This window comes from Mus caroli, unplaced genomic scaffold (assembly GCF_978045245.1).
Source record: "Mus caroli unplaced genomic scaffold, Mus_caroli_1 scaffold_12, whole genome shotgun sequence".
Classification (NCBI taxonomy): Eukaryota; Metazoa; Chordata; class Mammalia; order Rodentia; family Muridae; genus Mus; species Mus caroli.
Window position 1 is genome coordinate 23,579,679 of NW_028227267.1, and position 59,020 is coordinate 23,638,698.

The 59,020-nt window shown below is 46.0% G+C and overlaps 1 protein-coding gene across 3 annotated transcripts; it reads left to right on the forward strand.

Annotated features, from left to right (window-relative positions):
- The first annotated feature begins 16,506 nt into the window (after positions 1 to 16,506).
- On the forward strand, positions 16,507 to 55,351 carry Rft1 (RFT1 glycolipid translocator homolog). Of its 3 annotated transcripts, XM_021182012.3 has the most exons (13): positions 16,507 to 16,628; positions 20,994 to 21,079; positions 22,849 to 22,965; positions 23,933 to 24,122; positions 25,821 to 25,922; positions 30,102 to 30,239; positions 37,677 to 37,755; positions 40,266 to 40,316; positions 41,295 to 41,425; positions 42,835 to 42,979; positions 46,318 to 46,423; positions 53,914 to 54,163; positions 54,625 to 55,351. In XM_021182012.3, exons 1-13 carry the CDS (start codon positions 16,566 to 16,568, stop codon positions 54,790 to 54,792), a joined length of 1,626 nt encoding a protein of 541 aa, XP_021037671.1. In that variant the 5' UTR covers positions 16,507 to 16,565; the 3' UTR covers positions 54,793 to 55,351. The 3 variants fall into 3 exon arrangements, with proteins under 3 accessions (XP_021037671.1, XP_029325080.1, XP_085684617.1); XM_029469220.2 differs by lacking the exon at positions 30,102 to 30,239; XM_085828491.1 differs by lacking the exons at positions 22,849 to 22,965; positions 23,933 to 24,122 and having other exon boundaries at positions 16,583 to 16,628.
- Positions 55,352 to 59,020: the final 3,669 nt, after the last annotated feature.

Sequence of the window (59,020 nt, forward strand, 5' to 3'; positions counted from 1 at the left end):
AAGAAAGGAAGAAAGAAAGAGAGAGAGAGAGAGAGAGAGAGAGAGAGAGAGAGAGAGAGAGAGAGAGAGAAAGAAAGGAAGAAAGAAACAAAGAAACAAAGAAACAAAGAAACAAAGAAAGGGGTCTGAGGTCAGTAAGGAAAAGAAGCAAGTTCTTTAACAAATTCTTTTGTTTGTTTTGTTTTATTGTGTCTGGCTTCGAAATCCCTATGTAGTCCAGGTAGACATCAGAGTCATAGCAACCCTCCTGCCTCAGCCTCTGGAGTGCCAGGCATATATATAGGTATGCACCATAACAAATCTTGAGGAAGAATTAGTCTTGGATCAGATTGATTGAGCTCAAGCCCTGTTGCTCGGATCTAAGTTTCTGACCTGTGAAATAAATGCAGTAATACTTGCCTCCTCGTGGAAGAGAGCTTGTCTGGCACATGCAAAATTTAAAAAAAAATTATAAACTAAATGAGACAATCTCTTTTACCCTCTACACTGCTGATGAACACCTACTGTACACTGCCTTTTGCACTCAGCACCCAGGGAGGTGACTACTCTTTTGGAGCTGACAAAAGAAAAGCAGACTAGGGGGCTGGAGAGATGGTTCCGTGGTTAAGAGCACTGACTGTTCTTCCAGAGGTCCTGAGTTCAATTCCCAGCAACCACATGGTGGCTCACAGCCATCTGTAATAAGACCTGATGCCCTCTTCTGGTGTGTCTGAAAACAGCTACAGTGGACTCAAATAAATAAATAATATAAATAAATCTTTAAGGGAAAAAAGAAAAGCAGATAAGTGATCAGGAATGACCTCTTTCCAGTCAGGAAATGACTGTATAGAGTGCGCAGAGCCCAGGTGAGGCATCCCAGGGCTCATGAGACAATGTGTTCCCAGCCAGGAAATCCAAGAAGGCTTTCTGAGGGAATGGCTCCTAAAAGATAAAGGAGAGAAAGTGTGGTCCAGGCTCGAGCAAAGGGGAGGCTGTGACTGTGGTGGATATCAGTGGTTCTCAACCTTCCTAACGCTGCAACCCTCTAATAAAGTTCCTTATGTTGTGGTGACCTCCAAACCATACAATTATTTCATTGATACTTTATAACTGTAATTTTGCTACTGTTACAAATTGTAATGTAAATATTTGATATGCAGGATATCTGATATGTGACCCACAGGTTGAAAACTGCTGGTGTATATGAAGGAGCTCAGCCCCATGCACAGCAATTGTTTAAAACAAACCAAACCAAACCAAACCAACCAACCAAACAAACAAACAAACAAAAAACTACAGATCAGGCCTGGCACAGTGGCCCAAATTTATAATCTCTGCACTCAGGAGTCTGAGACAGAGGGATTGCTACAAGTTTAAGGCCAGCCTTGGCTTCAGAGTGATGCCCTGTCTCAAAGAACATAAACAAACAAACAAACAATCTAAAGCAGGAACCCAGACAGACTGTCCTGGATGTGGGACAGACAAACTGGGTCGGGCGTAGCCAGCCAGCTGCATTATTTACTGCCCTGGCTATAAAATATTTACATGGCTTCCTGATCATTTATGGTGTTTGCTTTCCTCCCTTTGGGCTCCTGGCAGGTAAGCGGTGAGCCCTGCAGTTCACCCATGGGAGGGGACCCAGGGCACTGGCAGAGGGAGCACCTCTGTACCAGCATATCAAAAGTCCCCACCCAAGGGACTCCAGGGAAAGCCAGGAATCTAAGAGTGCAAAGTAAACACAGAGAAAGGTCCGGCTGTGGGAAGAAGCCTGTTCTAGGGCAAAGCTAGAATGGGACCCCAGCACCTCCTGGCCACGTGGTCCTAGACAGCCTGATGGACACCTCTCTTCATGGTAAAAATAGGGCTAACAATTGTGTGGTAATTTTTTTGTTTTGTTTTGGGGTGTGTGTGTGTGTGTGTGTGTGTGTGTGTGTGTCAGAGACTGATGTTAAGTGTCTTCCTTAGTTGCTTTCCATCTTAGTTTTTAAGACAGAATGGCTCACTGAATCTTATTGGCTCTACTATCTAGCCAATGAGATCCCAGGATCCATGTAAGTCCCCTATCCTCCAACACTGGGGTTACAATTGCATCTGGCTTTTCCTAGGGATGCTGTGGACCCAGAATCAGATTCTTAGCAAACAATTTACCTGAGTTATTCATGAAGTCATTCGACAGGTCACTCATGAGAGGGAGAGGGGGTGGTATTCCACTGGACCAGTAGGCCATGCCCTCAGATAATCCTAAGCTCTTCTAACATACCAGTAGCCCTCAGCCATGGTACACTAGGGAAAGACAGGAATCTAAGGGTACAAAGGGCAGCACAGGTCAGGAGGTGCCTCTTAGTTCTCTGAGAGGAGAGGGCTTTTCAATCCAGGCAATGGTGGAGTTTGGCACACCTGAAATAGAAGATTGCAGGAAGTGGGGACCCAGGCTCTTGGCTCACAGGCTTATGAGACCAGGGGTAAACTGAGCCCAAGATTTGAGCATAGGATGCTCATATGATCCAGCATAGGATGGCAGGATGCAGAAGAGTGCAGAGATGATGAGGTCTGCAGATTCTTGAAAGTAGCTTCCTGTTCTGGATGTAGACAAGGAGTCGGCTCACACGCCAGGGATTTTTCCCCCCAGGGCATTCTTGGACCATCTCATCAGTGTCTCCACTGAGAATGCTAAGGCCAGAGACCAGAGGGATCATAAGGCCATGTAGATAGAATTGGGACCAGAAATCATGTGAATTTTCCCCTAGCTCTAACTGTCCTTGATCTACGGATTTGTAGTTAGAAGACCCCACCGCAATCATCTGGCCCTGTTCCCCAGCATGGTACCAAGAAGGGGAATGTACCCACCCCAAGCCTGTTTGCCTCAACTCTTTCTTCTCCTCCCCCTGCTTTGAGCTTTGTTTATGGTGGAGGCACCCAGCCTCTACACCCGTGTGCCAGCAGAACAGAAGCCATTCATCTCAGACAGAGTTGTTGAAGGAAGGGAGCCTAGGGTCCAAACAGCAGAAGAATGGAGATGCTCTAGAAAATGGAAAGGCCCAGAAGGACACTGCCACCCAGGCTGACAGGAACAGAGGAGGAGCAGGCACTGCGTGGAGTTACACTGGAGGCCTGCAATAGCAACCTAGGGGATTTTTTTTCTTTTTCTTTTTCTTTTTTTTTTTTTTTTTGCCTTGTTTCTCAACAGCAGTTTTGGCAGGAACTTCCCACATTGAGGGCTCACTTCCGTTCCTTGGCTGCAGTTCTGCAGGTGCAACTGGCTGGAAAGCCCACTGCTTCCCCTGCAGGGTTGCTGGAGAAACTAGGGCCTGTGTCACTGCCCCTCTGCCCTGTTATGCCCAAGGAGAGAGCAGGGTCTGATCAACTCCAGCACCAGGAACTCAAGGGTATGGCTGAAGACAAGAAATCCGTCCCCGAATCCCAGGAAATTGAAATCTCTACCCTATGTCTCAAGTCCAACACCAGCCATTCAGTGTTTATTTGTTTGTTTGTTTTCTTTGGGGGTCCTGCTGTATAACCCGGCTGGTTTTGAACTCACCGCTCTTCTTCTTCAACTTTCCAGAACAGGATCATCAGTGTGCACCACCAAACCCACTCCACGCAGTCCTGAGGTCAACCTTCAGCCATCCAACGGACCCACAGGTCTTTACTAAGACTCTACAGTGCCAGACACTGCATTCTTACCTTAGTGTTACTTGACTCCAATCCTGTAATATGGTGAATACTATTATATAAATAACTCCATTTTGTACATAGGAAACTTTGAGGCACTACCTATACAGTCCAGTTACAATAGGATGGAGCTGAGCAACTTTATATTTCTTCTCTCATAGCTCTAAGGCACAGGCATGGAGAGAGTCCTTGGTATTACCTATATCAACATCTATGATTTCAAGTGTTTAAGAATGACCTCAACGATCAGGCATTTTCGGTTTTAGCCTCACTGAAGCAGAATTTGAGTCCTGCCCAAGTCAAGGCTGGCGATGGAAATGTGATACATTTTGAAGCTTAAATGAAGAGAACTGGGCTGAGTGAGCTCTTGGCCATTTGGGAGTCATAGGGGACAGTCAAGCTCTGGGGTCAGGCCACTTGATCCCTTTCTATAGTCGCATAACTTTAAGTAACTGTTTTACCTCTTAAGCTGTAAGAGGAGATCCCAAGCCAGACCTTGAAGGACTCTGGTGTGGACCGTGACTGGCATATAAAAGTCTAGATAGTCCTGGAGCATCATAGGTACACAAGGGCAATGGTAATGACCATGGCCCATAAAAATTGAGTCATGACTCAAGACTTCCTGGCAGGTCCTGAAGCCCAAGTTGGTGGGAGGACAAGAAGGGTGACTCCAAGGGGCTACAGCAGCCATGAATACGTGTGTCAGGGAGACATGAAGACCAGGCCGTAGTGACTGGAGGACTGGCTCAGGGGTGTATGTGACTGACTACACTGCCCCTTCTTAAGAGTGTGACCAGGCACACATGGCTATCTTCTATGCAAGGTGTGTTGAGGAGATTAAATGTAATCACCTTTCAGAGTATCCAGTATGTACCCGAGACAAGCTAACCAAATGCCAGGGAGTATAGGGAGTATGCCTATTTAACTCCTGTGGTCACCATGGTATTTGTGAGGGCTGGTCCAGAGACCAACCCCTGGTGTGATTCCTGGCTCCCAGCAAGCTCATGCACCTTATTCCTCAACTCTTGTGCTTTCCTGAAGAAGAATCCCTCAGTGCCCACAGGGAAGAGAACTCCTCCATCACTGAATAGGATTAGGGGTGTGGCCAGGGCCCCCTGACCTCTGGCCTTTTCAACTGGTTCCACTTTCTTCACTAGGTTAATCAGGATATGGGTCAGGACACCCAGTGGTGTGGTTTTGGCTCCTGCCTTTTCTTAGCCCCATTGCCAATCTGCAGAGACTGTCTCTGAGCCCCCAGCTGAAGTAGGCCTCCGGATCCCATCACAGGGTCCCTTGACTTCAGGGCACTTATCTGAACCTGTAATTAGCGTATTGGCTTGTTATAGTTATTGGTTAATTGTCTGACTTCCAGCCCCTGGAGAAAGCCCCTTGCTTCCGTGTCCTTGGGTGTATCTTAGAGCAGTCGGCTTGGTGCTTATCACTAATGGGTACCAACAAATGCTTGCTGAATGAACACGTGATAAACAGGGGGGGCAAAGGTTCACATTGGAGGGAGAAACAAGAAGAGCAGGTAGGAATGCAGACAGCAGGATTCCAAGCCCAGCTCTGCCTTCAATAGCTGTGGGACCTGGGGTCTTAGCCTCTCCGATGATATCATTAGGTCTTTGGGGATATGGGTTTCAAGACCTTCCAGACCCCAATATTCTGTGCCTCTGAGGAGGCAGACTGTGCCAGACTGTAACTCTAGGAAGCCTTGTGGGCCACTGTGAAGCAGGAAGTTGCCATGACAAATACAAACATATTTATTTAAAACTATTTTCTCAGAATGTTTGTGTCTGGGCCATGAATGACTAAGCCCAGAGAATTCTTTCTTCCCTTGGGGCAGCCTCCTATAGCATATGACTTGGAATGCACACACACACACACACACACACACACACAGAGGCATATACATGCTCATACAAATTCACAGTTATTCCTATAGTCCTGGTGTACACTTGCTTGCATATGTTCATCTATCCATACCGTACAACTCAAGTGAACACTCACAGAAAGATACTCATACATTTTCCCCATATGCAAAGCTCACTCATGCATCCTCACACATGTTCACACTCAAGAGCACAGAAATGCAATCACACATGTTTTCACATGTTTCCACTCCTTTGGACCATTATGTTCGTAGATACCAACAGCCCACATTGTCATACCAACTCAGGAGCAAACACACAAACTCACCCTGAAAACATGCTCTTATACCTGCATGCATATACTCATGTATATCCTTACGCACAAAACCCCACATATGTGCTCTCATGTATAATCACACACATTTTCATGCCTATGTGATCATACACCAGCTAGACCACTATACATATAGTTATGCCTACACATATGTGTACAGTGCTTTTATACTCTTGCATATGCCTACACTTTCACCTTCCACACACATGTTCACTCGTGTGCTCGTATACACCCACAATACTACTCATGCAGTCATGCAGGCACATATACACCTTCACGCACAAGCACATACACCCCTACACACAGTTATTATCACATATGCTCAGGCATCCAGAAACACACAAACTCACTCAGTCACATGCACATAACGTACAATTGTACACTCAGACACTCTCACACATGCATGTCCTCTGCTACTGCCTTGGCCCAAGCCCCTCCCACGGGCAGCTTGCCCCTGCTCGATTTTCCCTCAGGGTTCTCTTTGTTTTTCTTAGCTACGATGAGCATATTTGGAGAGGGATCTATTTTCACCCTATCTGGAAACATATTTCCCCTTGGCTATGAGCTTGGCAGATCAGTGAGGAGAGACCTAGTTGCCATGTTGTGGGCTAGGAGGGAACCAAAGTCAGGACGGCTCCCTGGGGTGGTCTGGCAGCCTCAGCTGGCGCTGCTGCCTCTGATGACTTCTCAGGTCATCCTCACAGAAGCAACTATAGCTGAAGGAGATAGCCCTCCCTCTTTGCTGCTTCCATGCGACCTGGGTTGTTCCCGTTTTTGTTTTTTGTTTATTTGTTTTTAATAAGACATGGTAGATCTTGGGCTGGTGAGATGGCTCAGTGGGTAAGAGCACCCGACCGCTCTTCCGAAGGTCCGGAGTTCAAATCCCAGCAACCACATGGTGGCTCACAACCATCCGTAATGAGATCTGACTCCCTCTTCTGGAGTGTCTGAAGATAGCTACAGTGTACTTACATATAATAAATAAAAATAAAATCTTTAAAAAAAAAAAGACATGGTAGATCTTCCGGTCCCTCTAAAATTTTAAAGGGTTAAAATACAAGTTCTATTTTTCTATTTCATGATCACTTCCTTTGCCCTAACATACATGAGGACCTTCTCCTTTCAGCCTCATAACCAATGGGCTGGTTATATATCCTACCAGTATTCTCCAGTTTCCCAGATTGAGGCTCAGAGAGATCAAGGGACATGCACCAGCCAGGGAAGTATGGGGTCCTTCTGTCTTTTTATTCTCAGTCTCCAGCACGATGGATGATGTCTCCAGTCCTCACCCCGCATAGCTGCCTGGAGATGGCTAAGGGCTGTGTTGGTGATGGTGGATTTAAACTGTCTAAAGGGTGAATGAATGGACGATTCCTGCTCTGTTGCTTTCCTGGGTAGCTGCTGTACCTGATCAGCTTCTGGACGCCAGATATTGATCACAGCAGTGTTGGGTGTGGAGCGGCCAACCTCAGGGAGGGTGGATTGCATAGACAGAGCCTCTGAAACTTGAGCTCCTTGTGCAGCCTGCATATCATTCCCTATTGAAGAAATGTCCTTTCCCATGTGAGAGCCCAGGAAAGCAGAGCAGGGCAAGCATTCATGCAGCAAACAGGGTCCTGGCTTTGTGTGTTCCTTCCTTCCCCCTGCCTGGCATGTTAGGATGTAGTCATCCACTGGGTAAATGTTGACAAAAATCAGAAGAATTTAAATGTGGACTAAAGATTTAAATATACATGTATCCAAACAAGATATTCAAATGACCTTAAGGACCTAAGAAGTTATCCAACATCACTAGAGAAATGCAAATCAAAACCGTAATAAAATACCATTTCACACCCACGAGGATGTCTGTGACCCAAAGATGGAAAGTAGGGGACTGGGGAGAACTCAGCAGGGAAATCACTTGCCACTCAAGAATTTGGATCCCTAAACACACACACACACACACACACACACATGCAAAGCACCAGAACAAGTGGGCTGGTCGCAGTGTCTGAAATGGGGGACATCGCCTCAATACATAAGGTGAAGAGCAATGGAAGGAGGGAAAAAAACCCACCATAGGCCTCCACATGCACTCAAACACTTGTATGTGCATCCACACACATGACTACACACACACACATACAGAGAGAGAGAGAGAGAGACAGAGACAGAGACAGAGACAGAGACAGAGACAGAGACAGAGACAGGGACAGGGACAGGGACAGGGACAGAGACAGAGACAGAGTATTGGCAAGGCTACAGAAAAACTGGAGACCTTGTGCATTGTGACTAGCAATTCAGAACTGGATAGCCACTGTGGCAAACAGCCCAGCAGACCTCAATGCTAACACGAATTGCCAGAAGACCCAGCTATCCCACTTCTAGAGAGGTGAACACAGACATCCACATAAAAAAACCTATACACAGAAATTCATAACACAACTTTATTCATCACAGTAAAAGAGTGGAAACAGCCCACCTGTCCATCAACTATGATGCGGGACAGCCACACAACAATCACATGCCGGCAAAATGAGCTTGAGAAAGAATGAGAGGCAGGAAGAGAAGGAAGGGGGAAGGAGGGAGGGGGAGAGGGAGGGAGGGAGGGAGGGAGGGAGGGAGGGAGGGAGGGAGGGAGGGAGGAGACAAAGGTTAGTTAAAGGAATTTTTATGGAGAAGTTCCCTAAGAGATCTGGGATCGGGAAGGAGCCTGAGAATCAACAGGAATGTCATTAGCTGTGCCTCACAGCATTGGGGATATGGAGCCTGGGGAAGCTGCCTCTTGTGGCCAGGCAGGGACCCCAGTGGAGAGATAGGGACACCAATCCACCCACAAAATTTTCTACCAAAAATGTATCCTGGCTGTCCTGGAACTCACTCTGTAGACCAGGCTGGCCTCGAACTCAGAAATCCACCTGCCTCTGCCTCCTGAGTGCTGGGATTAAAGGCGTGCGCCACCACCGCCCGGCACACTTGGGAACTCTTATGGAAGAAAAGGAGGAAGGATTGTGGTCCCTAAGGGGATAGGAACTCCACAGGAAGACCAACAGAGTCAATTAACCTGGAACCTTGGGGCTCTCAGAGACTAAACCACCAAACAAACAACTACACAGGCAGAACCTAGGCCTCCCTGCATAGATGTAGCAGATGTGCAGCTTGGCCTTCATGCGGGTCCCGAACAACTGGAGTGGGACTATCCCAGAAGCTGTTGTCTGTACATGGGATATGTTCTTCTAGCTAGGCTGCCTTGTCTGGCCTCAGTGGGAGAGGATGTGCCTAGCCTCATGGAGATTTGATGTGCCAGGGTGGGCGGATACCCAGGGACCCCCACACACTCAGAGGAGAAGGGGAGGTTAGATGGGGGAGGGGTTGTAGGAAGGGGTGACTGGGAGGGGGCCAGTGAATGGGATGTAAAGTGAATAATAATGAAGGAAAGATAGAAAAAATGAAAGAGAATTATTATGGGCTCTGCTTGATGGCACACCCCTTTAATCCTGGAACTTGGAAGGCAGAGGCAGGGGATCTCTGAGTCTGAGGCCAGCCTGATTTACCTAGTGAGTTCCACACCATCCAGGGCTACATACTAAGATCCTGTCTCAAAAATTTTTTTTACAGGAATGGAACACAGAGGTCCAAAAATATTAAATATTTTTCAACATCCAAGGAAGGAAATAGTGTCCACCCTATTGATGTAAATGTGACAAAATGATGGTAATTGCTCGTGTTTGTAGTGCATGTTCATTCTATGTGCCTGGTAAAATAGACATTTCCATACAAGTTATCTTATGTAATTCTTACAGTAACCCTCATGGAAGGTTTCATGATCACTTCCATTTTATAGACCATGAAACAGTGACAGAGAGGCGGAAAGACGCCCCAGGAGCATTGGCGCTTGGGTCAGTTTGGATCAGTCTCTTTTCACAAGAATGGTTCTATGAGACCTGGTAGCCTTCACACCCACAATAAGAGCCAAAAGACAGGAATGAAAGTTGCTGCTATGGCTGTCTGTTTTGGAGTTGTCTCCAAGGATACACCTAAGTTGGTGGAGAGCTTGACCAGGATACAGAAGGGACAGGTCCAGTGCTCAGCGTGGCATGAATCAGGAGCGCTGGGCACCTGGGAGGAGCTTTTAGAAGGCTGGTCTGGGAGCATGTGGGGCTACTTTCCAGCCAGACTGTGGTTTTAAGGGACAGGAAATGTAGCATGTGTTTAGACGAGGGGTGGCCTAAACCCTCAACTGGCTCTGACCCAAATTCTTTGGGGTTATGGATACACAAGGGCAGCCTCATGTGACCCTTCTATGTGTGTAGCCTTGGAGCCAAGCCCCAGGGACAGTTCCTTTCCACCCACCCCATGAGAAACCCTGTGTCAGGTCCAGGTCAGTGATGAGTGGGCCAGGGACATTTCCTCACCAGGGACTTTTTGAGTTCCTGAGAAGTGGCTTGAAGGAAACGGTAAAGGGAACCTTTGATGCCCTGCAGCTAGGATTCAATTTTATCTCTGCCACCCCTTAGAGTCTCCGTTTCTCCATCTGTGAACTGTGAATAATTATGTTTTGTCATTAGCCCACCTTATAAGACTGATAGGATATTGTTGAGGTGAAGTGCAGATTCTGGGGCCTAGATAAAGAACCAGAATCAGAGAAGCGAAACTGACACCAAGACCAGGACACATTTTGTACACGTTTTCTTTTTCTGTCTTGATCTATAGCCCAGGCTGGGCTTGATCTCAGATCCTGTCTCAGCTTCCCGAATGCTGAGATTTGAAGATGTACACTAGTGTTTCACAGGTTTGCAGGCACACACGACCAACCCCACGTCCACACATGCTCATCTAAGAACTCCCTCATACTGCATGCTTTCCAGCTTCATATGTGTGCACATATGTATCTACACATACTATCTCAAAGCAGATTCTGGCAAGCAGAACGAGCAAATTCACACTGACCCGCTTGTGAACACATGTGACTGATTCCCCCCACCCCCATACAGGGTTCCTCTGTGTAACCTTGGATGTTCTAGATGTTCTGGAACTCACTCCGTAGACCAGATTGGCCTCGAACTCAGAGATCAGGCTGTCATTGCCTCCAGAGTGCTGGGATTAAAGGCATGTGCCACCACAATACCCAGCTCAAAGATTTATTTACTTACGTATTTTATGTATGTGGTGGGTACTTTGCAGGCACATCTCACATCAGAATATGGCCTCAGACAGTTGTGAACTGCTATATGGGTGCTGGGAATTGAACTCAGGACCTTTGGAGGGGCCATGAGTGTTCTTAACCACTGAGCCCTGGTGTTGTTTTTGGGGCCAGGGTCTCACTCTACAGCTCAGGCTGCTTCAAACTCACACTGAATCCTTCGTTATCCTCCTGACTGCTGAAATTACAAATGCGTTCCACCAAGCCCTTAATTTGTATTCATTCACACGCTCCTGTTCACGGACTTGCTGTTCTCAAGACTGCCGGCTCAACACTGGCTACAGGCTGCTGGGTACAAGAATTCTGCACCAAGAGTAGCCACGGCCAACTACTAGGTTCACCCACAGGCTCAGCAAGTTCCCTCTTCCGGGCTCCACTGACTGTGACTGAAGGGGATCTTCTTTGATGCTTCAGCCAGAAAGATCTCTCCACCTACCCCATCTCTATGTTCCCCTTGCATGTTTTTGGTACCTCGGTCTGTCTGCTCTCACTTGGGGTTCTTCCCAAGAGAGACCCTGAGGCCTGAGAGTGGAGTAATAGTGGTTCATTCTCTCTTAAGCCCCTTCCAATGCCCAGCTCAGAGCTCTGGATCTGGAATGAACCACATTGTTATTGTTGGTATTACAGGCTACTCTGCACAAATCAATGCTCAGAGATAAACCAGGGTCTTGTGGCTGCCTACCAAGCTTCTCACACCACTCCATAGAAAGACCTATGATCCAGGAAGTGCTGTATGCACAGTTCCTGACACAGGTGTTCCCAAGGCTCTCATTTAGGCACTGTCTCCAGCCCTGATGTCCTGACCACTCCACTGGTAGCATGTCCTATTGGAGAGTTGAACAAGCCCAGAACAGCTTTCAGCACTTCTTTACCCACTTTGGGCAGACAGAGGCTTCAGACCACTGAGGCAGATAGATTTCCCAAGGTGCCTGAAGGTACCCTCAGGGAGTACTTTTCAGAGTTTTGTCCAGAGCATCATAACCAATCAGGCTAATATAAAGTTCCAGGCCAGCCTGGGCTACAGGGTAAGTAAGACTTGTTGTCAAAGGCAAAACAGGCAAACACCACAAAAACCAATGCAGATACCCCAAATCCTTCCTGAATCGTAACTGCTGGGGGTGGGGGGAGCACAGCGTTCCAAAGGGATAGTCCAGTTCACACTTTGGTGTTTCCAACCACCATCCCTCAAACAAGTCCCCTAACTTTGCCAAGTCTGTTCCCTGGCCTGTACAGCAGAGGGGACAGTGGTCTTGTTGGGCTGCTACTTTGCCAAGTCTGTTCCCTGGCCTGTACAGCAGAGGGGACAGTGGTCTTGTTGGGCTGCTAACGGAGTTCAGTTTGATCATGAAAATACCCAGCACATAGCTTTGTAGACTCAACAACATGGGCTGTTGTGACCACAGCAGCCTTGTCATGCCCTGGGACTTTCAAGTGAGGGACAAAGTGTTGATGTTCTAGTTCAAGGAGAGGCCCTGTTGAAGGTTTTCCAAACAGCGAAAAGCCTTGGTCTGGGAAGGCCCTTGCCCAACGAGCCATGCCATCTAGTGGCTGTTGTGTGGGAACATGCCCAGTCCTGGTGCCTCCGCTCAGCCCAAGTCCAGGCCTCCACTTTCCATAGCTTTTACTCTGCCTTCCACCCATTGGCAGCCTCCCATCCTGCCCCATTGCCCTGGAAGTCTAACTGGCTCAGCACCAGCCCAAGCACCTCCCAATAGTACAGTAATGAAATGCGACTCCCAGATCAGCTTTCCCTGGCAGGGAGGTCACCTGGCACAGAAGCAAGCAGCAGGAAGGAACCCTGAGGAAAACAGCTTGTTTAGTGACCACCATTTATAGTTCTGAATTCTCAAGGAGTCTTTTTTATTCTTTCACAATTGATTCCAATTTGGGATTTTATGATTTTTCTTCAGATTTCAGTTTTTAATCTCTTAGTAGAATTTAAGCTACTTGTGGGCCAAGCTGGTCTGCTAAAATTATCACACCCACCTTAACAGGACAGACAATATCTATATTTATGTTTATATTCATATCCAGATCAGTATCATAGATACCGTGGCTTAAACCCAGGCCTTCACACAAGCTGGGCCGTCACAGTACTACTGAGCTATAAACCCAATGCTAGTATAATATCTCTTTAAAACAATCAGCACTGACCATGCCCCAGTGAGTATATGAACAACATAAATTAGACTTGGTTTTTATCCTTCTCCTTCTTCTCCTTCTTCTCCTTCTCCTCCTTCTTCTCCTTCTTCTCCTTCTTCTCCTTCTCCTCCTTCTTCTCCTCCTTCTCCTCCTCCTTCTCCTCCTCCTCCTCCTCTTCCTCCTCCTCCTCCTTCAAGGTCACAAAGGTTTGGGGGGTGGACCTGGAAGAACTAGGAAGTGTTATTGGGGTGCATTAGGTGAAGTTGCCAAATAATCAATAAAATATTTTGAATTTAAACATACAAACAAACAAACAGCACACAGGGGGTCCTCCAGTTGGTGAGCTGCAGCAGGACGGTTCCAGGAGAAGTCTGTCTGATGGTTAAACCTCACATTCTGTGTCTCAACACTCAACAAAGCTCATTCTGCCTAAGATGAGGACACAGAGGCTTTGAGCCATACAGTCCATGTTCAGCAGTGCTAGCAACAGTGATACACCAGGAGGCATTCCTGAGAGCTTAAGAGTGTTCTCTGTCGGTACATAGGATGCAAGAGTACAAAGTGCTTTAAGGAACTATCGTAGTCAGCTTGAGCTGTTGTAACAAAACACCATAGACTGGGATGCTTAAACAACAGATTTGTTTCTCCAACCCTGGATCCTAGAAGTCCAAGATCAGGGTGACAGCTAGTTTGGGTCTTGTGAGGGGACTCTTCATGGTTTGTAAATAACCACCTTCTTGCTATAATCTACTCACAGTGAACGAGAAGTCATCCCACCCAAATATTTTGAGGTACTAAGCATCAAAACTATGATAAGCAAACACTGCATCTCTAAGATGTATCACCAGCCCTCAGACATCATCTTTATATGGCCGCTGATCCACCATACCCAGTCCCTCAAATGTCTTCTTTGTGGGCCACTGGATGCACCATAGCAGCCCTCAAATATCTTCTTAATATGGTCACTGACTCACTGTAGCCATTCCTCAAATAACTGGGCAATGGCCCCACCATAAAGGCTACATCTTTATCCTAATTACTTCCCAAGTACTCTCCTTGTATTATATATGTATATGATCACATTCAGGACTGTCACTGTTTGAATTCTGAGAACACACATTTAGTCCATAGCAAGTACAGACTGTGGGTAGTTAGGGGTCAGGATGGGGGCCCTGAAAAAGTGAAGAGTACTGTCAAGGAAGAGATTTGGGCAGAGAACATGACAAAGAAACATCCAACAGGGTCTCTTTGAGGACCACTAAGGGGGCCGGGTTTTTTGTTTGTTTGTTTTGAGACGGAATTCCACTATGTATTTCTGGCTGGTCTGGATGTATGCTATATAGACCAGGCTAGCCTCAAACTCAGAGATACACCTGTCTCCTGAGTGCTGGGATGAAGGGATCCAAATGTGAGCATCTAAAATGTACTGATAAAGACGGTAATGATGTATAAGATGACAGGCAGTTACCAGAGAGCAAGGAAGGCCGAAGAGCTTTGAAAATGGTGATCGGGCTGGTGAGATGGCTCAGTGGGTAAGAGCACCCGACTGCTCTTCCGAAGGTCCAGAGTTCAAATCCCAGCAACCACATGGTGGCTCACAACCATCCACAACGAGATCTGGCGCCCTCTTCTGGAGTGTCTGAAGACAGCTACAGTATACTTACATATAATAAATAAATCTTTAAAAAAAAAAAAAAGAAAAAAAAAGAAAATGGTGATCATGTATGTTGGGAACTTGACCCTTGACCCTTGTCCCTATGTCTGACCCTTGACCCTGATCTGTTCTGCCCAGGCCCATGATGTGCAGATTTGAACAAGGCACCTCACACCTCCAAGGCTTACTTTTCTCGTCTTGACAATCAGGCCAAGTATCAGGGCCTTGGGAAGGTTTCTACAGAGAACTACATACATGAAAATTCTGTGTCTGACCTTCACTCCTCAGTTCTTCCTTGCAAAATTGGGAGAAGACCTGTCCAGCCCAGTTGGTGGAAGGGTTATGTAACTACATTCGTGTGATTGCCAATGGCAAGAATCTCACTGATTAGTCTCTGCTGAGCAGCAGAGCCACTGCTGGCTTGTTTTGTTTTCATTTGCTTTGAAACAGGGCCTTCTGCATCCTAGGCTGGCTTCAAACTCACTGTGCATCTAAAGATAACCTTAAACTTCTGATTCTTCATGCTTCACCGCTGAGTGTTGGATTTCAGGCATCCACAGGTGTATATAGTGCTGGGACTGAACCTAGAGTTTGAGTGTTACCCAACCTCTGACCCCACTGTCTAATACCACAGTACTTGATTTATTTGCAAGACAGATATATTCATAAAAGGAAACAACTTTTTTTAAAATTTATTTATTTTATTTATATGAGTACACTATCACTGTAGTCAGACACACCAGAAGAGGGCATTCCATTATAGATAGTTATGAGCCACTATGTGGTTGTTGGGAATTGAACTCAGGACCTCTGGAAGAGCAGTCAGTGCTCTTAACCGATGAGCCATCTCTCCAGCCCCAGAAAACAACTTTCATTAAAAAAAATAATAATAAAAGCAAGAAGAGAGCTGGGGCTGTAATGTCTCTGTGTGGTAGAGCACTTGCCTTGCATGCATGAAGCTCTAGGTTCGATCCCCAGTACTGGGAGGCTGGGGAACAGGGAACAGGAGTACAGGGAAGATAATTAGCAGGCCTGCAAATTAGCCCAGCAGGTTAAGAGCTTACCGTGTAAACCTGCCAATCTGAGTTTGATTGCAGAACCCATGTAAAGGTGGAAAGAGAGAACTGACTCCTGAGAGTTCACTGATACACACACAACTACACTGTGCAAAAATAAATAAATATTTAATTCTCATCACTTGGGAGCTGGAGACATCTCTTAAGTGAATTCCAGGCCAGCCCTGGCTACATAGAAAGACCTTATTTCAAAATAACAGCTGGAATTGCAGCACTTGGGAGTCAGAAGCTGAAGCCCGCAGATCACTGAGTTCAAGGCAAGTCTGCTTTGCATATCGAGTTCTAGGATAGCCAAGGCTACATGAGACCCTGTCTCAAAAAAAAAAAAAAATCAAGCCAAAAGATATCAGTTGGGGCTAGGGGTGCGCCCCAGTTATCCCAGTGTTCCAGAGACTGCGAGTTCTAGGCCAACATGATCTATAGGGATCGGCGCTGAACACACTCTCAAAACAACAACAAAAATCAAGACACCCCAAGAAAAGCAAGAAGGGACTGAAACACAGCCTCACAAGTTGTTTGGAGTCACAGCTTCTTGTGCTCCGCCCCCCGCTGTCAAAGACCCAATCAGGAGCGAGCCTGTCCGTGACGCCATTTTTCCGCGACGAAGCGGGCGCGGGCCCGGTTTCCTCCTAGGAGCCGTGGGTCTGGGGCTATGGGCAGCCAGGAGGTGCTAGGCCAGGCGGCCCGGTTGGCCTCCTCGGGTCTTCTGCTGCAGGTACTCTGCTGCGCCCGCTCCAGCGCGTGGTGCCGCGGCCAAGCCTCCCGGGGAGGCTGCTCTGGGTCCCCCGCACTGCACAGGGTTCCACGGGGGACCACGGAGGCGGGGAGGGGCGCCGGGTCTAGGAGTTGGGAGACTGCGGTCCCAGTCTTGGCTGGTGACTACAAACAAGCCATTTTCTTTCTGAGCCTTGTGTTTCCGTGTGGTGAGAGGAGACAGTTTAAACAACTATCAACAAACAGTAGACGGAGGCTACTTTAATCTGATGTTTTAAGGGGTTCATTTCTGGAGTGTTCCACTCTTGATCCTCAAAACTGTTCTTCAACTCTGATTCTCATTGAGTTTAGAGAGCCCATATGGCGTAGCTAAGAACAGGGATCCGGGTTCAGGCATTGCTTGTTCAGTGACCTAGGACAAGTCACTTCAGCCCCTGAGCTTTTAGCTCCTTGTTGACAAAAAATGAGTGTAATAGTATCTAATTCAGAAAGCAATTTGCATTGATTGTTTGGGATCTTTTGAATAAGCTCACTTAGCGCAGTACCGGCATCCTAGTGTGCACTTAATAAACTGCATCTGCTGTGTGTCCTTGGACCGACTATTTTTTGGCTTTGTATTTTTTTTTTCTTTTGCAGATGACACTTGCTAGTTCGTCCACATGGTCCAGAGTCCACCTTCACCTTTATCCTAGAGAGGCACAAAGAGGTTAGGAGAGAGAAGCGGGCTGAATTAGATTCAGGTTAGGTGGCCCCTTTTAAGATAAGAGTTACTTGGGTTAGGTGTAGTAGCTCAAGTCTTTCAACACTCAAGAGGTTGAGTTCTCTGTGAGTTCCGATCTGAGCTCCAGTCTAGATAGGGTTACATACTTAGACCTTGTCTCAAAAATAAGTTCAAATCAATTGACTTTTTTTCTGAGCATCGGTTTATTCTTTTCTTCCTTCCTTCTTTCCTTCTTCATCTTTGTCTTCTTCTTCTTCTTTTTTTTAAAGACAAGATCTCTCTATGCCTCCCTGGCTGTCCTGTAACTCACTTTGTAGACCAGGCTGGCTTTGAACTCAGATCTGCCCTGCCTCTGCTTATAGGCATGAGACACCAGTCCTGGCTTTTGCTTTTGTTTGTTTGTTTGGTCGGTTGGTTTATTTTTATTTATTTATTTAGGAAAAGATATTGCTATGTAGTCCAAGCTGGCCTTGAATTCTTGATATACTTGCTGCAGTTTACAAAGTGCTGGGGTAACAAGCACATCCCTCCATCCCGGCAGCTTCCTCATTTTGAATGAGAACAGCACTGCAGCTTCACAGGGTGATTAGGAAGATTAGGTGAAATAATTTCTGTTACGTCCTGGCACACTACAAGGTGCTTAGTAAATGTTAGCTACTTTTATTAGCATAAGAAGTTTGTAAATGGCAGTTTAGGAATAGAATAAGCTATATATAAAGGATATAGAAAAGTGCCTTGCACACAGTACATGCATAATCAATGTTGGCCACTCTTCTTTTAACTCCACGTATCTAGTTCTTTGTTTTTCTGTTTCACAGTGTAGGTGAGTTCAATGTGTTATACATAAAGTTTACTTATTTTATGTATATGAGTACACCATCACTGTCTTCAGACGCTAGAAGAGGGCATTGAATCCCATTAGAGATGGTTGTGAGCCACCATGTGGTTGCTGGGAATTGAACTCAGGACCTCTGGAAGAGCAGTGAGTGCTGAGCCTCTCTCCAGCCCCATAGTGTTGATATTTTCTATGTTGGGTAATACCTTACTCCCTAGATTGGTGTTGTAAGACAGAAACGGGTTATAGCGGAAGACACTGGAGCAGGAATCTGTGTGAAGCCGAGCCGGGCCGTTCGTTTGTTGTTTGATATTAGGCAGGATTGCTTCATTCTGAGTTCTGATTCTGGCGAATTTGCCTGGTTGTCATTTGCTGTTGGGATTTGAAGCTAGGACTCCACACATCCTAAGCCAGTGCTTTAGCACTGAGCTATAGTCTCAACCGTTGATTGTCTTTTGCTGTTGTTTTGTTCTTGAGACAGGGTCTCACTATGTAGCCCTGGCTGGACTAGAATTCTCTAGGTAGGCCAGGCTGGTCTCAAATTCAAAGAGGTTTGCCCACTTTTACCTTGTGGATGCTGGGATTAAAGGTTTGTGCCACTGTGACTAGTCTGCTTGGTTGTTGTTTTGTTTGTTTTTTGATTAACAGATGTAAAAGTTATAGATGTAAAGTATTTTTTTTTTTTTTAAATGAAAGCAAATGGAGGCTATGTTGTTAATAAGGGTCCACTGGGTGGACTTAAAACTCTGGGGCTGGAGAGAAGGCTCGGTGGTTGAGAGCGCTGGCTGCTGTTCCAGAGGTCCTGAGTTCGATTCCTAGCAACCACATGGTAGCTCACAGCCATCTGTAATGAGTTCTGATGCCCTCTTCTGGTGTGTCTGAAGACAGCTGCAATGTACTTATATATCATAAATAAATAAATCTTTAAAAAAAAAAAAAGAACAACTCTGGGTAGCTCTAGGAACCTGGATTTTATTAGCCCAAACCTTTATTCAGACCAACTAGAATATACTGATATAACCTGAGACCATAGTGTCTGGGATAATAATAACTTCTGAAATGTTCAATTTGTTTTTTGTTTTGTTTTGTTTTTCCCCTGAGAGAGGATTTCTCTGTGTATCCCTGGCTGTCTTAGAACTCGCTTTGTAGACCAGGCTGGCCTCAAACTCAGTGATCTGCCTGTCTCTGCCTCCTGAATGCTGGGATTAAAGGCATGTGCCATGACTGCCTGGATAAGTGTACAATTTGCAATCAGTATATATTAGTGTACAAAATGATGGATTTTATAATTGTGTGTGTGTATGGATTTTTAAAAATCATCATAAAATGTAGATTCCTTGAGTGTTTTTCTTCAGTCTTATGTACTTCCTTAAGTTATGCTGATATTTAAGATAGCTTTGCAGCACATTTTATTATATAATTTGTCTGAGCTAGCCACGATGTAAATTTTATTGCCTTTATTTTTTACATTTAAAAAATGTTTTCACTTCTATAATCTTATTTTAGCCTTGTAATCAACCTTATAATATCTTTAGTTTCATTTGACAGAGAAAGTTGAAGCTTAGGAGAATCAGAAGATGCTCCATACATTTCAGAGCTAAGTAATGGGTGGAGACTCAGCTGAGGACTTTCTCTAATAAGACTATGAACTGGCTTCCAGCCACCAACACTGAGTGTGGAATTTGGCGTGTATATATGAACCTACATGATTCTAAGAGGCACAGGGCTTTCATCAGATAGAAAAGATCACCTCTGACTCCACAAACATGGTGATAATCTTGCTACTGGAGACCTGGCTGTTCTGTGACACTTTAGGAGTAGTGTTAATGACCTGGAGATTTTCAGACCATGGTAGACCTCTAGTCTACACTGATTGAATCTTCCAAAATGGCAGCTGTATGAATGTATAGGTAACTGTGCTCGTGTTTAACACAGAGTTGACTTGTCATTAGTGGTGAGGAAGAGAGAACACTCACTAGTAAGACTTGCATCCTAATCAGCTCCATTTGGGAGCCCCGTTTAACGTCTCATGGGAAGATCTCTTTGTTTAGGTGGTTTTCTTTAATGGACAAGTTTGAAAGTCTCAGGGTGTGTCCTTGTTAGATGACTCCTAGGCTGTTAGCTGGACTCTGTTTTCCCACTCCCATTTTACATTATCTTATGGCTACAGTTGTTATTTAAATGAAAAGTGGCAAGTGTTCAGTCAACAGTGTTTCCTGTGTAAGACAAGAGTAAGTAAATAAGTAAGGAGATTAAAAAGTCCTTAGAATCCCTAAATATTGTCAGACAGAGAAGAAAGATACTAGGTCTCGTATTCCTAGTGAGTCTGCTATACTCTGCAGGCTCTTGTTTTAGTGAAGTTTCTAAGTGGGATTTTGGGAGTGTCCAGTCTTTTGACTTTGTCCTCCAAAAATGTGTTGGGCTGCATCTACACAGCTATCTTGGGACTCAAGTGGCCCATGGCCCATCAATTGGTATATCTGGAGAAAGTTTTAGCTAGGGGCCTGACAGTGTCAACCATGATCACCATTCTCTCTTCGTCCCCTTTGACTTTGAGCCTGAAGATACAATCTGCCAAGGCTTCTCGTCTCTTTAAATAAGGGAGATTCCCAGATACCTTCCTGGGTTGTTTGCCCACAGCTCTGGATGCTGAGAGACTCTAAGGAATCATAGTTCACAGGAAGCAAGTATGTCAAGGTCTTTATAGCCAGGCAGCTGGGTCATCATCACATCACATCTGGAAGGACAGCTACGCGGTCCTCATAGTCAAGTCAACGCTCCAGACATAACTCAGATGTATTTTCTTACAGGTCTTGTTTCGATTAATCACCTTTGTCTTGAATGCATTTATTCTTCGATTCCTGTCAAAGGAGATTGTGGGCATAGTGAATGTCAGGTAAGAGGAATGGACCCTGGCACTTTCCACAGCTGCCATCACCAGTCATGGGTTTTTCAGATTGTTCCCATGTGCCCACTCAGATTTTAGAGTCCTGTGCCTTTCCCAGGAGCAGAACATTTCAGCAGTGGCTGAGGAGTGCAGGGCGGGGAATGAGCGGGCACTGCTGTGCTTAATGGACCCATGCAGTGTTTTCCATTAGCATCCTCCAAATGCACATTTCCCCCCTAGTGTTCTGGTTTTCCTGCTCTTAGGGCCCAGGAGAAGAGTGGGAGTAATTCATCACAAACCTTGTCTCAGGTATAATCCTGTGTTCTTGTCCTGCTGACACAACACAGGAAACAGGAATTGTGCAGTTCGTGAGGATGTGTCTCAAAATTGCAGGGCTGGGGACAGCTAGACGCCTTCACTTCTGCCTCAGTGATTTCATAGTTGAACAGAGCTTGCATCCATGTTATGAATTCTATGGAAAGTAAACTCGTTTTGTCTTGTAAAACTCAGCTTGTTTCTTCTCTGTTCTAGGACACCCACACTTATTTTGTCTTCACAAGTGACACACACACACACACACACAATGTAGGAAATGATGTCCTTAGAATAGCTCAGCTTCTCATGTGTTTCTTTAGAGCCTGATAAACAAAGACAGCATGTTCTAGTCAGAATCTCATGCCTGCTATTTACCAACCAAATGCTCATGATGTTTTTCAGAGAGCCTAATGGCAGTTCTCAAACTTGGGACTGGCAACGCAGCCACCTGGAGCTTTGTACTAGGTAGGGTTCACGATCTCTGAGGCAGTGGTGACAGAGGACCCACTGAGACATACTATTTAAAAAGTAGGAAGACAGAGCGAGCAGATATTTCTCCCCATGCACTCTCCTCCAGCTTGCCAAGTGCCTGCATGACAGCCTTAGCCATTTCCCCCCACAGTGGCTTTGTCTCCTCCTCTGCCATGCAGATGGGCTCCTGGGGAGTCTGTGCACTTGGACCACATCACCAGGCTGCTGGCTGTAGAGGCAGGGAAATGTCAGTTGCTTTTCTCTAGGTGCAGGAAGACTGGCTCAGGTGCTGGCCCCCTGCAAGGGAATCAGCAAGTCTTCCTGATGAGGGTTGCAGCAACCTCTGTCATGGCTGCCTGTCGTCGTGTTTGTCCTGAAAGTCTTTTGACTAGGACCACTGTGTGATAGAACCCCTGCTTTGCTTAGAGGCTCCAGGTCCCCTTAGTATGTGGGGTGCTAAGCTTGTGGGTTGTTTTGTTTTGTTTTGTTTTGTCCTTACACCCTCTGCCATAAGCTGCAGACTCTGGTCCCTGCAGCACTGGTCTCACAGTCTGTGCCTAGCTTGGTCCTAACTCAGGTTTTCATGTGGCTCAGAAGGATGGGGCTCGTCAGAGACACTGCCATCTACATCCCCACCAGGATGTTGGGAGTTTGCTTGTTTTTTCCTGAAGTGCTGGAGATGCTAGGGAAGTGCTATACCACTGAGCTATATCTTTAGTCTCCTTTGAACTTTTTTGTTTTGAGATAGAGTCTCACTGAGATGCAGACTGGCTTTGAACTTATTGTATAGCCCAGCAGGCCTTGAACTTGTGGTCTTCTGCCTTAGCCTCCCAAGTAGTTGGAATCACAGGTCTGTGACACCAGGCTCATCACAAGTGGCTTATAACCAATAACTTTTCTTATTCCTGTTGCTAGGAAAATCTCAAAGGTTCTTTCAGTAAAACATCTTACAAAGCCTGGCGGCCTTCTCAGTTTCCACATTTGCTTTGTAGACTAACACTGCTTTACTCAACCACAACCTTCCTGGCCAGGGAGGCCTTCCGAAGAGCTTGTCTGAGCGGGGGTGCCCAGCGGGACTGGAGTCAGACCCTCAACCTCCTGTGGCTAACGTGAGTTGTACTTCAGCACATGACATGTGCCAGGAGCATGGTAGTGAAGTGACAGTACCTGCCTACAGCCAGTCATCTCCAGACTGGATCTGTAGTGGGTTTGGGAGCTAATTTTAGTAGCAAAAGGGGAGAGTGTCTGGGTTGGAGATGCTGCTTGGCCTGTTTCTCTCCATAGCCAGGAGGGCTTCTGGCTGGGGTTCCTGGACTAGGTTTCTGGCCTACTGCTGGACTGATTTTATTCCTCATCTTTATATCCTGTAGTTTCCCTGGAGCCTTTAGCAACTTCTTAATATTTTTAAAAAGTCTGTCAAGGCTTTCTTTACATGTTTCTTCAATTCTTTAGAATGTTCTTGTAGACCAAGTATGTCAGCTGAAATTAATTTTTAATAAATGGTTTTCTCGGCCTGATCCCTGCAGCGAGGCTGGTGGTCTTTCCCAGTACCACCCTTGTGTAACTCTGTTGCCTCACAGAGATGCCTGTCAGAGGGCTGGCAAGTGTCCATCATATTAGCAAGATGGCTGTGCCTTGTGGAGCACATGAAGCGAGCACCGTGCTGGGGACTATTGGTTATTTGGGGTGCAAGACATTGTAGAATGTCTGACAGTCATTCTAAGCATGGGCAACAGGTTTTTGGTTTTTCTGGAAAGTTTCCTTATTGACTTAGTCTAAACCAGTGGATACGGGGTAGGCTTTGGAGTCAGGTCATGAGTGGGTCTTGCTTCTGGTCTTGTCCACTTGTTTATAACCTTGGCCATGTTACCAGCCCCTTTCAGCCTCAGGTTCCTTTTAAATGGGGAGAGTGACTGAGGTTCATTGTGAGGTATTAGTGTATTCTTTCCTACTAACAGAGTCTTACTGTGGTAACTATTTTTATTATAACTATTGCTTTCATTCAGTATTACTGTTTTAATGTATTTTTATACTTAAAACTTTGTATATTAAAAATCGTCTTTTCTATTCTTCTAGTGTCCCACTGGGTATATTTTGGTCCTCGTGCTTGGGCTGGGTCTGGTTGCAGTTGCTTGAAGTGCCTGATCCAGATGTGGTCCCCTACTATGGAACTGGTGTGCTGTTCTTTGGTCTCTCAGCAGTTGTGGAACTTCTGGGAGAGCCTTTCTGGGTCTTGGCACAAGCACATATGTTTGTTAAGCTCAAGGTCAGTGAACCTCTTGTGACTCGGAAATGTGAGCAGTAATAGAAAGTGTGGGGTTTTGTTGTTGTTGTTGATTGTTTTGGGACAGGGTCTTACCATGTAGTCCACGCTGGCCTGAAACCGACAGAGATCCACTTTCTGAATGCTGGGACTAAAGTTGTGTGCCCTCATGCCTGGATCCATTGTTTGTTTCTATGTTATGCGGCTGGGTAATTTGCTTGTGAGTATGTCTGTGCATCATTTGGGTGCCTAGTGCCTCCAGAGATCAGGAAAGAGGTTAGATCTCCTGGAACTGGAATTATAGACAGTTGTGAGCCACCATATAGGTGCTGAGAACTGAACCCAGGTCCTCTGGAAGAGAAGCCAGTGCATTTAGCTGCCGAACCTCTTCAGCCTCCAGATCTGTGCTGTTTTACAGAAAGCTTTCACAGGAAAGAAAGATTTTTCTAGACTAGATTGAAAATTAGGAAAAGGTAACATGATGAATTTGTTATTTTAAATTTGTCAGATGGGCTATGTTAAAGTTTGTTTTTGCCAATTGAGGCATGGCAGGAAACATGTATAATCCTAGTACTCCAGAGGCTGAGGCAGGAGGATGGTGTATTCAAGGCTATTTTATCTCAAAAAGCAAGTAGATGCCAGGGACATGGTTCAGTTAGTAACTTGCTGTCTAAGAATGAGGGCCTGTGTCTCTATCCCTGTACCCATATTATAAGCCATGGCTGTAATTCCAGCCCTGGGAAGACACAGGTCCTGGGTCTTACCTGACCAGCAGCCTAACCAAAATAGGAAGTTCCAGGTTCAGTGAAAGATATTTGTTTCAAAAAATAAGGTAGAGAGCCACAAAGTAACACACCTGACCCACACACATGCACCTGCTGCACACACGTGCACACATATGAATGCATTGAACACACATACAACCTGTGTTGGGGCAGTTACCTCTACCTCTCTACATTGTAAATGAAAAACAGGGTCTGTAATAAGGAAGATAAGAGTTAGAATGGAATTTAGGATTGCTATAAAACATTTCATATTTCCCTGTGACCTTGTTTTGTTGTAAGTGATGCTTCTTTTCCTCTTTTAAAATTCCTTTTTTTAGTAAGAGGAATGAGTGAACGAGTGGAGGAGCACCCTCATAGAGGCAAAGGGGAGAGGGATGAGGGGGGATAGGATGGGTGGGTGGGTGGAGGGGTACCTGGGAAGGGGGTATCATTTGAAATGTAAATGAATAAAATGATTAATCCAGCACTCGGGAGGCAGAGGCAGTCGGATTTCTGAGTTCGAGGCCAGCCTGGTCTACAGAGTGAGTTCCAGGACAGCCAGGGATACACAGAGAAACCCTGTCTCGAAAAACAAAAAACAAAAAACAAAAACAAAAACAAAAAAAAACAAAGAGAAAAAAAGGAAAAAAAATCCTTTTTTATTTAATGTGTACTAGCATATATATATATATATATATATATATATATATATGCACATACATACACACACACACACACATATAATCTTAAGGCACAATATACTGAATAAGAATGAACTACCCACTCACCCATTTCAAGAAATAACCGTTCCTGTTGATGCTTATGCCTAGCCAAGCCCCATTCCCTCTGCCAGGGTAGCCACCATGCTGAAGTTTGTGTTTGTTATGTCATTTCATAGTCACTCTTTGATAACACCGCACCTTTTGTCTGTGTGCAGGTTCTTGCTGAGAGCATGTCGGTCATCCTTAGGAGTGTCCTGACGGCTCTTCTTGTCCTGTGGCTGCCTCACTGGGGTCTGTACATCTTTTCTTTGGCTCAGGTGAGAGTTGTGGCCTTACTTTTTACACGTCTGTCTTCCCTCCTTGTTCCCACTAGCATGTGCTTATGTTCACAGTATTCATGCTCTGGGATAGTTGGGAACTAGAATCCTGGCTGGCTAGCACTCCTCCAGCTGCTCTGTCCGCCCTGCTTCACACACTGGTTTCCTTGGGGACCTGGAGAGGGCCATGCACTTGCTTTCTGATATCCAGCATCAGAAACTCCTGTGAGATATTCTGTGGGCAGGTCAGTATCAGAATGATCTTTGATTGTCTTATGGGGGAGCAGGGGAAAGGTAGGGGGTGGAGTAGAAATCAAATTGTATGTGTATTATTTTCCTTGATTTTCAATCAGTTGTTTGCAGAATAGGAGGAAATGCTGCCAAGTATATTTTAAACTTCTATTGAAATCTCACATAATTCAGAGAGAATGAATTAGTCCAAGCAAGCACATTTCCAGTTGTAGCAATTCGACTCCATCTTATATTCTGGTACAGCCTACAGTTCTAGCTCTAATAAAGATGTTGCTGGAGTAAAAGTACTGTTTTTAACAATGAATCCTAAAGCTGGGCTTGCTGGCACACACTGTAAGAGACAGAGGTAGACTGATTTCTATGAGTTCAAGGCTAGCCTACTCTACATAGGTAGTTCCAGGCTGGCCAAGGCTTCATAGAGAAACCCTGTCTCAAAAACATAAACAAACAAATAAATAATAAGTAGAAATGAAGCCTAAGGTCAGATATTTATTTACCAGATATCAAAAAGGCATACGAAGTGGTTTGTAGTGGGTTTTGTTTTGTTGAGATAGGCTCTTGCTGCGTTGTCCAGGTTGTCCTTGAAGTCAGTTTGTCTGGCTTTGATATGTAGGCTTTCCTGTGTTTTTGGTTTGGTTGTGATTTTTGTTTTGGGGACAGGTTTCATACTGTGTCCCAGTCTAGCCTTGAACTTGTAGCAGTGCTCCTACATGAGCCTGGAAACTGCTAGGGTTATAGGCAAGAACTCCCTGCCTGGATGTCTACCGTGTAGCTTTCATTAGTGTCTGAGAAGGCAGCTGAAGTTGCTGCTTAGGAATGATTTACTTGACAGTCTCTCCTATGTCCTCGGAAAAATACTGATATTTTTTATGGAACACAAAAAGACTAGATATAAAATTAATTAAGAATGACGATTGTGGGGCTGGAGAGATGGCTCAGTGGGTAAGAGCACCCGACTGCTCTTCCGAAGGTCCAGAGTTCTAATCCCAGCAACCACATGGTGGCTCACAACCATCCGTAACGAGATCTGACGCCCTCTTCTGGAGTGTCTGAAGACAGCTACAGTGTACTTACATGTAATAAATAAATAAATTAAAAAAAAAAAAAACAACCTTTAAAAAAAAAAAAAGAATGACGATTGCCCATAAAACCAATTTGCAAAGAGATAACATAGTTTAGAGAAATTATCTAAATTGGTTGTTTTTCCATATCTTTTTGGATCTAGAACTGTAAATTCTACATTCACCATTATTCTTGTTTTTAAGCGTTCTCTCTCATAAAGCAGAAGCCCCTCAGAAATGCCCAATATGGTCCGCTCTTACTTTGGGAAAGGCACTTGGTACAGAGTGTTTCTTTCTTTTCTTTTTTCTCCTTTTAGTTTTTCATAACAGAATTTCTCTGTGTAGCCCTGGCTGTGCTGGAACTGACTTTATAGACCAGGCTGGCTTTAACCTCAGAGATCTGCCTGCTTCTGCCCCACCACGCCCTGCTGGCACTGTGTGTTTCTGATGTTACAGTTTCTACCCATGGTATGGTCATAGTTGAACGAGGGAAACTGACTGAATGCATTTGTTTCCTTGCCATGAGACTTTTACAAGCTCCACAGGACAATCATGGCCAAATGTGTACCAGGCAGTGACACTCATAGCAGCATGTGAGCCCTACCCAGGGCACTGAGAGTCCCCTTGTCAATCCTGCCTCCAAAGTCTTCCTTAAACTGCCTATAAAACTCGCCTTAGAGTGAATAAGGAATGCTTATTCCTGACAATAAAAGAGACAAGCCACTCAGTTAGAAACCGGCAAAGAATTTGAACAGACATTTCCCCAAAGAATGTATAAAGCAAATGGACAAAAAGCACATAAAAAAATTGTCAGGGTCAATAATATTAGGGAAATGTAAATCAAAACCATAGTGAAGGCCTGGCCTGGCCATTAAACTAAGCACTTGGGAGGCAGAAGCAGGTGGGATTATAGGAGTTTAAGGCTAACCCGGTCACCTTGTGAGGCCTACACAGAGAAAATCTGACTAACAACAAACAAACAAACAAATAAACAAAATGAAATCCATAGTGAGGTATTTCTTCATACTTACTAGGGTGGGTATAGAATAACAGCTGTAGGTAAAGGTTATGAAAATTTGAAGCTAGTATATTTCTGGTCTACATATAAAATAATGGCAGCTTCTGTAAAATGCAGTATAATAGTCCCTTTAAAAATTAAACAGATATGCATGTGCCAGCATCCCACTCTTAAGTATATATACCAAAGAGAACATTCATAACACTCACTATTCACAGTGGCCAAAAGGTTGACAATCTCAGATGCCCGTTAACTGATGATTGGGTAAACAGAATTTGGTATATTCATCGAATGCAGTATTATTCAGTTCTAAGAACTGCCATGTATAGTGACAAACATGTCATCGCAGCATCTGGAGGCAGAGGCAGGAGGGCTAGGGCAAGGTTGGGGTCTGCTTGGTCTACAGAGTTCCGGAACAGTCAGAGGTCCACGGTTCGCACAGAACATACTAAAGGAAAGAACTAGTCAGGCACGAGAAGCCACACATTGTATGATTCCATGAATGCATAATGTCCAGGATGGCAGGACCACAGACAGCACAGTGGTGGCTGCTAAGTGCTGGGGGGATGAATTGTGACTGCTTAAAGGGTGCAGTTTCCTTTTGGGGTAATGAGAATGTTAAGGAATTAGGTAGTGGTGACATGTCAATGGTTTGACAACAATGTAAGTGTACTACAAGCCGCTGAGTCCTCTGGTTATAATGGTAACAGTTGTTATGTGACTCTCCTGATGGAAGTAAAGGAGGGTCCTGTGGTTGTGGCTCCCTGCCTTCAGATTGCCACTGTTTTCCAGAACTCAGCTCTGCAGGAAGGTGAGGAGAGGTGGAGAAGCACACTTATCACAAGGACGGGGGAGTGAGCGGCTTCCACTTCCACTGCTTGTTTAAGGCCTTGAGGCCTGAGTGAAGACAGCTGGTGGATGGCAGGCGTCATGACTGAGATTAGAGCATATAGGACACTAAGCTGCCTACCGAAGACGACCCCTTTCCCTGACATGTGCCTTTTGAGAGGAGTTCCCTTGTATAGACAAGTAGAAAGAGGGGCTTGGGCTGGACAATGTGGTGTTCACCCCCAACCACAGCACTCGGGAGGCAGAGGCAGGTGGATCTCTGTGAGTCTGAGGCCAGCCTGGTCTACAGAGTGAGTTCCAGGAGAGCCAGGGCTACACAGAGAAACCCTGTCTTGAAAAATCAAAAGAAAAGAAAAAAAAGGGATTTGGAGGTCCCAGTCCTGGAGCTAGGGTGCACTGTCATTCTCAGAAGGGGGCTGGTGGCAAGGGGCCCTTTGGGTACTCATTTCAAGCCTTCAAACAAAAGCTAGCTGGCTACTTCTGACCAAAGGCGATTCTTTTGTTCCAGTTGGGTGGAGGGTGAGGTAGCCCTTCTCACGACCCCGCCTTTTCCTCTTGGAGCTGGAAGTAGCTGTCACCCTGCCAATGCCCTGGGTGGGGAGGAGAGAGAGCCAGTAGCTCAATTCTGCTTTGTAATCATAAATGGCACAGGTTCCATGGTTTATGGAAAACCCAGTCCTAAATGTTGGCAAATCCCGGCTGTCGGCAGGCAGGGCACCTGGAGTCAGTTTGCTGGGTGGGTATCTGACATCTGAGCCGTTTGAGCTCCTGGCTGTCTACCTTGTAAGTTGTGTTCTCCAGGCAAGTCCAGTGTTGGAGCCCATGCACAGGAGCCTCCATGGCGCTGGCTGTGAGTGAGTGGTGGGCTGTGCTTTGGAAGGTGCAGTTAATTAGGACACTTTTATGCCTTGATTGACCTTGGAGTAATATTGATAGTTCTGTTGTGATTATGCCCCTCTCAGAACAGTTCAATTCCAGCCCTCGTTTTTTTTGTTTCAGCTTCTCTACACGACTGTTCTGGTGCTCTGCTATGCCATCTATTTAATACAATTACTGCGTTCCCCAGAATCAGCCAGGCAACTAACTCTTCCTGTCTCCAGAGTAACACAGCTGTTGCCCAGTATTTCAAGAAGCAGAGTGAGTAACGCATTCACAGATGATGGTTTTCCTCGAGATAGAGAAACTGCAGCTGGCTTATTTTATAATAGGAAAGGTAAATTTACAGATTGTATTTATTGAGTGCTTGCCTCATACTAGGTCAGGATTTCCAAATCTTAGCACTGGTGATTTTTGCATAGGGCATGCCTGGTTATAGGGACTGTTATGCACCCTGGGGTGTTTAGCATTCCTGGCTCATGATGCCAGTAGGTCTTCCCCCACCAGCACAGCACGTACAGCACCTCCAGACACTGCCACATCACCTCAGAGGCTCACCTGCTCCCAGTAGAGAAAAACTGTGCCAGGCCCTATAATCCTTCACGTGCGTCATCCAGTGCTTCCATCTCTGAAGGCTAACATTTTCACTCTTCGTGCATTAGGGTTAAAGAGCTAAGGCTGAGCTAAGGCTGGACCTGTCCAGGGTGAGGATAGAGCGCAATTAGCAGTCCGCAGGGGATCCAGTGCCCATGTTCCACTCCTGTGTCTTCTTCTCCAACCGTTTTCTTGGATTGACCTCTGGCAGAGACAGTCCTGGATTCTGAGAATGCAGGGATAACCCCCAGTGGTTGTTGTCTCATTTTGGACCTTTTTGAGACAAAGTCTTGCTATTTATCCCATACTGGCCTCAAGCTTGCAATTCTGCCTCAGCCTCCTGAGTGCTGGTATGAAAGATAAGAAAGATAATGTCTGGCTTTGTTTTGTTTTGATCTTGGAGTGGGGCTGCGTTTCACATGACTACTTTCCCATCAAACCAAAGGAGAAAGCTGGATGCTGGCATGCAGGAGTGAAGCCTCATCATGCTCGACCCTTTTTCCCTCTCGGGCAGTTTGTCTTGCATTTCCCACTCTGATGGGGTCAGTGCTGTTGCCAGCCTGGAGCCAGAGCCTCTCGGGACAGGACACCACATAGCTGCTTCATGCTGGGCCCCTGTCTTTTTCTCAGCACCTGTTTGCTGGTTTTTTGTTTCTTTGTAGTAGAGAGGTACCTGCTTCACTTCTCCTTTGTGATTACTTGAGAAGGTAGCAGATCTGTGGGCACTGAGTCTCTGAATTCATGGAGTCCTGTTACACAATGGTAAGGAAGGCCCAGGTATTAGATGTCAGAGCCCGCAGTGTTCTCACTTGTTAGCAAGGAGTGGTCCGTTCTCATCAGCTGCCTCTTAGCAGACCTTAACCGAGGACAGTTTTGGCCACCACTATGTCTCATTTGTGGGTGTAAATGGCCAGGATTCCAAATTAGAGGAGTCTCTCCCACACCAGGGTCTCCCAGCACCCACTGTGACCTGACCAGCATGTTTTCATATTGACCAGCCTCTCTGTTCCCCAGCATGTTTTGGAAAGGAGTGTTTGTTGAGTTGTTAGTAGTTTCTTTACATGCCCAGTAAGGGTGATAAGGATCCGTCCCTTATAAGGTTTTGAGGGCCTAATGAGATGGAGCCTGTATAGGCTTAACCGTGGCCTGGCACAAGTCGGTATTACCATCTGAAGCAAGGCTAACACCATTGGCAGTGGTGTGAGCGCACTAACAGTTTAACTGAGAGTACCTGCACCTGTATCCTTGGGACAGCTGCCCCAATCCTGAAATGGCTGACTCCCTGCTTGGTGTGATTCAGGTTGCAGATAGCCAGGAAGGGACGTTTCTAGGCCTCAGAGAGTTTCCTCTTGATTTGGGAAGCAGCAGGAGTAGAGCTGAAGCCTGCAGACTCTGGCTTTTTGTTTGGTTGGTTTTGTGTTTTTGCTTGTTTGTTCTTTTGCCTGGCCAAGTGCTACCTCTTGAGCTCAGACAGTCTTTTCTCATCGTCTGAGTTGGTTGGGACTGTAGACTGCAACTACAGACTTTATTTTTAAAGTGAAACCGTTGGCTTCTATGGCTCATGTAACTCCTCTGAAGACGTCAGGAGCTCCGTGAGGCTGTTTGTATTTTGAAAAGAACCATTTAAGATGATCGTGATAGCACAGGCCTCTAAGCCCAGCTACTCTAGAAGCAGAGGTTGGTGGCTAAGAGTCCATGGAGTTCCTGGGCTGTCTGGAGAGCTCAGGACAGCCTGAGCAGCTTAGAAAGACTCTGCCCCAAGGTTAAAATCAGGAAAAAGTCTGAGGATATAGTAATATCTGTAAGACCCTGCTATTGTCTCTATTTTACAGATGCGAGAGCTGGTGCTCAGAGGAGTTAAGTGACTAAACCCCAAACCAGACAGCTTGTTTTGGATCCACTTCCTTGTAATTGCTTTCTATGGACCGTGTTAGGTCTGTGTGGTTAACCAGTCTTCCAAAAGAATTGGGCTTATTGACCATGCTAGTTTTTTATTTACTTAAAGATTGGGAAGTTCCAGGTAGAAAACTTACTCAGGCTTATTATTTCTAAAGGGGTAAAGAGAGGAAGGGGTCTTAGGCCAGGTGTAGTGGTGTGTATATTTAATCCCAACATTTGGGAGGCAGGTAGATCTCTGTAAGTTCACGAGGACCAGCCTGGTCTGCATAGTGAGTCTCCGCCCCCCAAACAACAACAAAACAAAGAACAAGAATAGAATAGCCTGCATTCAGCTCTCCCACAAGCGGCATAACTAGGCATAACTACGTGGCTCCTTGGAGCAGCTCCTCTGTAAAACTGCTTACAATCATCTGCAAGAAAGATCAGCTGGACCAAATGTTACAGTTTCCTTTCCTAGTCTTCTAGAATTACGGGTTTTTTATAGGTATTCATTTGGATTTATAATAAGCTAATGGTACCTCAACTGATGACCACTGTTTATATTCTTTGGCATGTCTGAGTAACTAGAAATATTTAAGTAGAGCTGCAGCGGTCACCACAGCAAGCATGTGTTCCACATGAGTCCATGTTGAATTGCTGTGGTGGAGACCCGAGACACTCGCCAACCACACTGTAATACTGCGTTTAGTGCCATCAGAGCAGACGGTCAGGGTGGATGGAGAAGTCTGTCTGGGATCTTTCAGGAAGGCTTCCTGGAGGAAGCTGCCTTTGAGCTGGAGCTGAACATGGGTGGGCAGAAGTGAACAGGGATGTGTGGTGATGCATGGAACCACAGATGTGCTCAGGCTGCTCTGTGCCCCTCGCTGGGTTGGGATTGAAATAAGGGGTTAGTGGGGGGATTGAGTAGACTAGTCAAGGAGAGGAAAAGAAGGGTGGGGAGAGCTTATGAAGGGAGGTGGACATGGCATGTGGCTCTCAGCAAGTGGCAGGGACTTCAGTAGAGTGGAGTGTGAACTTGTTGGAGCAGTAGAACTTACAGGTGGTTTGGTTTGCTTTTAGAATGCAAAAAGATTTGCCATTTTTAATTTTTTTTTTTTTTTTTTTTTTGGTTTTTCGAGACAGGGTTTCTCTGTGTAGCCCTGGCTGTCCTGGCACTCACTTTGTAGACCAGGCTGGCCTCGAACTCAGAAATCCGCCTGCCTCTGCCTCCCGAGTGCTGGGATTAAAGGCGTGCGCCACCACGCCCGGCTACCATTTTTAATTTTTAAAAATTAAATTTGTTCTTCAACAATTTTGTACATGTATAGTACTTTACTGAAAGGCTTTCCCTGTCCCAGGTTTCTACTACCCTCGTCCACCCTGCCCTTTCCTACAGACCTCTTTCTCATTTCATGACTCAAATGGCCACATTCTCAGTCCCAACCCTGAGTGCCCCATCCACCCTGGGCGTCTGCTCCAAGGACACCAAATGATGCAGTGTGGTTGGCAAGTGTCTCGGGTCTCCACCACAGCAATTCGGCATGGACTCACACTGAAGACACGCTGGCTCTGGTGGACTCTGCAGCTTCATTTTATTTTGTGACCCACTGGGTTTAGCAGGGGTAGGGGCAGGGGCTTCTGTGTGGCTGTGGGTTTGGAGTTATCATTGGAACCAGGTGGGCATATGATTGCAGACAATGATTCTCCTTCTCCCAGAATCTAACAGGGCCTAAGGTAAGCCAAGCTAGCCTTTAACTATGTAGCTGAGGATGCCCTTGAACTTGTGAATCTCTTGTCCCTACTTCCTGAGTGCTGGGTTACAAGCATGGGCTGTCACACACATCTGAAGGTTTTGAATGGTGCCATGTAGAGGAGCCTTGTGGTATCTTGTTTTTCTGTCATTCAGTCCCCTACCAGCTCCATCAAATAGGACTTGTCTCTCTCTTTTGAGACAGGGCTCACCATGGAGCTGGCGAGGCTCTTAGTCCCTCCTGCTTCGGAGTTTGAGTGCTCTTACTACAGGCATGTGTCACCATGTCTAGGAGATCTTAAATATGAGGTATAACTTAATCTCATTTTGCAGATGATAAACCAAGGCTTAGCAAAGTTAACTATCTTGCCTATGGCCATTGGGCTCAGTCAAGAAGCAGTTTAAGCCCTAGACTCTAAGCTTGATGCCAAAGTCTAAACCTACAGTGAAAGGACGCACTAGACAAGTTGTAAGTGAGACATGTCTGTGGGAGACACGAAGTGATGAGGATGGTCCCGAGGTGGGCAAGTCTGGGGCTGTCAGTGGCCTGTAAGGACTGGGGTAGGAAGAGAAAGGGGGGAGGGGAGTGCTGTATGGGTGGTGGAGGTGATGGGCTGTGGCCTCCGCTTCCCAGTGACAGGAGTTTGGGAAGGGAACGGTGACTCAGCAGGATGAACCTGCTTCCTTCTCAGCCTTCCCTACAGTTACTGCCTTTCACCTCCCAAGCCTCAGTGTTCCCATTAAGCACAGCAAGGCTCTAGAAGGTCTGCTTAGGAACGGGGTGCAATGGTACCAGCCCAGCTTTGTTAACCAGTCTCCTTCACCATCCCAGCAAGACCCCTTCCAAATAGAAGGGCACAAGTCCCCAGAAGCTGCTGCTTCTTTTCTACCCTCCGTGGCCTGAGAACCAGAGCCTGGGAGTGGACTTCCTGGGAATGTGTCCTTAATGAACGCTTCGGCTGTTACTGTAAGCAGTGTGGCCATCGACACTGAAGCATTAGGAGAAGGAGTCCTTTTATAAGCTTCCAGATTAGAGTTGCTCTCCCAAGGACTTTCTCTTTAGAAAGCTGGATTATCTCCCCAAACACATTTACTACTCACTGGCAGGCAGGCAGGCAGGCAGGCAGGCAGGCTTCAATAGGAGCATAATGGAGTCTGGGCGACTGGCTCAGACCTCTAATCCCAGCAATGAGTGTAAGGAGGAAGAATACTTGCAGATTTTTGAGGCCTGCCAGAGCTACCTAAGTGAGACTGCTTTGGCAACACACACACACCACACACACACACACACGACCCCAGAGCCAGTGGGCAAATTTCAACTTTTCATTTCCTTTGAAAACAGCACAGGAGCTACAGCACAGATCCCTCAGGGGACTGTGCCAGTACAGGGGATGTGAAAGAGATCTATGCTTTCACTTCTCCAGAGCGGCCCAGGGACAGAATCTGTCTGAGGATTACTGGTCCACAGTGCCCTCTTGTGGTGATGTCTGGCAGCTCTTGTTCTGGGGAAAAGCAATGGTTGAGCAGTGTTAAAGTCTTCTGCCTGGAAAAGGCTTGCTTCAGGGCTAGAGATGCCTTGGCACCTGCTCAGAGCTCACTGACTTCCCGCAGACAGTGCAGTCTGGAGGACTCAGGCCTGCATTCTTCTTGTCTGTAAGAAAAGAGAAGAGGAATCAGGGCTGAGAGGAGCCCTGCATTCTCAGAGGTGTTCTAGTTGTCTAACCTGAGCTGCGTGTGACTGTGAGCATTTTGGAATAATTAGAATTGAGGCAATAGTAAGGTTAGAATACACACTGCAGTTTAAAGGTTAGAGTGGAGAAAGTAACGTGAAATGCTGCCTAATTCTTCATATTCAGCACACGGCAAAAGTGGTATTTTGAGTTAGTATACTAACACTGGGAAGCAGGATGTGATGGTGTGCCTATAATTCCAGCACTAGGTAGGTGTGGCAGGCGAGTCAGGAGATCAGCGTCATCCTCAGCTTAGCTACAGACTGAGTTCAAGGCTGCATGGGCCACATAAGACCCTACCTTAAAAATAAGAACAGGCTAGCTCATCTGTTAAGGTTTTGCCTGGTTTCAATTTCCAGCATCATATGAACCAGGTATGGTAGTGTGGGTCTGTGATCCTAGCACTGGGAACTTGAGGCAAGAGGATAGGGTGTTCAAAGTCATTTTTAGCAAATCAAGTGGCTCAGTTGGTAAAGTTGCTCTTGCCAAACAAACTTGGTAACCTGAATTCAAACCCTGAAATCCATGTAAACAGAGGAAGAAAAACTGACTCTACAAAGGTGTCCCCTGACCGCCACACATGTACTGTGGCATGCATACCTACCTGCCTGTATTATGTGCACACACATACACACACAGCATTTTGTTTTGTTTTAGCCAGACTTTTAGCTACTTTATAGGCTCTTATTTCTATCACCCTTCTCTCCCCTTATCCCTTCCAACCCCCAACACTAAGTTGTAGAGAAAGGCTAGAGGGCAAAGGGAGCGTTGGTATTGTTAGATGGCCTCCTGTTGATTAGGGGGTCAAGGTCCTTGGGCAATTTGGATGTTTGTCAGAATATCTCCAGCCAGCAGCAGAGAAGTAGTGGCTGCCTTACCCGTCTCGGGGATCTAGCGTTTTTATATCCTCTCAAGAGCCTTCAGCATCCTGACTGTCATATGCTTGCAGAAACTATCTGTAGCTGGCAGGATCACAGCCCTGCCAGAGCACGAGGCAAATCATAGTCTGCCGCTATGGACAGTCTAAAGCAGCCCCATATCCTATGCCTGGGATTAAAATAAAAACATATTCCTATAACATTTCTATGTTTTTAAAGAAACCAAAATTCTCACTACAAGTTTTAATTAGTTAGGTGTGGTGTTGTATATTTGTAATCTCAGTCGGCCGAGGTAGGAGGGTCATAAATAAAACCAGCCTGGTTGCATAGTGTAACGACTAATATTGATTATCAACTCAACAGGAACTAGAATCATATGGGAAAGGAGCTTCTGGGCGTGTCTAGGTTAGGTGAGTTGGGATGGGAAGGCCCAACGAGCTGGGATCTGGAAGTTTCCGTCCATGGTCAGTTGGTCCTGAGGCTCTGGGCCGGTGTCAGGGTAGCACACTGTGGCAGAAGTGCATGGCTGAACAAAACAGTTTTCCTCCTGACCAGGAAGGGAAAGAAGAGAAGGGGCTGGGGTCCCACACTGCCCTTCAAAGCATACCCTTAGTGGCCTAAGCCCTTCTCAGTGGGCACCTTTAAAAGGCTCTGCCACCTTCCAATCAGGTCAACACATGGCCGTAGGAAGCATTCACGCTTCAAATCTTATCTGTCATATAAATTTTCTGGTATGTTTGGATGTCTTCTATGCTCTTAGCACCGATTGAAGAGTCAGTGGAAACTATTCAAGTTGGGGCCGTATGGACCGCCCAGGCTTAGATCTGAGAAGCTGGAGATGTTGTTTTATGCTTTATTTTTCTTTCAGGCATTTGTCAACTGGAAGGAGGCGAGATTGACTTGGAGCTTCTTCAAACAGTCATTCTTGAAGCAGATTTTGACAGAAGGTGAGTAAAGTAGAAGTTCACATCGAGCAGTTGGGAGATCATAGAAGATGCGAAAGGATTCCACGGGACCGCTGACACACAGGACTGCTGACACCAGAACACTTGTCTGGGGCCCGCAGCAGAGGCCCTTAGAGATGAGCTTGCTCTATCTGCTTTTAAATAAGATAGGGAACCAATATTTATTTAACTTTATGTTCTACTTAAGTTGTCTGCTTTAAATCTCTCCACAGCCTTACAGAAGATATTCTCTCCCTCTGTTTAGGGATGTGGAATTGAAATCCAAGTCTTTGTTAGTCAGCTTTCTGTTACTGTGGCAGAGTACCCAAGGTAATCAGCTTAAAGGAAGGAGAGGTTCAGTGTGGCCACAGCTTTAACTCACGGTTATTCCGCTTTGTTGCCAAAGTGAAACAATGTGTCATGGTGCTAGTGTATGCAGATGAGGCTGTTGGGAAACAGAATTTTATTATGTCCTTCAACAGTATGCTCCTGTCACCTGGCTTTCTCCCTCTAGGCTCTATCTCCTGAGGGTTTCAGGAGGACCATGGGCTGGGCTCAAAGCTTTACACCTAAGCTGCAGCAAAACCTAACTGGAAAAGCCCATAGTAAATCATTTAAAATATTTATTATAAATGTGTTATATATGGCAGAAATTTAGAGAAAAACATAATCTCATTGTCAGATCCTAGCTTTTTATACATTTTCCAGCCATTTTAAGAACGGTTCTGTTTGTGGTAGTGAGAGCATATATGCTTCCACCCCACGTTTCCTGCACACTGTGGGTGCTGAGAACAACCACAGATAAGCAGCAAGCCATGGCCTCAAGGAGCTTCTCTTGCCCAGCCACTGCTGTGAAGTACTGAGCTAGTGCATGGCTGTGGGCAGGGCTTGGGACTTAACTCAGCACAGGCTCTGTGCGGGCCCTCGTTTACTAGAGCTCTGTTAAGAAGCCAAACAGGAAAGGAGATGTGGACACCTGAGAGGTCTCCTGTCCGAGGGAGCTCTCGGAATGAGGAGTAGAGCCCATTGTCCTGCCAGAGGGGCCTGAAAAAACCCATTGTAGAAGGTGAAGATACTCCAGTCAGTCGGGTTCAGACTGAACCCAGGATGACAGTGTGACAGGCTGAGGCTGAAGAAAGGAGGCCAAAACGAAAGCTGGAGTTAGTATATAAAAGGCCTCCAGTGCAGAGTTAAGGAGCCTCGATGCTTTGCAGGTATTAAGGAACTATTTGAAGACGTGAACTCAGGATTGACAGGGGATTATACAATTGTCCCTTGGTATCAGGTTTTGGTTCTTAGACCAATCCCAGATATTTTAAAATCTAAGGTGCTCAAGTCCCTGTGTAAAATGGTGTATTTTTGTGTATAACCTAGACATACTCTTCTTTATGCTTTAATTGTACCTAGTGCAATGCAAGTGCTATGCAGAGCTATTGTTGTACTGTTTGTTTAGGAAATAATCTATTATTTGTTATTACTAGAAAATAATAAAAGCATCCATACACACAAAGTCATGTTCAGTGCAAATGCACTTTTGGGGATGTTTTTGATTTATAGTTAGTTGTATCATTAGAATCACAAACCCTCAGATATGGAGGCTGGCTGTATTTACAAAACCTCGAACTGTTTGAAGTTAGAGGGTCAGAATAGCACAGAGACAGGACCTAAGAAGTCCCTGTCACAGTTGTCTTTACAGGGAGACAGGTCAGAGAGAGGAGTCTTGAGAGAAGAGGGAATCTGGCCTTATAATGAATTCTTTTTGAGTTCCCAGGAGGAGAGAACTTAATCTTTGGGGTTGTGGCCACTGTTTGGTCCCCTGTCTCTGTCATGGCCAGGGTGTTTCATTTGTGGAAAAGAAAATTCAAGCCAGGCATGCTGCTGTACACCTTTAATTACAGCATTCGAGAGGCAGAGGCAGGTAGATCTCTGAGCTTCAGGCCTGCCTGGTCTATAGAGTGAGTTCCAGGAAACACAGAGAAACCCTGTTTCAGAGAGAGAGACAGAGACAGACAGAGACCAAGAGAGACAGAGTCAGAGTTAGAGAGAGTATCTGGCCTCCCTTAAGACTTGGAAGCCGTTTTCACCTTTAACATTTGAGCAGTCTCCCCTTATTTTATTGTTAAATAGTATGGTTTTGAAATAATTTTTGCTTGTTTTTAATTTGGCTTCAAGATTCTGTCAATAAAGACCTCGGCACTTTCTGAACTGTTGCTATGAGGTACTGTGAAATCAGTGTTAGGACATTGATCTTTACTTGGTTATCTGATGCTTCTCTGAGAGTTTGTCAGCTGGAGCCAAGCATGGTGGCCCACACCTATACACCCAGCACCAGGAAGGTACGGCAGGAGGTTCTCAAGTTCAAGTCCATTTCTGAAATAAAACAAACAAACCAACCAGGCAGTGGGGGTGGGGAATATTTAGTAATTGAAAACATTGGCAGATCATAGAGAAAAGGAAAGAAAAAAAATGAATGCTGCATTTGAAATGCTGATCACTTGACTTTTCTATTATAGGCGAGCGGTACGTGATGACATTTTTGAATGTGTTAAACTTTGGCGATCAGGGTAAGATGTAAGTCTGTAGTTTGGTAATTACAGGTGAACACTAGGCCTTTGATGACACCCTGTCATGTGACTTGAGGGGACCCTCCTTCTCTACCTGCTCCCTACAGATCTCTGGGACCCGTTTTGAGGGTGAGGCTTTAGAAGGGAAGATACAGTGGCTCCTCTTCACGGTCATAAAGAGCTGCTCCCAGCCAGTGGGCTTGGGTAAAGCCCTCAGGGCTTGCTTTATATTTATTTTCAAGTGATACCAGAATCATGCAAATAAAAGAAACAAAAGAGGAGGAAAAAGGGGAGGAAGTCAGGAAGGAAGCATCGGATCAGACTGATAGCAGTCAGATTCCAATCAGTGGCCTATTTTAAAGGGCTAATGCTAATCGTGCCTCTGGCTCAACTGTATTAAGCAGGGTCGAGCCTGTAATGTTGTATAGGTTTTGCACGATGCTACCACTTGGTACATAGATCTACCATTGCTTCAACCACATGTGAAGGTACAGGTTTTCTCACAATTTACAACCTTGGCTGGGGCAGCAGCTCAGTTAAGAATGTGTGCCTGGGGCTGGAGAGATGGCTCAACAGTTAAGAGCACTGACTTCTCTTCCAGAGGTCCTGAGTTCAATTCCCAGCATTCACATGGTGACTCACAACCATCTGTAATGTGATCAGGTGCCCTTTTCTGGTGTGTCTGAAGACAGCTACAGTGTACTCACATTAAATAAATAATTAAAAAAAAAAAATGTGTGCCTGGCATGCACAAAGCCAAGTTCAGCCCCAGCACCACAGAAAGTGGGTGTGTGCTGCACACCTATTACCCTAGCATTTTGGGAGGTACAGGTAGGAGGTCAGAAGTTCAAGTTTTTCTTGGTTACATAGAGAGTTCAAGGCTAGCCTGGGCTACATGATATAAACAACTTAAATATTAAATTAGAAAAATAATTTTGACTTAGTGCTGTTAGTGACTTCTCCCTTTTTGTTTTATAGGTGTATATGACATAGTGAATAATCTTGGCTCCCTTGTGGCCAGGCTAATTTTCCAGCCAGTAGAGGAGAGTTTTTATATATTCTTTGCTAAAGTGCTAGAGAGGGAGAAGGACGCCTCACTTCAGAAGCAGGTACGTCGGCTCTCACGTCAGCTCTCAGATTGTAGCCAAGGTTAATCCTTGAAGTTCTGAGCCTCCTGCCTTCACTTCCTAAGTATTGGTGTCATTCTTCTGACACATCTGCTACGGGCAGGACCCAAAGCTCCTGCAGTCCTTTGTATTTCAGCCTTTGTCCTCCTAGGTGACCTTACTCTTTGTTTAATTAATTAGTTCTTGGGTTTTTGTAGTTTGGTTTGTTTGTTTGTTTTTTTTTTTGAGACAGGGTCTTATTCAGAATGTGTCACCACGGGCAATTTGTACAGTGTGAGGGAGCAAACTCAGAGTTCTGTGCATGGTAGGCAGGCACTCTCCCAACCGAACCAGATCCCCAGACCTGTAGCCACTGAAAATTCTGACTTACTTTCAAAAGCTTTTTAACTTTTATTATTTTTTTGATTTACCATGTATGCACATGAGTATATAGGTGCAGGTGTCATGCATGCACGTGTAGAGACCAGACAAGACCTCAGATGTCTTTTGTATTTTCTTTGCTTTGTGCCTTGAGATTGTGTCTCTCACTGAGCCAGAAGCCACCATTTTGCCTAAGCAGGCTGGCCAGCAGGCCCTTGGGGTCTGCCCATCTCCACTCCCCAGTGCTGGGATGCAGGGACATGAAGCCATGCCTGGCTTTTTAAATTTTAATTTAATTTTATTTTAACATGGGTGCTAAAGATCTGAACTTATCTCCTCAGGCCCTCGTGCTTGCAGAGCAAGCACTCTTCCCTGAGGGGCCTCCCTTCTGCCCCTTCTGACTTATTCTGAAATTAAAAGCAATCTAGTCTGCCTCTTACATGTCTTAGAAGATATTTTACAAAATACAATTTATGCCCAGTATCTAAAAGTAAAATCTGGTTCCCACTTGCGCTGAGGGACATTTTCCTAAGTGTACATTGACAATGACAGAATCTCCAGCCATCAGTCAGAAGCACAGACCTGGCTAAGTAGAAATGAAAATACAGAGGATAAAGCAGGTGTTTCCTTAGCAACACTGTGTTGACAACTGAGTCTCCCTTGTGCTTCTTACTGTGAGACTTACTTCTCCCTTTCTTTTGCCAATTGCCATAAAAACAAATACTGGCCCGGGCAGTGGCGCACGCCTTTAATCCCAGCACTTGGAGGCAGAGGCAGGTGGATTTCTGAGTTCGAGGCCAGCCTGGCCTACAGAGTGAGTTTCAGTACAGCCAGTATTACACAGAGAAACCCTGTCTCGAAACCCCCCATCCCCCCACCCCACCCCAATAAAACCAAATACAGTCTCTATTACAGCACCCTTGCTTTTCAGTTGCTCTCCAGTGGTGCAGGAAGCAGGCCCGCTGAGAGGCTCTTCAGTTCTTTCTTCAGCTCAGATCCCAGCTCACTTCCTTCCCTTTCCCCTGGCCCAGGACGATGTTGCTGTGGCTGCTGCGGTTTTGGAGTCCCTCCTCAAGCTGGCCTTGCTGACTGGACTGACCATGACTGTTTTTGGCTTTGCCTATTCCCAACTGGCTTTGGACATCTATGGAGGAGCCATGCTTAGTTCGGGATCTGGTATGTGCTAGATTTTGTAAGGGGTTTGTTCTGATTTCTGAAGAGAAATCGGAGTGTCTCCTAAAACTCAGGCCCTGTTGCACACCTGTGTCATTGTAGAGAGAATTTTTGAATGGCTGGGGCTTTGGTCTGTTCCTCACTATCTGCACATGCAGGGTGCAGGAAGTGCCTCACCAGGGAGATCAGTTCCCCGCCCTCACTTAAACAAGTGCTGGATCCTCCTTGCTGTTGGCTTTCTTCTCAGGCCTAAGATGTATTTTGCCAAGTGTTTACCTCTCTTTCCTCTAAATGAGGAGGAAGCAGAGAGTGGGCTGTGAGTCTCTACATGGTACTAAACACATCTGAGGATAGTTAACTCCATGCACATCTCAGGGTGTGATGAGTCAGAACCTTGAAAAGATAACCCATAGTCCTTTGCCTAGAATAAAATTGATCTCAGCAAGTAAAATTGTATGTTTAATCTACTGACTGAGAAAAGCGTGGACTGTGTCTACAGTGAAGTACTTGGTCCCCAGGCTGCTGAGAATTCTGCGGCACTTGCAGTCCTCGGGGATTTCACCCATTAAAATGTGCTGAGCTCTAGGCTGACCATCCATTTGCAGGTTTTATCCTGAGATGAGCAGGGGTGGCTTTACTTTTTCTCAGATCGCTAGACAAGAACTGGAGGAGTCTCTGCTGCCCCATCTCAGCACAAAGGGCCTTGTCAGGACAATTTTACACTTCCATGTTCACAGTTGCCACTGTGGGTATTGGAGAAAAAAGGACCATGTTTCTACACCATAGCAAAGGTTGTTAAATTTGAGGAAACACCCACTATGAAGCCTGTGGTATAGTTTGTGGCTTCTTGGGGTGTGTGCCTTAAGCACTCATGTCCATCGGGCAACTGCTGGGAGGCTTCATTAGGAAGCCATTAGGATGTTTACATGCAGAGATTGGGGATCCAGCTTTTAAACCAGCTCTGCCTCAAAGCAGTCTCTAAGAACTAGCCTCTGCTTTAACACAGCCACAAGAAGTTGCCTAAGAGGGCTGTCCACACATTTGGTAGAATAATTAATCACAGAAATATAAGTTAAGTGCTGTTGTGTTGCCTCTGCCTCCTGAGTACTGGGAGTGAGGGCATGTGCCACCACACCAGCTCACCCACCGCCTTTTCGTTGACCAAGATGCCCCTCTAACAAGTCCATGTGCTGTCTGGGGTGGCATCAGTGCCTGTGCATGCATTGCCTGCTGGATTTCCCTCTTACACCACTCTCTCCTTGCTCTGACTAATGCTTTGTGTCCAGATGAATTTCTTATGAAAAGAAACATTCACACACTGTTCTTCCAAGCCCATCCCAACAAGTTTTCCTGATCACTTAAATATTTCACAATCCCTGACTTTGCCTAGAAAGTATTCCTGCACAAGGCAGAAAAAAGTGTCATGTCTTGCTGGACAGTGGTGGCACATGCCTTTAATCCCAGCACTTGGGAGGCAGAGGCAGGTACATCTCTGAGTTCGAGGCCAGCCTGGTCTACAGAGTGAGTTCCAGGACAGCCAGGGCTACACAGAGAAACCCTGTCTTGAAAACAAACAAACAAACAAACAAACAAACAAAACAACAACAACAAAAAAGTGTCATGTCTCACAGCCTGGCCTTATCACTTTACTTGTCTCTATATGCATGTATTGGTTTATTTAGGTGCCAAGAGTTGAATTCAGGTGTCTATAGGTACTAAGCAAGCATCCCCACCAATCGCAGCCCAAGTTCCATCAGTTTTTGTTGGTTTTGTTGTTGTTGTGTGTATGTCTGTGTGTGTGTGTGTGTGTGTGTGTGTGTGTGTGTGCCTGGACCTCAACTGTATAGATCAGGCTGCCCTAGAACTCACAGATCCACTTGCCTCTGCCCCGAGTGCTAAGGCATGTACCCAGAGATCTTTTATTTTCTTTGAATAATTTTTTAAAAAATGTATGTGTCTGAATGTTTTGCCTGTGTGTATGTCTGTGTACTGCATGGATGCTTGGTCCCTTTGGAGAGCACTTGAGGGCACCAGATCACCAGAACTGAGTCTTAGACAGTTACAAGCTACTAGGCGGATGCTGGGAACCAAACCAGGTTCTCTGAAAGAACTGCAAGCGCTCTTTAACTGCTGAGCCATCTCTCTAGTCCCCGGGTCTAAACAATACTCCTGCTTAGAAGTCTTACTCTGACTGGACAGCTCACAGTTTGCTTATCCTTGTTTCTGCTGTTGGTCAGCTTGGGTGATTATAAATAGAATCAGTACACAGTCTGTAACCATGTGTGCATTCATTTCTGTTGGATATATACCTCGGGTGGAATTGCTGGGTCAGAGTTTGAATGACCCTTTGTTTTATTAGAAATTGCTCATTCAGGAAGCATGGTGTTGCGTGCTTGAAATACCAATACTCAGGAGAAAGAGGCAGAAGGGTCATCATTGTCTACAGGAAGAACTTGAGGTCAACTATGGCTCCATGAGATTTAGTCCCCTCAAAACAAAGCAATGACAATGACAACAATAACAAAAAGATGGAGGGGTGGGGGAGAGAGAGAGAAGAAAAGGAAACCACTTGTTCATCTCTTTTTAATAATAGCCCTTTGAAAGAGAAGAATCAGTTTATTGGTAAAGCTTCTAGTCTTTGGTCTGTAGTTTTTCAAAATGACTGTGAGAGTGTGTGTGTGTAGGTATACAGATGTGTATGGATATATACACGTGTGTAAGTCAGGACAACTTTCAGAGTGAGTTTTCTTCCATTATATGGTTCATCGTTCACAGGGATAAAATTTAGGTCATCAGTCTTGGCAGCAGACACCCTTACTCACTGAGCCATCCCCCTGGCCTTGATCAACAAAGTTTTTAAAAATTCATTGCTGGTTGTAATACCATATTACTTTAGTTTAGGAAAAGTACCACTGGGAGCTCCAGTGCTCTCTATGAGCTGTGAAGGTTCTGTCTGTCGCAGGAGTTTCCTGCTGGCCCTGGGCCCTGGGCCATTCCCAAAGGGCATTTTCAACCTGCTCAGTTGACATTCCCTTAAGACTTAGAATCACTGATATCTTCAGTGCTCAACTAGCCAGCATCACCTCTGTGCTGACTGAAGCTAGATGGCCAGATGAACTTTCAGCAGGTCAGCAAGAGATCTGTGCATTTCTGCCTCACTGTCCGTTTGATTTATCTGAGTGTTGTAGTCAGTGCTGTGGGATGCTGGGAGTCCTTAAGTAGTCATGTAGTCTCTGCCATTGATAGCATCAGGTCCCATGGTATACCCCATTCTCTGAACACAAGCTAGAGCTAACAGTACATCCCATTTTGACTGGAACCTGTGGATTCTTTCCTTGTAGGCCCTGTGCTGATGCGTTGCTATTGCCTCTATGTCCTCCTGCTTGCTATCAATGGTGTGACCGAGTGTTTCACGTTTGCTGCCATGAGCAAAGAGGAGGTTGACAGGTGAGTGACCTAGAAAGTATGCCTTTAATCATGGTATTTGGCCAAAGTTAAGTAACTTGTGAATCTTTCTCTTTCCATTCTGAGCTTGGATTTGTCTACACTTTTCTCAGAGGCCACACGAGACCACTAGTGTGGAACCTCCCTGGGATCACCATTGCCCTGGCAGGATTTACCTAGTGTTTCCCACAGGGGGGCCAGGAGGCCAGTAGTCTGATTCCTCTAATGGGGGCACGGTGTTACCCTGGCCTGGCAGAGCTGTCTTTGTTCAGGTGTGCAGTCAGCCTTAGGAGAAGCGAGTCATCTATCCCACTACTTCCCTGCTCAGGTCCCAAAGGATGGCCTCAACTCCAGACAGGATACTTGATTGCCTATCTTGGGGGCTAGAGAGTTTGCTCAGCAGTTAAGAACACTGGCTGTTCTTGAAGAGATCCAGGTCTGAGTCCTAGCACCCACATGACAGCTGACAATCATCTGGAACTCCAGGGATCTGACACAGCATCCTCCTTTGGCTTTCTTGGGCAATGCATGCATGTAGTGGGTAGACATAGGTACATGCAGACAAGTCACTCTTACATTTATCTGCTATTATACTGTGACTATAACACCCAGGGACAGTCATTATAGTTGCCATTACATCATGTTGGGCATCACAGTGGCCATGACACTCTAGTTATTATGCAGTGACATCACATGATGGCAATCACATAGTAACCATCATACAATGGCCATCAAACAGTGCTTGTCACACACTGTCAATGACATAATGACGGAAGCAGTGGTCATCTACGGTAGTCATCATGTGTGTGTGTGTGTGGTATGTGTGTGTTGTGTGTGTGTGTGTATGTGGTGTGTTTATGTGGTGTGTGTGTGTCTCTCTGTGTGGTGTATATGTGTGTGTGTGTGGTGTGTGTGTGTATGTGTATGTACATACATATATGTACAAATTCTTGTCCCTAAGAAATGAATTTGTAGTTCTCCGAGGATCTCAGGGATTCTGTGACATCTTTCCTAAGAAGATGGCTCAAAGACAGATATATTTCAACACAAGCTTTTCTTCTCTCTTAGCTTCAGATTGGGTACCTTGCCCTAGGATTTTCACCAGTAGTTTTTTTTTTTTTTTTTGGTTTTTGAGACAGGGTTTCTCTGTGTAGCCCTGGCTGTCCTGGAACTCACGTTGTAGACCAGGCTGGCCTCGAACTCAGAAATCCGCCTGCCTCTGCTTCCCGAGTGCTGGGATTAAAGGTGTGCGCCACCACGCCCAGCTCACCAGTAGTTTTAACACAAGCTATCATTTAAAAATCTCCCGTGGAGATAGAGTTTCTTGTTCACCCTACTTTACTATTCTCTCCCCTCATACCTGTACAGTCAGTAGGTCCTTGAGCAGGTATGTGTATTTTAAATTTTCCTTTATTATTCTGATGTGAAATATCTTTGGTCCATCACCCACTTTTTATATCTTAAATGCCAAAAATACTGGGGCAGTATCTTAAGGTATCACTGTAAGGATAAAGTGATGAGGGAGAGAGAAGAGGAAGGGCGGTTGTGAGCAACAAGGTGAGTGGCCGCCTAGCCACTGTCCCTTGGTCTCTGCACCCTTGAGGCTTTGCATGCTGCCTCTGTTACACTGAGTACTGTTGAGGACTTCGGACGCTTGGTCTTAGGAGTGGAGTGAGGACGACGTAGCCCAGTCAGGGAGTCCTTTTCCTTCTCAGATCAACCTCTGTCTGTCCTCATCTTAGAGTGCTGCACACAGGAGCCGGTGACTTTGCTGCAGTGACTGGAGTCTAGCCAAGATGCTGGCCCAGACTGGTGTGGTTGTCTTAGGGAGTCTTCTGCTCATCTCCCAGGCCAATACATTGGAGCTTTAGGAGACTTGAGCCAGGGAAACGATTCATTACCAGCTCCAAGCAACTCTGACTCTGCAGCTGTGGAAACTGCTGGTCTCAGGTGCAGCAAGACCCAATACACAGTAATGCCCTGACAGAAGCACGGCCATAAAGCAGGAGCAGCGCAGGTAAGGCTGCCTGCCGCCAGACCTGAATCCTAGAGGTCTGTCCTCAGGACTTACATGGCTGAAGGAGAGAAGTGTGACTCTTTTTTCTTTTCTTTTTTTTTTTTTTTACTTTTTGTTCTCTGGTATGTTTTATTTAGTAAAATTATTTTCATTTGTATCTGTGGTGCACGTGATAATTGTGCATGCCTTTAAATTTCTTTTTTTTTAAATTGGGTATTTATTTCATTTACATTTCCAATGCTATCCCAAAAGTCCCCCACACCCTCCCACACCCACTCACCCACCCACCCACCCACTCCCACCTCTTGGCCCTGGCGTTCCCCTGTACTGAGGCATATAAAGTCTGCCCGACCAATGGGCCTCTCTTTCCACTGATGGCCAACCAGGCCATCTTCTGATACATATGCAGCTAGAGACACGAGCTCTGGGGTACTGGTTAATTCATATTGTTGTTCCACCTATAGGGTTGCAGATCCCCCCAGCTCCCTGGGTACTTCCTCCAGCTCCTCCATTGGAGAACCTGTGTTCCATCCAATAGTTGACTGTGAGCATCCACTTCTGTGTTTGCTAGGCCCCGGCATAGTCTCACAAGAGACAGCTATATCAGGGTCCTTTCAACAAAATCTTGCTAGTGTATGCAATGGTGTCAGCGTTTGGAGGCTGATTATGGGATGGATCCCTGGATATGGCAGTCTCTAGATGGTCGATCCTTTCGTCTCAGGAGAAGTGACTCTTGTGAGTCAGCTTTTGATCTCTACATGTGCACTATAGCACATGTGTACTCTTCTTACACACACACACACACACACACACACACACACAGATGCATATATACAAACAAGATAAACAGAAATGAATTTAAAAGTCTTAAAGACACAGAATGGCATACTGAATGAATTTGCCAGCCTATTGGTAGGTCACAACCCATCATTTTACAGTGGTTGTCAGTTCATGACCTTCACTTCAGCTAGTCAGCTTTGTAGCTGCAGAACTATTTGGAGTCTACTCTTCCCCATGGATAGAAAAGACCAAGTTTAACTTTTAAAAATAACACATTTCAATTTGAAGCTGCTTCTAACATTGAGTAATTTAAAAGTAAAATATAATCTAAAGCATGCTGAGAGATACGGCAGTGTGTATGCATGGCCACACCTCCCTCCCTCCCTCCCTCCCTCCCTCCCTCCCTTTTTCTTTTCCTTCCTTCCCTCCCTTCCTTTCTTTTTTCTGAGACAGTTTCTCTCTATGTGGTTCTGGCTGTCCTGGAACTTGCTATGTAAACCTGGCCCTGAACTCAAAGAGATCCACCAGTTCTGTCTCTCCAGTGTTGGGACTAAAGGCCACCATGCCAGGCCAGAATCTACATTGTAAAGGGAATTTTAATTAACAGTAATTTTAGCATTCATGTGGAGGAGGTGAGGCAATGCCAAACATATTTGAAATGTTTAAGAGAAGCAGAAAGTCTTATGACCAAATCATGATGAAACTTGGGCAACAGGTGGTAGTGTTTTTTCCTTTAAATTAAAATAACAAAAATTTAAGATTATAATATAAATATATCATTTCCTAATTCCCTTTCCTCCCTCCAAACCCTGCTGTGTACTGCCCCTCCTGCTCTCTTTCAAACTCATAGCATCTTTCTTTAATTGGGGTGTGTGTGTGAGTGTGTGTGTTCCGTCTTACATAGTTAAGTGGAACCTGCTCAGTCTGTATGTTACTGTGTGTATATCTTTTTAGGACTGACCATTAGGTATCACATACCCAATTGATGTGCTCATCCCTAGGGAAAGCTCCTTCTCCCATCCTCAGAATGTCCTTAGTTGCCTCTAACTTAGCTCTTTGTGTAGGCTGAGACCTCTTGAGCTTTCTCCTGTCCAGTTTAGCATGCCCATTGGCATTGTCTTTGTTCAGGTCATATGTGGGCAGCCATGTTGTTAAGAATTCATCGGTGTAGCTTCTTACGTCTCTAGGGAAGTAATCTCACAGTGAGCTTCCTGTTCTGTCCCTGTGTCTCTTACATTCAGTCTCTCTGTCCCCTCTTCTGCAATGGTCTCTGAGCCTTAGGCGCAGGAATTGTCTTGTAGATGTATAAGTTGGGGCTGAACTCCACAGCTCTGCACCTTGATTGGTTGTGGTTTTCTGTACTGGTCTTTGATACAAGGAGAAGTTTTCTTGATGAGGGGTGAGAACTACACTTACATCTGAAGATTTGGAGCTAGGAGCCTTGGAACAGTAGTGTGGAGATAGAAGCTCTTTTTTGTTGTTGTTTTTTCTGAGACAGGGTTTCTCTGTATAACCCTGGCTGTCCTGGAACTCACTTTGTAGAACTCACCTCACTCCGCCTGCCTCTGCCTCCCGAGTGCTGGGATTAAAGGCGTGAGCCACCATGCCTGGCCAAGATACAAGCTCTTGTGTGTCTACTGCTCATAACAACAGTTTCTACTGAGAAGTAAATACAATATCTCAAATCCTGGGTGAAATTATACCTCCTTTCTTGGAGTACTGTGTGTGTATTGTGTGTTTGTGTGTGTGGGACTGGGTCTGGGTCTGGGTCTATGTATGTCTGTGTCTATGCGTTGTCTGTGTTTGTCTGTGTGCCTGTGTCTATATGTGTGTACATATGCATTCCTTACCATGAACTCTGATAAGGCAAGTTTTTGTAGGGCATGACCTCGGTCAGCTCAAAGGCCTATAACCAGGCATTCGGGGACACAGTGGCTTTCTTCTGATTGTAGTCAGAGACATTGCTCACTGAGCAGTTGCTTTCTTGCCACCTCTGATGTTAGGAATCTGGATTGTGGCCCCAGAGACTACTTAGTTACTTAGCTTAGTGGACACAGCTTAGGGACCTACAGGGTTTAACTCTCTCACCAACTGCATGTTTATAGAGAATCTACTGTGAAACAGACAGACTACAGATGCTGGGGGCGGGGCGGGGGGTGTTGGTTGGTTCGCTCATGGCTCGTGGCCTTTTTGAGGACTGTGGCAGCATTTTTATGATGCCGGCATGAAGTTCTTTCCTTTACTGAAGATGGGTGTTTGAAATGCAACTCAAAGCAACCCTGAGATCCCACCTCACACCAGTCAGAATGGCTAAGATGAAACACTCAGGTCACAGCACATGCTGGCGAGGATGTGGAGAAAGAGGAGCACTCCTCCATTGCTGGTGGGATTGCAAGCTTGTACAACCCCTCTGGAAATCAGTCTGGCGGTTCCTCAGAAAATTGGACATAGTACTACCTGAGGATCCATCTATACCACACCTGGGCATATACCCAGAATATACTCTAACATTAATAAGGACACATGCCCCACTATGTTCATAGCAGCCTTTTTTATAATAGTCAGAAGCTGGAAAGAACCCAGATGTCCCTCAACAGAGGAATGGATACAGAAAATGTGGTACATTTACACAATGGAGTACTACTCAGCTATTAAAAACAATGAATTTATAAAATTCTTATACAAATGGATAGAACTAGAAAATATCACCCTGAGTGAGGTAACCTAATCACAAAAGAGCACACATGGTATGCACTCACCGATAAGTGGATATTAGCCCAGAAGCTCAGAATACCCAAGATACAATTCACAAATCACATGAAGCTCAAGAAGAAGGAAGACCAAAGTGTGGATACTTCAGTCCTTCTTAGAAAGGGGAACAAAATACCCATGGGAGGAGATACAGAGGCAAAGTGTGGAGCAGAGACTGAAGGAAAGGCCATCCAGAGACTGCCCCACCTGGGGACCCATCCCATATACAGTCACCAAACCTAGACACTATTGGGGATGCCAACAAGTGCTTGCTGACAGGAGCCTGATATAGTTCCTGAGAGTCTGCTGAGAGGCTCTGCCAGTGCCTGACAAATATAGAGGTGGATGCTCTCAGCCAACCATTGGACTGAGCACAGAGTCCCCAACGGAGGAGATAGAAAAGGACAAAGGAACTGAAGGGGTTTGCAGCCCTATAGGAGGAACAACAATACAAACCAACCAGTATCCCCAGAGCTCCCAAGGACTAAACCACCAACCAAAGAGTACACATGGAGGGATGCATGGCTCCAGCTGCATATATAGCAGAGGATGGCCTGGTCGGTCATCAATGGGAGGAGAGGCCTTTGATCCTGTGAGGGCTTAATGCCCCAGTGTAGGGGAATGCCAGGACCAGGAAGCAGGAGTGGGTGGGTTGGTGAGCAGGGGAGTTGGGAGGGGCTAGGGGGTTTTCGGAGGGGAAACCAGAAAAGGGGATAACATTTGAAATGTAAATAAAGAAAATATCTAATTAAAAAAAAGAAAGAAAGAAATCACAAATGAGAGCCATTCGGCTCCACATCCAAAGAGCACTAGCAATCTGGAGAGCCCAAGGAGTCTGCAAGAGGCTGGACTGCACCAGGGAGTGTCCACGTTTTGCTTACTGCTCATAATTCACTCTGGAGACCTGTCACTTGCTTTGAGTGAGGTGCTTTGAGGCTACTGCCTGGTGCATCATTTTCCAGGAGAAACAGGATGAGGACCGAAGCAATCAGCCAGCAGCAAAGGTGGAGTGATGCCTTAGTCCTTGGGTGGGTTCTCAGCCTTACAGTGCTGGTTCTTTTCTGTATTGAACAACTTTAAGCTCCACAGGGTAGGAGCCATGTGTACTACTTGCTTGCCAATGTCCCCAGCGCTCCCCACAGCTGTTTACAGAGTGTGCATCATGACCCTGGTCACATTCACTGGAGACTGCAGCTGAACAGGATTCTTGTGTTTTGTTTTCAAAGTATCACCTAATAAGTTATTTTCCTTAGAAGTATAAGTATTTTGCCGGGCGTGGTGGCGCACGCCTTTAATCCCAGCACTCGGGAGGCAGAGGCAGGCGGATTTCTGAGTTCGAGGCCAGCCTGGTCTACAAAGTGAGTTCCAGGACAGCCAGGGCTACACAGAGAAACCCTGTCTCAGAAGAAAAAAAAAAAAAAAGAATTATAAGTATTTTGAATTGAATGTGTTCTGTTTAAGGAGTCAGGAGAAAGTCACCTTTTCATGTTAACTATGTATATTCAGTGTTACAAAAACCTGGGTGATGTCTGGGTGTGGAGGTACATACCTGTAATCTTAGCTCTTGGGAGGCTAAGGCAGGAAGAACATGAGTTCAAGGCCTGAGGGTTGCAACTGTTGTTCAGCAAAGAAAGCTTGCTTAGCTTGTGCAAATTTAGGCTGCTTAGCTGGGCTTAATGCTGAACAGTGACAGCCCATAAAAAAGGAAAAACAAAGAAAAAACATAGAGGCAAAGGAACTTGTCTAGTATATGTATAAAGCACTGGGTTTAATCTAGCACAAGAACCATAATAAACCATCCTTGCTCACAACACACCTAAAAAGTAAGACCACTGGATTATGGGAACTCATCTGGAGCAATGTGAACTCAGGGATCTTTCTGTGAGTTGCTATGGCTGCTTTTTGGGGGTCAGATGCTCACCTCCCCACTCTGCTTGTCTCCCAGGTACAATTTCACCATGCTGGCACTGTCATCCTCGTTTTTAGTCTTATCTTACCTGCTGACCAGTTGGTGTGGCAGTGTGGGCTTCATCATGGCCAACTGCTTTAACATGGGCATCCGGATCACGCAGAGTCTTTCCTTCATCCATCACTACTTCCGAGAGAGCCCCCACAGACCCCTGGCTGGCCTGCGCCTGTCACCAGCTCTTCTTGGCGTGTTCGTTCTCAGTGCTGGGATTACTAGTATCTCAGAGGTAAGACTCCGGGCAGCCTTCACACCACTTGCTTCTGTAGGCTGTGCACCATTCTTCCCTCTAGATCTCCGTCTTCCAGCCAGTCTGAACACATTGGTCATGTGAGTGTCTCCTCCCATCTCCAGACCTCAGAGTAGTCCGTAAATTAACCCCTCGCCTCATCACCCTGCCTTGTATCTGACTTAGAAGCTGGATGATAGGGCTGGGGAGCTGGCTCAGTGAATAAGAGCACTGGGTCCTATCCTGAGGACCCATATGGTGACTCACAACCACGTGTAACTCAGTCCTAGGGGATCCAATGCCTTTTCTGGTTTTTAAAGGCACAGGGCACACACACAGAGTACACTTATGCACATGTGTTTACACACATAAATAAACCTTAAAAAGAAGCAGCAGCAGCAGGATGATAGATAACTTCTTTCCCTGGTTTGTCTGGCAATGACTCTAGTTTCTTTCCCTAGGCATTCCTCTGCTGTGAGCAGGGCTGGCCAGCTAGGCTGGCACACGTCGCTGTGGGGACCATCTGCTTAGGAGTGACTCTTGGGACAGCGTTCCTCACAGAGACCAAGCTGATCCACTTTCTCAGGACTCAGTTGGGTAGATCCAGACTCAGTGACAAAATGACATGACTTTGGTGACGCTTTGGCACTTTTGGTATCTGGACCCAGCATAGACGGTTCTTGGACGTGCATTGCTGTGCGAAAGCCCTGATATGGAGTCAGGATCAGCCTGGAGGTTAACAAACTCTCTTAAATGTTAATATTTAACCGTTGTTTGGCCAAGAAAAAGCAGTGCAGCCATTGACCTGCCACAAGAATGGTTAGTTTCCTCTAGAAAAGCAGGAAGGAGCCCCTGAAGTTATACACCAAACAAGAGCAAATCATGGTGTAAGAATTGTGTCTTTCAGCTGGTAGTGGTGGCACACACCTTTAATCCCAGTACTTAAGAGCCAGAGGCAGAGGCAGACGGATCTCCAAGTTCCAGGACAGCCAGAGCTGTCTCAAAAAAACAAATATAAAAAAATAAAAATGTAGCCGGACGTGGTGGCACTCGCCTTTAATCCCAGCACTCGGGAGGCAGAGGCAGGTGGAGTTCTGAGTTCGAGGCCAGCCTGGTCTACAAAGTAAGTTCCAGGACAGCCAGGGCTATACAGAGGAACCCTGTCTCGAAAAACCAAAAAATAAAAATAATTAAAAAAAATGTGTCTTTCCCTGTGTCAGTCCTGTGGTTACTCAGTGATAAATACTTCTGAAATAATGTTTGCTGTCATGGGGATTGAACCCGGGCCTTCACTCATGTGAACCAGGCTCTCTACCACTGAGCTATATCCATACCCCCAGCCTACACATTGATACATCCGGGAGATCCAGATCTTATTTCCCAGAAGTCCCTGGGGGAAGGTCTTTGCTGTCATGGCCGTGCTGTCTCTTCTAGAGCAGCTCATGTCCCAGAATGAGTTGCTCTGGATTTCTTGACTGTAGAGTGTATGAAAACTGCCGGGTGCCTTTAGACCTAGCCACCCTCGGAAGCGGGAGAACTCTGATGGAAACTATGAGCTGCTTTGTCCCCTAAGGGGGCTGCTTTCCAGCTTGCTTTTCGTTTTGCCATGACAGTCACACAGATGATGATCACAGTTACATAGGTATCTCTTTTTATCCTTAGAATAAAACAAGGCACATTGCATATGGCAAAAATCAGAGTCAAACCCTCTGAACTGACTCATCATTTCCAGTACTAGTCGGTACAACTGTTCTCTAGCCCAGAGCAAGAATGGCATGCCCAGAGGTGTGGGCCTCCAGGCTCACTCATAAGCCAGGCTTCCTGCGCCCTGCGAGCTGCTCCTGCAGGGGAGGTCATCAGGCTTTTCTCTGGGATGTAAAATAGGTACATAGGTTTCTTTTTCCTCTTTAGTTCCCTTTTGGATGTGGTTGCCCTTGGTGCTATCTACACAGACTTTATCTTGATGCCCAATAGTTTATAATCCTCTGGCACAACATCCCCACATATTCCATATTGGCCTCTAAAGAGCCAACAAGGGGAACTAGAGGGCCAGATATGTTAGCATGCATCCTTAATTCCAGTACTCACACTTAGGCAGGTGGATCTCTGAGTTCAAGGCCAACCTGGTCTACATAGGGAGACTGTTTCAAAATGAAAAACAAAACCCATGTATTTACTTTTTTTTTTTTTTTTTGCATTTACCTTTTTAAAAAAGTGCATGTGTATGACTTGTGTATGTTGTATGATTTGTGTATGTGTGCTCATGTGGGCACCCTTGTGATGGAGGTCAGAGGATAGCTCATAGGACTTGGCTTTCTCTTTCCAGGTTATCAGGTTTGTGTGGCAAGCTTTCTCATTTATGAGCCCTATTGCCAGCCCCAAGAGCATCATTTAAAACCGTTTGCTAGGAGATAATACAGAAAGGCCCGGACGTCAAGAGTCAGCAGTACAGTAAGCCTGGGCCGGTGACCTTGACATGTGCTTTGTTCTTCTGTGGTACTGGGGACTATGCCAGTGCTGTGACACTGGGCTACGCTGCCAGCCGTCTGCAAGAGTTTTATTTTGAGACAAGATCTTAAAGTTGCTTTGCTTGGCCTTGAACTTGTGACCCCCCTGTCTCCTGAATAACTAGGATAGGGCATAGAGCCAGTGTTCAGGCTACCTGGGTGTGTTTTTATCTACTCAGAGGCTTCTCCTCATGTCTTCAGGGACAGTATTTAAATGTAAGGTATCCTGGACAACTAGAAGTCCTCTAAAAAGTATAGTTTCAATTGTATTTATGTAAGGCTGGGCCAAGCTAGCTCAGAAGTGAGTAGTCCTTGGAGTATCGGGGAGAGCACACAGGAAGCAGCTTTCCTCCGCGGGTCTTCTTGCTGTCTTATGAGCATATAGGAATGGGCCATCAGAGCTCATGAGCCCCTTTCTCTACTGACTACCCCCATCTCTTCCCTAGAACCCTGGCACCACGTGCCCTCTTAATCCCAAACCTAGAGCATGGTCCTTAGGCTGCCTTCCTCAGAGTCCCCTGGCCCCGGGGGTTTTCAGAAGTGGAGGTTCCTGGAGCTATGCCACACCTTCAGAATCCGCTTGGGGGCTCAAGTATGAGCTTTTCAGCAAGCTCACCTGATGCCGGCAAGATGAGTCCAGTGTGTCATCCTCCTTCCTAGCAGGCCAGGACCAGCCATGCCCACACCCACAGTATCCGTTGTCTGCTCCTGGCACCGGCAGTCTGTGACTTCTGAGTCTATGGGATCAGGACCACAAGATTCTCACTCCGGGGTGGAGAAGAGGCTCTACAGCTGGACCACAGGCTCCTTTCTCTGCTCACCTTTCCGCATGCTGTCCAGCAAATGCTACTATAACATTTTATTAAAAGATGGACTGACAGAAGGACTGCAGCTCAGGACTCCTTCCCACCACACCCTGCCTTCTTCTTTCTACAGCCCTGCATTTTCTCATTACCAACACCTGCCTTCTTAGCTGTCGACATTTTGGACCAGGCCATGCAGTTTTCAACTGTGCAGTCTGGGTTCTCTAAAGCCCAGGTGAATACAGCCATGGCCTAAGGAGTTGAGGAGACCACCTCATTCTGAGATTGGCAGAGGCTGGCCTTGCAGCTCCTCCTAGGTGCACAGTGGGACACTTCTCATCTTTATTGGGGCCCAGACAGTGACAGCAGGGAGCAGGCTGGTAGGCAACTGAAGGAAAGAGGAGGGCCCAGAGCCAGGCACTGCTTTCCAGGAAGTGGCTATGTTTCTCCATTGCTGAGACCATCACTTTCAACACTTTGCCTCCAGCCTGCCATCACATCTTCCATCTGTGCGGTCAAGCACGAACCTCTGAAGGAGAAATGGAGCTGGCCCCTTGTAAGGCAACTGCTGTAGGTTATCCATCACAAGTGAGTCAGGATGGGACACCCTGGCATCAGGTGAGCTCTAGCCTACCTGTTTTTAGGTAGAGGCTCTGTAGAGTAACATGGTTCATCTAGGGTTGCCTTCCAGCTCCTGGTGCTCAGTGAGGTCCTGTAATAGAACAGCTTCCCAGCAGAAGGAATCTTTCCCATCATCATGTGTTACATTCTGTCCTTTTCTGCAGTAAAAAGTGCCCTCAAGTTAAGGAGTTGTTGCTACTGTCACAACTGTGGAACAGCTCTGAGGTAAAAGGTTTCCCCAATGCAAGTGTTATAGCTCTGAAGGGAAATGTATCCTGGCAGGCAGGAGCCAGGGAATACTAGAAAGTCACTGCACAACAGACCTCACACAAGAGATTTATTGGGAACATCACAAGAGGGTGGCCACCTCTGCTCGGCTGAATCGCTGGACCCGAAGCAGAAGCCTGAGCAGGCTCTATATAGGTGCTTCTTAAGGGCGAGTGGCTTTCCAGAGTGGCCTAGGAGTGGTAAGATTTTGTGGCCTGATCTTGGGGCAAGCTAAGAGATTGGTGGCCTAATCATAGACATCCTGTAGGGTGGAGCTTGCTGCCTGCATCTTGATGGAAATGGCCGCAAGAGTAGTCTGGGCCGTAAGAGTAGCCATCATGATTGGAATGGCTTACAACAATGTCTCTCTGGTAGAAGCCACCTGTCTTCCCTGTGCTCAGTAGGACAGAGGGTGAAAATGTCACAGCCCCAGGCCTTCCTTCCCCCCAGCCTCCTACTCTGAGTCTCATCCACACCACTGTCACAGGCCTGAGCTGTGGACTGAAGTTGGGTGCTCCATCAGTGCCCATCAGTGAACACTGACTAAGTAAGACATGACTGCTTTACTCACATTGGGAGGCGATAAATGGAGGGATGTTTCTAGTTCCTGTCTGGGAGATCCTGGCACTCTTTCTAGTGTGTGGAACTAGTGTGGCTTC

Coding starts and splice junctions, on each gene's coding strand:
- Rft1 (XM_021182012.3), top strand. CDS start 16,566: ATGGGCAGCCAGGAGGTGCTAGGCCAGGCGGCCCGGTTGGCCTCCTCG. Junction 21,080..22,848: donor GTGGGCATAGTGAATGTCAG/GTAAGAGGAATG, acceptor TTTGCTTTGTAG/ACTAACACTGCTTTACTCAA. Junction 41,426..42,834: donor ACGCCTCACTTCAGAAGCAG/GTACGTCGGCTC, acceptor CCCCTGGCCCAG/GACGATGTTGCTGTGGCTGC.